The following is a 62,286-nucleotide window of genomic DNA, read 5'->3' as shown; positions in this document are numbered from 1 at the left end:
CGGAAGTGGCGCTGTGGCTCAAGTGGTAGAGCGCTAGCCTTGAGCTGAAGAGCTGAGGGACAGCGCCCAGGCCCAGAGTTCAGGCCCCACAACTGGACCCAAAAAAAAAAGAAAAACTACTGTAATGGATGACAAAATGTAGACCTGCCCTGTATGATCACTAACCCAAGTCATTTTTTACAAAAAATATAGCTGATCACTTATTATGCATAAGGAAAAATGTTTAAGCTCTAGACAATATGAAAAATAGTCACACAGCCTCCCTTTGGTCCTCACTAACTTCTGGATAAATTGTTACATAAATATACGTAAATTACTTCAGGGATGTGCTCAGAACTGGTTCTTACCCAAAACTTTATCTTATATAACACCTTGAGGAAAGGAACAAAGAAAAAAATACAGCATGAGAAAGTGGGACTATAAGAATAGGACTTGGAGCAGAATTTTAAAGTGACCAAGACTTTGGGACATTTTTGTTTGTGTTCCAGTTCTGGGGGTTGAACTCAGGACCTGGGCACTGTCCCATAGCTTTTTTTTGTTCTTTGTCCACTTAGCATCATCTTGTATGATCATATGTACATAGCTACTGAGATATTCTTCTCATCTGCTAAGATTATCCTAGATGTATACTAATGATTACAAATAAGGGAAACCATAGGATGTATGGTTCTTTGGGTCCAGCTTACTTCGCTTAAATATAATTTTTCCAAGTCTTTCTATTTCTGGAGTGGTGTCATCCTTTCTGATGGAAGCATAGAATTCATATATATATACATACATACCATAAGGCTGGAGTATTCTATCCACTTCCACCTCCAGCTTTTTCTTAGTGGTTAATTGGAGAGATAAGATTCTCACAGACTCTCCTGCCTTGACTGATTTCGAACTTCAATCCTAAAGTCTCAGCCTCCTGAATAGCTAGGATTACAGGCATGAATCACCAGAACCCAGCTGGATATATTTCTTGTTGGTGGAAATTTGAGTTCTTTACAAAACAATCCAATGTCCTACATGCTAAATAAAGCACAGTAAGCCTCTGATTCCCCAAGGCTGGGATTAAGAGTCCAACTCTCTTCCGTGGAGGCAGCAAGAAAGAGAGACTAGATTTCCATTATAAATAACTCGACAGTCCAGTCAATAACAATTTCTTTTGAAGGCCTTTAAGAAACCTGGCATGTGGCCTGAAGAAAGGGACTCAGTAGGCTAAGCCAGGAGAGCAAGAAAATATCTACAGCTGATTTCATTTGGCATATCACTTACTGCTGCAAATCACAGTCAAAGAGAATGTCCAGGGGCAGCAGAGGCAACTGCAAGCTGGAAGCCCAGGTTGTCAAAACACCTCTGCACTGCTGAGCAGGCTACATGGCTTCTATGTCACTCTTGCAGCTTCAAGACCCCCATCCTACCTGAGAAAACAAAGATTTTAGAATCAGAATCTATGCAATTCACATCTCAGCCCACGGGTAACCACTGTGGCCACAGATGCATTATCAGACCTCTCTGCGTGACTTTCTTCGTGGGTACAATGGGCCTCATCACCAAGTAGCCTTCTTCATAGGGCAACTTCAGTCACTCAAATGACATGATGAATGCTTAAAGCATATTGGGAAGCCATCAAGTTTTCCAGTCATGAAAGAATTAATCACAGGTGAGGGTACACACATCTTCCTTCATCCACAGATGAAATCTATAATGAAGCTACTGAATAAGACATACAAATCTACAGGCCACACCTGGGATGACTTTCAGAGCACTCCTCAACATAAACTCAACCCTTTCTGCTAGAGTTGTCTCAGTCTATCCCCTAATGTATTTCAATGCTGCATGTACTCCTGGCACATTACTTGTCAACTACTCATGACTCAGGAAGTTAGGACATAAGCTTGCTCTGTAACACCTACATTTAGTTGTTGGGCTATTTCCACCCCCTTACATGTCTATGTGTCCTAACATGATCAGTGCATTACTCCCATAAAGGAAGGCTTCTTCTTGATTTTTCACTATTATATGTAAGTCATTCTTACCTTGTACTGAGCCCTTCTGGCATTTTTATTTGTACCGCATATCTTCTAAGTTTGTTGGTTCTTCTAGAACAAGGATTACATCCGATTTCTTTTTGTATCACCTACCAAGCAAATGTTAACAGCTACTAGTAGCATTTGGTGAGCACTTTAATTCTTGCATCCTTGCAAGAATTGCAACCTTGCAGCCTTGCAACCTGAGAAAGTTGATATTGGTATTTATTCCTCAAGTGAGGAAACAAGGGCTCAAAAAGATTAAGAATGTTGTCTAGTTTCACAGCTGTGAAGTGGTAAGGTCCATCTTTAACTCTAACCTCCATGCTTCCACTTACTGTATGTGCTCAGCATAGGAAGTACCTGATAAATGGTTATTAATTGAATAAATGAACCAAAAGATGAATGAAGAAAGTGTAAAGTCCTGACTTAAAATGTTTCACCCCATGCATAGAGCCTACCATCCCCTTCCAGGTAGTGTCTGTTCAATCAATATTTCCTGAGTTAATGACTGAAGAAACAGGTCTAAAGCAGATGTTTATCAAACTTCTGAGTCCAGACAGCTCTCAAAAGGGAGTCATTCACTCAATTTTTCAACGTTTATTAAGAGACTTCTAGATTCTGGACAGATGATACAGGAATTAAGAAAAATCAGACATGAGTCTTATTCCTTGGGGCTGACATTTTAGTAAGATGAGACTCAATTAGCGTTTTTCAAGTCTAGGAGAGAGTAGATGTCAGTAGAATACAGACTATTCAAATTCAAAGAATGATCAACAGAACATTTAGAGGTGACCAGTAAGGTAAACATAATTCTGAGCATGAATAATCAGCACTTCCAAGAGGAAATAGAGCTGAAGATAGTGAAGAATAATTAGATGACTCACTCATCAAAGTAGGAAAGAAATCATCTTGTAAAGAAGGTTGTGGTACCTGGCACTTGTCACTCATGCCTGTAATCCTAGAAAGTCAGGAATCTGAGATCTGAGGATCATGATTCAAAGCCAGCCAAAGTAAGAAAGTCCATGAGATTCTTATCCCCAATTAACTCCCAGAAAACCAGAAGCAGTGCTGTGGCTCAAAATGGTTGAGCTCTGTCCTTGAGCAAAGAGTTCAGGTACAGCACCCAGTTCCAAATTTAAGCCCGATGACTAACAACAACAGCAAAAAAGTGGTGACATTGAAGAGTGAAGTGACAGAAAGCACAGAGGTCCTGCTCCAACATTCATCCTATAGTAGAGGACTTGTCATTGCTGGGACTTGATGGAGGGACACACTATTGTGTTATTGGAGGGGGAGGGTCACTGCGGCCATTCACTGCCTTCTTCCCGAAGCAGCTGTGCAAGTGTGGGCATTTATCAAAATAGAGACAAAAACAGTTCCTGTTTTACTGAGTTGTGACAAAGAAAGACCAAGGAGTTAGTACCTCTAAGGTGCATAGAACAGCAACTGGCTTATAGGAAACACTAAAGGTTAGCTATTTTTATGGCCCTTCTTTGTACCGCTGATTCTGTATGTTTGAACTGAAGTATTTTCAGTGAAGTTTAAAAGGTAGAAAAAATGTTTACACTGTATTCAAGTAAGATTGTGTGTGTGTGTGTGTGTGTGTGTGTGTGTGTGTGTGTGTGTGTGCTGGTATTGGGATTTGAACTTGGAGCCTGGGCACTGTTTTGGATCAAAGTTAGTGCTCTATCACTTGAGCCACAGTTCCACTTTTGGCTTTTTGCTGGTTAATGGGAGATAAAAGTCTCATGGACTTTCCTGCCCTGGCTAGCTTTGAACATGATCCTCAGATCTCAACCTTCTGAGTAGCTAGGACTATAGGCACAAACCACTGCCACCTGGCAATACATCTTACATCTTATACCAACATTATTAATAAGGAGAATGTTTACCCATCTGAACTGCCATACATAGTCCTCTACAGTAGAACATGGAGTGGACCATTAATAGCATTAGTCGGATTATTCTACTAAAATCACACAGTCACATTTTCTTTTACTTTACCAGACCACAAACTTATCAGAACCCATGATCTGTTCTTGATATAAAAATATATTACTCTAATCTTGAAAGTTTATAGATATTTCTTTAAGAAAGCAAATACTGATTTAATCTATGTTTCAAACATGGATCTCAAACAGCAAAATGTATATTGAAAATATATATATATATATCAGCTGGGCATCAGCTCACCCCTGTAATCCTAGCTACTCAGGAGACTGAGATCTGAGGATCATGATTCAAAGCCAGCCCGGGCAGCAAAGTCGACTCTTATCTCCAATTAACCACCAGAAAACCGGAAGTGGTGCTGTGGCTCAAGTGGTAGAGTGCTCGCCTTGAGCTGAAGAGCTGAGGAACAGTGCCCAGGACCAGAGTTCAAGCCCCCCACCAAATATATATATATATACATATATATATATGTATATATATGTAAATAAACATCATTTTTCACATAAAAAATGCTGAATCTAGATGTATTGAAAAATGACTGGGGAATAAGTATTTTCAGAATATTATCTTAACCGTATTTATACTTTGTCTCTTGCCACCAGATACTAGGGTTTTACTTTCTTATTTTCTATAAGATACAGTAAATATGAGGAACACATCAGTAAATAAGGAAGATACTTCCTGAATTGTCTGAGAAGATAACTAAGCTAATAATCAAATAATATTTTTTCAATCTTGTTTACTCCAGACCAGCAACAGACTTGTAAAATTCTAGAAGCTTATTGATGAGCAGGGCACAGAACAGTTGTAAGATAATTTATAGAAGCCAGTGGCTGTTGTAAAAAGAACACAGACTTTGGAGTAGAAAGTCTGGGCCCAAATCTTAGCTCTATTGCATTTACCTTGTGTCTTCTTAGCCTTCATTTATTTATTTAAAAACACTTTAATAAGCCAGGCATTGGTGGCTCTTGCCTATAATTTTATATACTCAGTAAGCTGAAATCTGAAGAGTACCATTTGAAGCCAGTCTGAGTAGATAAAATTGTGAAACTATTATCCTCAGTTAACCAGCAAAAAGCTAGAAGTAGAGATGTGGCTTGGGTGGTAGAGTGCCAGCCTTGAGTGCAAAAGCCAAGTGAGAGTTCAAGGCCCAGAGTTCAAGTCCCAGTACCAGCATAAAAATGATAATGGTAATGGTAATAATAATAATAAATATAGTAATAACAACAGCTTTTCAGATTCATTGGAAAGATGAGAGCTAAGAATACATGCAAAGTACCTGGAATTTAGTAAATGCTCAGTAACTAACAGTCCTTAGATGATGGAGGATAATGCAGTAAGTTTGTGCACAGATATACTTTAGTGTTTGTGGTGTATTTATTTTTGTGTATTGATACCATAAAAGACAAATTAACAATCCATATTTCATAAGGTTGCCATCTGGAAAACCAAGAGAAGCCAGCTTATTTCTTCAATGCTTAAAGTTCTTGTTCTAGAGTACATTAGAAGACTGTCACACCCCAAATGTGCTCAGCATGTTGTGGTCTGTAATGAAGAGTACAACACTCAGAAGAACTGACAGATGTGTTTCAGCTCTGGATTTATCTCAACAAGGCTCTGTGACTTTGAATCCATGGCCTTCCTTTACAGATCTCTTTTTCCCAGGACTAAGATGAGAAAAGGTCAGGTAAGATTTCTTCCAGGAATCTTCCAGTAGTAAAATTATTATTAGGGACCTAATTGTAATTTTTTGAGTTTGATATAGGCTCAAGACAAGGAAGACAGAGGAAAAAAACTATAAAAAATGGCTATTGTGCTAAGAGGTGTTAACTGTCCACCTTGTGTCCATAAAGGTGCGATATTGGCCTGATCCTCACATGACCATTGAAAAACTGAAATCAACACAAGTTAGATGTACCCTTTGTCCCGAGGACCAAGGATTGTTTACCTAAATCTGTCATCTATAAATATGTCTCTAGTATTAGCATATATGAACTCTGCATAGCACATACTTCTGTCTGTTCATTCTGCTGGCCAAAGCCTCACCTGGTTGAGAGCTGAAGTATCCTCTGTAGGGAAGGACCCTATTTGCATCCATTTCAGGACACATAGGCCCAGAAATCATTGCTAAGATGTATCTTAATTCAATGCATCCCTTCTTATCACTAAGTCCAAATTTATAATTAGGTCCAAGTTTAAAATGTATAACTTCTACCCAATGCCAGATGATGGTGGCTGTGTCCTTATCTACTTACTAGATTCAGATCAAGGAGTCAAGGTTGGAAGCCAGCCCAGGCAGGAAAATCCTTGAGATCCTTATCTCCAATTAACCAGCAAAAAGCTGGAAGTGGAGCTGTGGCTTAACTGGTAGAGTACCAGCCTTGAGCAAAAGAAGCTAGGGTTCAGAATCCAAGCCCCAGTATAGGCACATTAAAAAAAGTAAATAAACAAATAAATAACATGTCCAACTCCTAAATGTGGCCAATTATGCAAAGAGTTCTGGGAGACCGAGTTCTTTGCTTTATAGATATCTAAGAAGAGTTCAGTAGATTCCTTACTAGAGAGTGTCATGTTTGGAGATTCAATATGAAGTAATTTCTAACCCAGCAATATTTTGGATCTCTGGTTCTACTTACTCTTACGAGACCACTCTGAGGATATAAGTAACAGGTTTTGCATTTACACTTTAAAAATAAGTTGTCCAGTCATGCTTGGGAAGAGAGAGAAGACACATCTGCACATGGATTGAATCTTTTAATACTAATGACACCAATACTCCAGGATTCTGAGCCATGCAATTCGGCTAAATATAGATGGCAGCACTGTGACAAAAAGGAAAAAAAAAAGTCAGTAGAGGCAACTAACATGCCCAAACCTGGATTTGGCAAACAGGAGACAGCGAGATCACCTTACTGGTATTTTCTGTGGGACCTGATAATTAGCTCTCTGCTCACTTCTTCTTGGATCTTCTAAGAATCTCTGCATCCTACTTAGTTTGTGCCCAGTGTGGTACCCTTGGTTCACCGGATTATTCTGTAGCTCAGTCCTGTCCGTCTCTTGGCATGCTGCCTGGTCCAAGTCAGAAGTTGAAAGGTTCTACTTCCTTAAAATGCAGCAGTTCCCAACAGAAACTACATCAATCAACCGATTAGTATAATTACGCCTGTGCTGCTCAAGTCTTGGTAAGGATCTCTGGCTTTGTCTTCTATAAGGCTGGCCTTTCCCTGATCTAGCTGAAAGTCAACCACTGGGAAGGAAGTGCATGGGAATATCTGGAATGATGCAGAGACAACATCTTTTCAAATCACTGTAGTCCTGAAGAAGGCAGACAGCGCTGGAAGCAATTTCTCCATACCTGGTAAGGCTTTTCAGTCTTGGGTTGAAATGCGGGGTGTGGAGAATGACTCAGGAGTTCAAGAATGACATGGAAAGGAGCAACAAAAGAGGTTTCTTGCCCTAACTCTCACTTCATCGGAAGGCCCCATGCTCCTTCTCACTTGGGGGATTCCCATTTGGTAGCTTTGTGGGTTTGTGTTGATTTGCTGGCCAGATTTAGGAATATCACAGTCCAACACTTGCAGCTATGTGGATCTACAAGGACTCAGAAATATGACGGGACTCACTTTGGCTTCAAGTTAAACCCAAGATGGGGAAGGAAGGTCCATCCCTAGAAGGTTGTACCTGAAAGGCCAGGCCCACGCTTGTTAACACAGGAAAGGGTAGAAAGACCTAGCTTGCTCTAGTGTTCTCTTTCAGGAACCACAAATGGGTAGTAACGTCACACTAATCAGAGAGCAGGGCTCATGTTTCTGCTCCTGCCTGCTCCTGTCTGGGGTTGCCTTGACCTAATCTATTTGAGAAAAAAAATAGATACCATCAACAACAAAACCCACAAAACTATTTGGCTCTAAAGTAAATCTCTTTAACCAACATTTCTCCTATTCCTCCAAAGAATTTTCTTTATTTCTTTCTTTTCTTTCTTTCTTTACTTTCTCTACCTTCCTTCCTTCCTTCCTTCCCTCCCTCCCTCCTTTCTTTCTTTCTTTTTCTTTCTTAGTTTTCTTTCATTCATTCTTTCTCTTTCTGTCATTCCATTTTATCTCTTCTCTTTCCATTTCTTTCTTATGACTCTCTAGACTCTGATACATGTTCAAGCAATGGACTTAAATGCTTAACACAGTCATCAGATGAACCAAACACAAGACCTCTGGATCTGTTGGTGGAAATGGGGAAGTGAAACTGACCATTGATTGAGTGGTGACAAGAAAGAGCAGTCGGTTCTATTCCCTGCAGTGTGACTGGGATTTTTTTTTTGCTCTAAGAAGAGGATTAAATAACAGAGCTTTCCAGGAAAAGAATTATTTTTCTTTCCTTCTTATTCTTTTCTCAAACCATTCAGAAATACAACCATTGGGTAACTGAAGATTAATTTCTCTTTAGGGAAAAGCCTAATGTCACTGAGGAATAATATTAGAATTATAATTACTTTGAATGATAATATTCAAATGATTTTATATTTACTCTGTTGACATCCAAATAATACAATGGGGTTTGAAAGGACAAATATGAATATTCTTCCAGTTTTCCATTGTAGGAACCAGAGCCAGAACGCAAAATGTCTTACTAAGGGTCATATAATAGAAAAAAGGCATCAAAATATAGTCCTGACTTTCCTGACTCAGTGTTTTGTTTTTGGGAGTACAGGTATTAAGAGTTAAACTCAGTGCTCTATCACTTGAGCTATAATTCTACTTCTGGCCCTTTGCTAGCTATATATATATATATGTATGTATGTATATATATATATATATATATATATTCTATCTATCTATCTAATCTGTTGATTTATTTGCCTGGGCTGGCTTCTTAGGGTGATCCTCAGATTTCAGCCTCCTGAGTAGCTAGGATTATAAGTATGAGGCACTGGCACCCTTCTGTCTCTTTATATGTTTACCTATCCCTTGTAACCTCTTCGCATGCAAGTCCTTTTGTGTGGGGGGGGGGCAGTTCATGGGGGCTCAGAGCTTGGTACTGACCCTGAACTCTTTTTACTGAAGACTAGTGCGCTACCAGTTTGAGCCACAGCTCCACTTCTGGTTTTCTGGTGGTTAATTGGAGATAAGAGTGTCATGGACTTTTCTGCCTGGGCTGGCTTTGAACCACAATCTTCAGATTCCAGCCTCCTGAGTAGCTAGGATTACAGGTATGAGCCACTAGTGCCTGGCCTCATGCAAGTCTTTTAAGTCTTCAGGTTGGTAGAGTTGGGTTTGAATATCAAGAGAAAAGAATATTAACAACTTCTTTGACATTTCAGTTTCACAATTATTTGAATAAATCCCATAATAAAAATGCTGTATACCAAAACCACAGTGTTTTTGTTATGTCTTGGTTTATTACTTGTCTTAACTAAGTGGCCAACTTATGTGTGAGCTTAACACAAGAGATAGCTTATGCATCATGCTCACTGTCCAGTTGCCCAGTGTACTATTGAATCATCATCTGATCTGTCTCAGGAATTCTGGAAAAAGAAGTGGTGGTTGGTGATCAGGATGTCACTGTGAGTATGCCAATGTCTTGATGAAAACAGATCAATTTAGGGCCCCTCTCTAAGAAGGAAATTTTCCACTTCCTACTAAATAAGGCTAAGATTAAAGGGCCACTTCTCCTCTCTCCTCTTCTCATGATCATTATCTGCCTCATAAGTCAACCATGAATTCAACCTTAGATAAATGTAGTATTGGTGAAGAGAGTCATTTAGGTGAATGAAATCCTCCATTTTTCCAAACTGTGTGTGATTTTGGATAAGTCCTTTCACTTTGTGAACATCAATGTCCCTATTTATCCAATAAGCAATTTCATCTTCCCTAGCATTAACTTTATAAATGCAGTACTTCCAACACATTATTTTGAGGGGGGAAAGTATTGGGTAAAATTGGAAATGAACAATAAATATTAACAATTAATTTCTGGCTTTACCATGCAAAATTAGAAAGTAACTCAATGATGAAAGTAAATTAAAATCTCTTATCAAATAATGTGCAGAGTGAACATTTCAGTGAGTTTAATATGTTTTAGACATCTACATATTATATATTATACAACATATATATTATATATAATTCAATATATATAATACATTATATCTAATTATCTATATTACATATATATTCCTTAATACCTAATTCTTTAACACCTTAATTCCTTCCATTAGTATTTCAAAGGATGCTTTAGGATTTATCACTGTATACTTTAACCTTATATCAGTTATATGAGATCTAATTCCAGTGCCAAATCCCTAATTCCATGTTAGTGCTTATAGGTCTGCTTTTCTGATAGAGCTGTGATTGGTACAGAGAATTACTGAAAGTCCTAAGCCCTGTCAGGTCTGACCTTGGGCATTCACCTTTCCTTACAGATGTATTCCAGATTTCATCAGAGAATATTCCAAAGCAGCTCTAGGGTTTTTTATCCATTTCCTATTACATTGAACAGTTATTGGACATATAGTATACAGGTCAGATATTATGCTTTAGTGATTTACAGGTACAATATTACATTATCCTTCTCCCTGGGAAGAAGTATATTGTTCCATTTATGGATGAGGACACTGGGAAGGAACTTGGGCCAAAATCACTAATAAGTGGCAAAATCATGATTCAAACACAGACAGTTTGGTTCCAAAGTCTACACCCTGGGATTCAAAGCTAAGTTGCTCACTAGCAAGCTGAAGGGGCCTAAATTATTGGTGGGAGGGCAGGGCCTTGGGATAGGGGTTTATGGGATGAGGACATAGAAGTTCCTGAGCTGAGTCTTAGTCAAACCGGCCTTGGCTGTGAGCATGACCTGGACATGTCAACTTTCTTGTCTGAGAACCAGAGCTCTCATTTGTAAGACTAGAGGGGATAATCTGATAAGGATCATAGTGGCTATGGAGAAAGCAAAACGCCAAAGCACTGGGCATGCCTCCAGACCAAAAATACTAATAGCCTCATTGATTCTAAATCTGAGCAGATACCATGTTGGTATCGGGTCTTTAGTTTTGAATAGAACACACTAGGTACGTAAAGTCCCTGCTTTAGGAAGTAGCTGAACTAGGTGATCCCTACAAATCCATTGAGGATTCTAGGTCCTCAGGTCTTCAGTTGGGAGTAGAAGGAAGGGACATAACAGACAGTGTCTTTTCTTCCAATGTCTGTCTGAAAGAATGCTAACGTACATAGGGATAGTAGGTTTTTACCTTTGGAGATTCTTGATAAAACCCAAGCCCTTGGAGCTTTCCGACAGTGCAGGGGGTCTAATGAAAGTCACCAATATTTCACAGAAAGAAGGGTGAGGCTATGTCTTTGCCTTCCAGGATGTTGTTGCTCTTATTAGCTTTTCTTGGAAGGGAGGGTATATAGATTTCCCAATAATGAAGGGGAAAAAACTCATATTCAGTTGGGAAATCACAAATCCAGATGATTCTTTATACGCTATCATTTTGTGACTCAGCTAGAAGATAACAAGTTAACTGCACTTAAGTGAAGGGCTAAGCACTATAGAGAGTAGAGAAAGGACATGATTCTTACTCTACGATACCACTCTCTAATCGTCTTCCTTCAAGGAGGTAAACCAATAGTTGAAGAGAAGATGAAAGTTTCAGCAGGATTCCCAGAAAGGATAATTGAGGGTTTCTCTCATCTCCTTGGCCACCCTCTCTCATTCTTTCCTGCTGCTGTGTCCCTTTCTTTGAAGCCTCTTCACAAGAAGCATCTCAGAGCTCAGCCACTGGGGCTTGTCCTGTGCTTGCTTCCTCAGGTATCTTATCCAATGTTAGTTTTAATAAAACCTTATCCTTGAAAACTCCTGTATTTCTAGGAACACCTTAGACTTCTCTCTAGAATTCCAGATTTCTCTTACTGAATGTGTGCATTCAAATTGGAGTTACTGATGTGTCCTCCCCTTCTTCATATTTGAGGCCCTTGTACCTTTTTGCTGTCTTGGTCATTAATAAGTCCATTTCTCCTTTGCTCAGTTCCAGGAACTTGGAGTTGCTTCTTTTTCCTGCTTCTCCACAATCCACATCCCTTCTACTAGTGTTTTAATTTCATTTTATTTCCTATTTTATGTATTTTTAAATTTAATTTGTATATTATTTTTAGCTCCTCCTTGAAAATATATACACAACCTGAACATCCTTTACCCTTTCCCCATCTCAATCAACATCATCTCTTTCCAGGGTTATGATAATAGCTTCCTCAGTGGCCTCTATGTCTACTTTGCCCATCTCAGTGAAGTAGAACTTGCCCAAATCCTTCATATCATTCCATGTCCGGCACAAAAATAGGGCATTCTTCTAGTGCCCTATGGAGTCTACCCAGCAAGGTCCTAACTGTCCTCATTTCCCGCCACTCTGCCCACCTCTTCACCCCAGCCATCCCAGCCTTCTTGGAATTCTCTCTGCTTGATGCTCTCATGGTTCTCTTCTGCAACTTTTTTCAAGTCTTCAATCAAATCACCTGCTCAATGAGGCCTTTCTAGCCATCCTATCTCAAAGAATACCTTTCCCCTCCCATATGCACCATTTCTCTTTCTTAGTCATTTTTCTTTTTTCAACCATTATTACCATTGAGATTACCATACACTCTTGAGTTTGTTACTGCTTCTCCTTGATAGAAGAAAAAAACTCCACAAAAGCTATGGAACATAATAACAGATACTTAGTAAATATTTGTGGAAGAAATGGGTAGAGAGGTTCATCAAAGTCTTTGTGGAAGATCCTGGGTTTGAGCTATTCTTTATACCATAGAAAGGATCTGAGCAGAGAAGCTGAGAATCAAATGTTCAAGAGAGGATACTGAGCAAAGACCCAGGAGACCTGGATAGAGTTGGCCTCTTTCTGCATCATCATTTTCCTTCTTGATTTTATTTCTTCTAGAACATCATGATCCTTCATTTAATATGTGACAAAAATCTCAGCTATTGATATAATAGGCAACTCATGGATGAAATTCCGAAGAATCATGAACCTGAATCTAGAATTGTGACCCAGGGCAACCTAGGTAACCCTCAGCTTTCTCATCTGTCAAGGAAGAATTACAACACTGGCTTATAAAACTCTCATTTGGCTGCTGTGAAGATCGAAGGAGATAACAAGTGGAAAAGAGCTTCATTCTCTTAAAGGTTGGATGTCTGTAGTGGAGATTCAGTAGAATATATGAATGTGTGTGTATGTTACGCGTGCGTGTGTGCGCATGCGTGTGTGCGTGTGCCCATCCTGGTACTTAAACTCTCAGCCTAGGCACTGCTCTTTAGCTTTTTCACTCAAGGATGATGTTTTATCACTTGAACTATACCTTAATTTCTGACTTTTTAGTGGTCAATTGGAGAGAAGAGTCTCAAGCTTTATTCTTCCCAGACTGGCTTTGAATTCTCAGCCTCCAGAGTAGCTAGGATTACAGGCATGGGCCACTAGTACCCAGCTGCATAGTACCCAACTGCATGAATGTCTTAATAAAATTTTTTAAATAAGCTATTAAAATAAATAATAAACAATAAATAATCGATATATAAATAAACAATATATATAAATATATAATTTATATAAATTAATTTTTATTGTAAAGATGATATACAAAGGGATTACAGTTATATAAGTCAGGTATTGAACAGTGTCACGCCTTCCCTCATTTTCTCCCATTTTTTCCCCTTTGGGCCCCCTGCCTCCCAAGTTGTATAGTTCATTTCCAGCATAGTGTCTAGTAAGTATTTCTCACTAGCGTGAGTATCACCCTTTTCACCATTGTTTATAAATTTATATAAATATATAAAGATATATAAATATAATATAAAGATATGCAATATACTCTTATATAAATATATATGAATTATACAAATAGAAACTAAATAAAAAATAAAAATAAAATTTAAAAACTGACTCACATATCAAACTCCATAAAAAAAAAGGGGTGGATGGGTTGCAATGACTAATTAAGAAACTTTTTATCTAGATTTTGGATATGGTAGTGATATGGAATTGGAAGATATTCTTCCTAATTAATTGCTCATATAAGGGGTTACGTATTTCTGGTACACCAGGTTCTGGAGATTATTGGTTCTTTCATTCTTAAATACTAGTGTCTCTTTTTTTTTGTCGGTTGTGGGGCCTGAACTCTGGGCCTGAGCGCTGTCCCTCAGCTCTTCAGCTCAAGGCTAGTGCTCTACCACTTGAGCCACAACGCTACTTCCAGTTTTTTTGTGGTTTATTGGAGATAAGAGTTTCTCGGCTTTTCCAGCCCTGGCTGGCTTTGAACTGTGGTCCTTAGATCTCAACCTCCTGAGTAGCTAGAATTACAAAGGATGAGGTACTGGCACCCAGCTGAACTCTGAATTCATTTTTTTTTTTTTTTTTTGGTCATGGGGCCTGAACTCTGGGCCTGGGCGCTGTCCCTCAGCTCTTTAGCTCAAGGCTAGTGCTCTACCACTTGAGCCACAATACCACTTCCAGCTTTTTCTGCTTATGTGGTGCTGAGGAATTGAACCCAGGGCCTCATGCATGCAAGGCAAGCACTCTACCACTGAGGCACCTTACCAGCACCTAGTGTCTCCTTTAGAATAGAAAGGTTCAGGCTCATGGAAGTTGCCCATGGTTGCATTTTTTTTTTTTTAATCTCCACATTTATCTCAAGAGCCTGTGCTCTTTTCACTAACTTGCGTTTTAGAGGCTTTGGTGCAAACAATTATGCAGTAACAGTACTACTTCAGTGGCCTGACTCTGGACAAATGAATAATAATATACAAGTCTAAAGTGGGATCTTAAGCAGATAACAGACTGAGCTACTAGATGTAATTCTAAGAATGAAAAAAAGTAAGTGTACATCCCAGTGTATGAATTCAACTGCCTAGGCCACTGTTTTATGCTATAAATATTTTCTTCTTCCTTTTTTCTTCTTCTCCTTCTTTTTTTTTTTTTTTTTTGTTGGTCACAGGGCTTGAACTCTGGGCCTGGGCGCTGTCCCTCAGCTCTTCGGCTCAAGGCTAGTGCTCTACCACTTGAGCCACTTCCGGCCTTTTCTGTTTATATGGTGCTGAGGAATCAAACCCAGGGCCTCATACATGCGAGGCAAGCATTCTACCACTGAGCCACCTTCCTAGCCCTATAAATATTTTCTTTCAGCACAACATAATAACAATTTAGAAATTTTGACCTACATTTTTAATTAAAATAAAAGAATGATAGGGCTGGTGGCAATGTCCATTGGTCTTTCCAAGCATTAGAACTTCCTTTTAAAGCAATGATAGAAAAATAAGATTTGGGGGATGATAGGCAATCCCAATCTAGATTTTACCTCACTCATAACACTTTTGTAGTTATTCAAGAGCTACCTCTCATATAATAAGGCTTTTGAATGTTTTCTAAATATATGCAGGTATCTATATGTGTATATAAAATGTTCATGGTAATGGCTTGCTTTGGTAATTTGTAAGTTCATTTGGATGGATGATGGATGTAAGATGGATGAGTGAACCAAGATATCAGAGATAACCTGTAGTTGTGTACAGAGTACTAAAAGAATACCTTAAAATTTTATGTACCAGAAAAATGTATGGAATAACTACTAGATGCTGGTAGAAGAAAATAGAGGAGGGGTCATATCTCCTTGCACTGATCTCAAAAATCTGTAAGAATACACACACACACACACACACTTTCAGTTAAGTGATTTCCATAGTTAAGAGTCACTTATATTGGAGGTGAAAGACAATTTTCTTTGGTGTATCTCACTAAGTACAAAAGTGTTAGAGTGAAAGAGGAAAGAAAGATTACAGACAGAAGTGATTCATAGGCAAACAAGAAGAGCAGGGGGGAGAGAAAACACATTTCTTCCCTTGTCATCACAATTTTCAGAAATGCTATGGAAAAAGATCTGAAGGAGGCAGAAAACTTTGAAAGGGCTAGGAATGTGACTTAGTGGTAGAATCCTTGCCTGTTATATGTGCAATCCTTAGTCCAAGAAGGAAGGATAAAAAGGGAGGGAGGGAGGGAGGGAAGAATGGAGGGCTGGAAGGCAGGCAGGCAGGCAGGCATGGGGTTGGAGGCATGGCTAGGGTGGTAGAGTGTCTGTCAGTGAATGAAAATGTCAAATCAAAACTATGAGTCCCATTCTTGGACAAAATAAAAAGGAAGAAGAAAAAGAATGAGAAATAAAGGTGAGAAAGAGTGAGGAAGGAGGAAGGAAGGAGAAAAAAGAAAGAGAAAAGAAGGAAGGAAAAAGAGAGAGGAGAAGGAGGTAAGCAGGGAAGGAGGGCAGAAGAAAGAAAGAAAGAAAGAAAGAAAGAAAGAAAGAAAGAAAGAAAGAAAGAAAGAAAGAAAGAAAGAAAGAAAAGAAAAGAAAAGAAAGAAGGAAAGAAAGAAAGAAAATAAGTTGATAAGATGGCGTAGGCTTTGCTTTAGTGTAGGCTTGGGATTTAGCTGATCCACCACCCTCCAGCTTCTCATTGGTCCTTTGATGGAGAAAAACATTTGACTCCTGGTTTATAAAACTGAGATGTGTGCCTGTGTGCATCTGTCAGAAAACACACACACACACACACACACACACACACACACACAACAATGAGATGACCTTGTAAAGGCTCTGCAGAGAGTGAGTGAGTCCCTGCTCAAATATGTTCTCAGAAATCCCCCACCTCCAAAACTACCTCGACCTCCAATTTCCTGAATACCCCTGAGCCAGGCCTGAGGCACTCCTTGTCTGCTACATTCAGATGTCAGACCAGATGATCTTGGTGAGTCCATTAAATGAGTCTGACGAGTCTCATTTTTCACTCAAGAGGGGAAATACCAGGATAGCATATTAAACAGTATATGCTGTACATATTTATGTCCACAAGCCATTTACTGTGCTTTACTAGTATTGCTTTCTCATTTACCAAGGAGTAAATCAAGGGAAGAAACAGAGAAGGAAATAATTCTATGCCTCTGTTTTGGCCCCTCATCATCAGGAAAGACTCTCTTAGAAGGTTAGAGAAGAGCATTCAGGAATGAGTTGCTTCATTGGGAAGAACTCTGCCCTTGAAAATCGTGTGTCATCTTCCCAGCCATTCATTCCCTTTAATTCTCAGTCCTGTTCCAGTAAAAGTTTTAGCTATCTTTCTTTTTGATTGCATCTCTTAATTGTTGCCATTCTGGGCTGAGATCATGATACTCCCAAGAGACCTAACAGAATCTGGAAGACAACAGAACTGAACACTGAGTCTTCCGTAACTGACTCATGGACTAAATGTGCACAAACAGAGCCAAGTCTTGGGAATGCAGCCTTGCTACCTGAGGCTGCAGTGGCCAGTTGTGAGTTTTTAACCCAGTTCTTACTTGATTGCCTTTCTTTTAGTGTAAGACATATTTGCCAATGGACTCCCCTCTCCCTCAGTCCTTGTCTTTAGAGATATAGTTATGTCAGTCTCCCCTACATGATGGTCCTCACTGAGAGAGACCTAATGCAGCCACTGGTGCAGTCCAGGGTTGCATCAATATTTAGCATTTCACTCACCTACTGGCCTTTTCAACTAATTCTTATAATGAAATTAGATTTCTTGACACTGAAGCCAGGTTTCATATTTAATTATTGACTTTCACCATACAGGAAAGGATGGCCAAATGTAAGAATGGCTGGAACATTCTGGCAAAGGTATTAATTGGGATCTTCCATTCTCAAAGCAGTTGCATATGCTAATACATAGGAAATAATCTATCTCCAAGGTTTCTAGGGACCTAAGAGTGGGTAAAGCCTGAAAGGGAAAACTGACAAGCCTTAAAAGGAATCACTGGAACTCTCAAAAAAAAACAAAAACAAAAACAGCCAGTGGTCAAAGGGAGGCAGAATTGAATTGGTTGGACTATTTTCCTCTATTTTTTGTGCCAGTATTGGGACTTGAACTCAAGGCCTACATACTGTCCCTTAGCTTTTTTGCTCAGGGCTGGTGCTCTAGCACTTGTGCCACTGCTCAAAAAGCTCCTGCTTTTGGTGATAAATAGGAGATAAAAACCTTATGGCCTTCCCTTCACTGTTGGCTTCAAACTGTGAGCCATAGATCTCAGCCTCCTGAGTAGCTAGGGTTACAGGTATGAGTTACTGGCATTCAACTCTAACTCCTTTTGATGACTCACCTGTCATCTCAACTAATTAGAAAACTTTATAAGAAGCCACCTGCTTGATCCTAGAAAACAACCCTGAGACATTTGAATTTTACTTGTACCTTTTTCTAAGATTGAAGTTAGCTCACAACTATTCATTTTCCCCTATTTGGGTACAGAAGCAGGGTGAGGAGGAGCTAAGGTAAAAAGAGGAGGAAGAAAGAGGAATAAGGTACCAGAAAGGAGGATCTAACACTGGATTTCAGTTCCCACTACTGGAAAATGGTTCATTTCCAATTCTGCATTTCAAGAACAAAAAGACTTTCTGGTGATCTTTTTTATTCTCTTTGGATCAGTATGAATCTTTAGCAGCAATTTGTGTCTTCTAGTACTTAAAGGTTTAAAATATTTAGGGAAGTGAAATAATCATATTTAAGGATGGCTCCGGAACCAAGACAAGGTAATTCAAACTAATTGCTCCCCAAATACAATCTCAGAATCTGTTACCAAATCACCCAATGGTTTGATGTAACTGAAAATTTACTCACTAGTTTATCACATCACTCAACACCCACTTTGAATCTTCTCCTTCACTGTATTCGAATCTTTGGGGGATTCTACGATGTCCATCCTTAATAGTAATTGTAATTTTAGGGAACAAAAAACAGAGACCCACAAAATTTAGTCCATTGGGGAACTATATAACTGGAACCTAGAGCCTCAGATTTCAAATCTAATTCTCTTTCACTTCTATGTACTTTAGTCAACATTTTCTAAGTGAGCATCATATGCTAGATACAATGCCATGAAACACAAAAGAAATAACCCTGTCCCAGAGCTTACCATTTCTTCTGGCAAAGACAGAAATCAAGGCACAGGGGTGTTGAGAAGGAAAGTGCATAGGTCCCTGGGGATTGGTCAGTCAGGAGTCTGGTGTAGAAAACTGAATAGATGAAACTGGAAAGATATTAGAAGGTCTGAAGTACTTCATTTGTTGTTGTTTTTTTTTTAAAGTCAGGTGCTGGTGGCTCAATCCTGTAATCCTAGCTACTCAGGAGCATGAGAGTTGAGGATTGTGGATCAAAGCCAGCCTTGGCAGGAAAGTCCTTGAGACTCTTATCTCTAATAAATTACTCCCCCCCCACACACACACATATACAAAAAGAAAATCTGGAAATAGAGCTCTGGCTCAAGTGGTAGGGCAGTAGTCTTGAGCAAAAGATGTTCAGAGACAGTGTCCAGGCTCCAAGATCAAGCCTCAGGAATAGGAAAAAAACCCAATCCAACATTTACTGATTCAATATCATATCACGTCTTCGTAATACATCTCCCCAAATCATGGCCTTTATTAAAGCATCATTCATAGTCTTTTTTCTGTGCCATTTTCTTTTGAGCATTTGCTAGAATTTTAATGCTACTGCCTCCCAAGGAAAAGATTAGTGGTTAGACACTGAAAGCTACTAGACTTCCTTCCAACTAGTTGTAAAATTGGTTTTTAAAAAAAATCTTATCTGCTGGCTGCTGGTGGCTCATGCCTGTAATCCTAGCTACTCAGGAGGCTGAGATCTGAGGACCATGGTTCAAAGCCAGCCCAGTCAGCCAAGTCCATGAGACTCTAATTTCCAATAAACCACCAGAAACCTGGAAGTGGTGCTGTGGCTCAAGTAGTAGAGTGTTCACGACCACCACCAACAACAACAAAAATGTTATCTGGTAGCATTACACATGCACTGCTTCAATTTAGATCTAGAATGTTCCCTAAAGGCCTATATGGTAAAAGCTTGGGCTCTAGCTTGGTGCAAGAGTAGCTAGGGTTACAGGTGTGAGTTACAAGTGGTGGTAGAAATATTGAGAGGACCTATGAGGAGGTCTTTGGATCATCGAGGAGATGACCTTGAAAGTGATAGTGGGACCTCAACCTCTTTTTTCTTTTTTTCTCTTCTGGCTTTCCCATCGTGGAGTTAACAGATTTTTGTTTCACCCCAAAATTCCGCCATGGTGTGCTGCCTAGGTCTAGGTGCAAAGCAAGACTCAGACTGTTGAGATTGTGAGCCAGTATTAACACAATACCCACTTACATTTGCCTGGCCACAGAGAAGAAATGGCTATACCTCCTGGCTGATGGACCCAGTCCAAACACATCCTGGGACTTGATGACTGGGATGCTATAGAAAGTGGTCCAGAGGCATGCTTGGCACCTGGAGCTACAAACTATGGGCTTATTACCTGGAGGTATGAGTTATCCACAGAGTTACACGGTTTTGGTTAAGACAGTATCATGAACTACCAGGTATTAAGTTTCTGCTTATAATGCATGGTGTTCTAGAGTTCAGGCTCTGGGTGTCACTTGAGGACATGTGCTTTGGAAGGGCATGATGCATAGTGACCTATCTGTTCACTGGAGAACCTCACAGATACTATGCTCACAAGGAAATAAAAATCAGGTAAAAATAAAAAAAATCAGGGTCTAGAGTCTCCGTTAAGAAAACAGAGTCATCTGAATCCAAGATAAGGTGTCAATCTTACTGGAAGAATTGATATTCTCAGTTATGAAGCTGTGGCCTGAGTCTAAGCCAACCCAACGATGATGGTAGAGAAAGTTAAGGTTCTGTCTAGACCAGACCTTTTATTTTGTCAGTCTCAGGGCTTGAACTCAGGCCTGTTCCTGAGCTATTTTGAGCCACAGCACCACTTTTCATTTTCTGGTTTACTGAAGAAAGAATCTCACAGGCTTTCTAAGCCAACCCAACGATGATGGTAGAGAAAGTTAAGGTTGTGTCTAGACCAAACCTTTTATTTTGTCAGTCGCAGGGCTTGAACTCAGGCCTGTTCCTGAGCTATTTTGAGCCACAACACCACTTCTCATTTTCTGGTTTACTGAAGAAAGAATCTCACAGGCTTTCTCGTCCAGACTGGCCTCGAACTGCAGTCCTCAGATCCCAGCCCCCTGAGTAGCTAAGATTACAGGTGTGAGCCACTGGCACCTGGCTCAGACCAGACTTTGAGCATCTTCCTGAATGGTAAATTAATGGGGCTAAGTTTTACTATTTCAAACAATTACTAGATTAAATGCTTAACAGGCTGAACTTACTCTGTAAGGGAGTTCCACTGAAGAGGGAGCAGGGTCAAGAAAGAACCTCTGGGAAGAAGCCATGGGAGATTTATTAAGCTCAGAATCATGATATTGGTGTTTGATCCTGGATCAGATGCTGTCTTTTATGTAACCCAAAGCAAATTTCAGAGTCTTTCTGAATCTTTATATCCTCAGCTGGTAGAATTTATGGGATGAGGGAGACTCAGGAGTCTGAGATCAAGGCCTGCCTGAGCAGGAAAGTCTTTGAGACTCTCATTTCCAATTAATCACCAGAAAGTAAAAAGTGGAGCTGTAGTAGAACACTAGCCTAGAGCTTAAAAGCTAAAGGCCAGGTCTAGAGTTCAAGCTTCAGTACCAGTATTTTTTTTTAAAAAATCATCTGTTCCCCCAGGAGGACTCCAAAGAAGGTGTAACTATCAAGTGTCCATATGCAGTATTATAAGGGTAGCATAAATGTGAGGAAACCCTTTGATATTTGCAAATGCCATGAAAGAGCAGAAAGATCAGACCACCAGTAAGAGAGCAGGAGACAGATCAGAGGGCTATAGCACCACTTCATCTCATTATGGTCAAAGCATACAGGGAGAGTAGCAGATTACGGTTGTGGAGACTAAGTGTTGCCCAGAGTAGAGGGTCCTTTCCGTGAATGTGTGGGCAGTTCTTACTTTTGCTGTGGACCCCACAGATGTGACATGAAGTCAGATATTCAAAACTGTGAATTAAGGAATCAATTGTCTGCATTTAAAACATATCACGAGTTGGGTGCTATGCCTGCAGTGCTAGCTACTCAGAAGGCTGAGAAGATTGTGGTCAGCCAGAGCAGGGAAGTTCAAGTGACTCTTCTTGCCAGTTAACCATCAATAAACTGGAAGTGGAGGTGTGGCTCAAGTGGTAGAATGCTAGCCTTGGATGAAAATGCCAAGGGACAGCACCCAGGCCCTGAGTTCAAGTCCCAGTGCTGGAACAAAACAACAACACAAAGACATCATTTTAGGTTTTGGGCTTGAGTGAGTGAGACATAAATTAATTTGAAAGTTAGATATTAAGTAGTTTGGAAGGAAAGGAATAAAAGAAAACAAAACATAATCCTACTACCCTAAGGCATTCATTATACTTTTGTTAATGATGTATTATTTATAACTATGAAAAATACTTGAAATATAGATTATATACATACATATACACATAATACATATATGTATAGCTTGCTTTTTTTTCTTTCTTCTAGATTCTAGCAGTACAATTTCCAGGTCAAAGGGCATATGATACTTATGTGACCTTGTAGCTATCTGAAAAAAGTAATGTTCATCAACATTGTAGGACTGGACCATTCTCACTGCATTTCACTGAGTTATTTAAATGTTAGTTTTCCATGGTGAATAATACCTGTTGGTTAAAGATATATAAATACTTGGCGTGGAGGCTGGTAGAAGTAGGGAAAAGCAAGGAAAAGGGAAGGAACACTTCCAACTGAAGTGCAGCTTAGAACTAGAAACTCCTAGTTGCTTACAATTGGCTAGAAATTAGTGACCCATTTTTTTTCACTAGATGATGTATAGTAATGTAACAGCAGTTCTCAGTGTACTAGACATTGCAGCCAAAAATGGGCTTGATGGGAATCCGCTCTATGATTAATTTTCCAAGTGGTGTTTGCAAACCATTTTCCTTTCTAAACTTTTCTCACCTGTAGAAATGGCAAACTGATGGATGAAGACAGAGCTTTTAGAATTTAGATGGTGAGCTTGTTTGTAGATAATGAAGATAAATTCATAGTTCTGGAGTCTGTTCTCATCACTCTTTAGACATCCAGAGTTATGACTCTGACGAGTCCCACAGTTCTTCTGGAGTCATGCAATGTAATTGCAGGCTCTGGAAGCTCTTGGGGTCTTCTCAATCTCCGTCATTAATCCAAGTTCAAGATATCCCATGTAGACTGATGGCAAGATCTTTGTTTCCATGGAGAGTTTCCATAGGCAGATGTTGAATATGTGGTTGGATTAAGGTGCTTGAGTCATCTACTCCCATAAACATATCTGGCTATTGGTGTCTTTCCCCATGTTTTTCTGATGGCTCTTATCCAGAGAACAGCATACAGAAATGAACTCAAATGCTTTCAATTAAAATAAGAAATTAATAAGGTACACTTATTCCCTTGATTCTATTCCGCAAACACGAATGGAAGGAAGCAAAACCTTTCTGATTTCAAGAGTCCTAGTTCACTTTTTGAAGGTTTCTGATACTGAAAAAGGAAAAAAAAATGCCTGTGTATGTTTTTCCAAGGAACAGAAAAAGAAGTTTTAATTAGAAAAAAAAAAACATGGAAAAGATGACACGGGAATACTCTACCCAGTTACATTTTCTACCTTGAAAATGTTTAATGTTACTTTTTGTGCCAATTAATGGGGCTTGAACTCACGCTCTTGGTTAGTTTTTATCGGTGCTCTAACACTTGCCCCCACATATCCACTTCTGCCTTTTTGGTTTTTTTTTTGTTTTGTTTTGTTTTGTTTTTGTTTTTGCTGGCTAATTGAAGCTAAGGGACTCTCAGATTTGTCTGCTTGAGTTGGCTTCAAACCTTGATCCTTAGATCCTCAATCTTCTGGGGTAACCAGGATTATAGGGGTGAGCCCCTGGCACTCAAGTTCATTTACTATGAACATCTTAAGTTAGTACCGTAGACTTGTAACAATGAAACAACAAGCCCAGCCTTGATTCAGTTTTATTTAGGTTTTCCTACACTAATTAATTCTAACCTTTCCAATATTACCTTGCTGTCCTCTCGTCAATCTAGTCTTGCCACTGGGATTTCCTCAGACTTGCCTTGCTTCTGATAACCTTGACGGTTTTGAAGATTATTGGTCAAGTATTTTGTAGGATGCTCCTCTACTAGAATCTGTCTGATGTTTTTCTTAGGATTACAAAACGATTATGATGAGAAGACCACAGAGATAACCATTTTCATCACGTCATATCAAGGGTGCATAATAATCAACATGGTTTAACCTTGTTGAGGTTGACCTTGAATGTCTGGCTGAGATGGAGCTGTTCTGATTTCTCTATGCTAGACTTCTCTATTTCTCCTCTCCTTCCCCTTCCATACTGTACTCTTCAGTCAGAAGTTACTGGATGCAGTCTTTAAAGAGTAGAGATTTATATTTTTTCTCTTTGAAGGTAGCATGTCTGTATAAATTATTTGGAATTCTTTTGCATAGGATATTTGCCATTTATTAATTTATTTAAAGATTTTTATAAGTATGGACTTGTGGGTATTTATTTTTTACTTTGGACTATAATCCAAAATAGTAATTTTTTTTTTTTTGCGCAAATGTTTCCAGCTTTGGCCATTGGAACTCTTCAAGTAGCTTCTGTGTGTTCTTAAAATGTTGTACTTTTTTTTTCTTTTTTTGTCAGTTGTGGGGCTTGAACTCAGGGCCTGGGCACTATCTCTCAGCTCTTCAGCTCAAGGTGAGCACTCTACCCCTTGAGCCACAGCACCACTTCTGGTTTTCTGGTGTTTCTGGTGGTGTATTGGAGATAAGAGTTTCATAGACTTTCCTGTTTGGGCTGGCTTTGAACTGTGATCCTCAGACCTCAGCCTCCTGAGTAGCTAGGATTACAGGTGTGAGCCACCAGCACCTGGCTTCAATAGTTTTGTTTTCAGAAATTTCATACTTCATGGCACTCTATGATGTTTTATTTTTTATTGTAAAAATACTGTACAGAGGGGTTACAATTACATGAGCAAGGTAATGAGTACATTTCTCATCAAGCATTGTAGCCTCCTCCTTTGTTTCCCCTTCCCATCCCTTCCGATCTCCCCCACCTCACCCCCCTACCCCTGGCCAAAGTTGTAAAGTTTGTTTTTCGGCATAACGACTTGTACATCTCATTGTTGCAGTGGGTCCACCTGTATCTCTATTTAAACGATTTGTTTTTGTACTTCCCCTCCACAAATTATACCAACACCAAATACAATGAAAGCAGGAGTTATTCTATTTTCATGCTATAGACTTCCTACCCCAGTCTTAAACTCAGTCACTGCTCTAAGAATCTTTGGTTCCTATTACTAGAGAATAGTATTACATGGGATCTGAGCATTTTATAATTTCTTCAAGTCCAAATACACTTTAAACACTTCAGAGCATACAAAAATAAACATACATGATTTATATATACACATATAGAGAGAGATTGAGGGAAAGAGAAAGTGACCTATATATCTCTCTATCTCCTTATATATCTCCAGTTCTGGAGTGTGAAATCAGGGCCCTCACTAGGCTTGCTTGTTCATTCAGCTGGCATTCAACTACTTCAACCATATCCTCAGTTCTGTTTTTGATTATTTTGGAGATGGAGTCTCTTAAACTTTTTTCCCAGGCTGGTTTCAAACTGTTGATCTCAGCATCTGGATCTCAGCCACTGGTGCCTGGGTTCATTTTTTTTCCCTTGCTGCTGGTACAGGGGCTTGAACTCGGGGCCTCATGCTCTCACTTGGCCCTTTCTCTTTAGGTTGGTAATTTACTACTTGAGCCATACCTCTATTCTGGCTTTTTCTGCTCAATCAGAGATAAGAATCTCACAAACTTTATTGGGCCAGGCTGGCTTCAAATCTTGATCCTCAAATCTCAGCCTCCTGTTGGTAGGATTACAGGCACGGATCTTTGGTGCCTGACAAATCTTACATTTTTAACACCAGCCTACACACAATTAAAAGACAATTATGGATTTGTTAATAATATCAAATCTCAAGAGCCTGAGACCCTATGGTCTTTACTGGAATCTACTTGTAAAATTTGTGTGGTAGGGTCTTTCTTGTCAGTGTAGTTACTAAAAATAATGGGTAAAACCAGTGGAGATAAAGCCAAGAGTCTAAATTTTGAGTCTTCTCTGAATGTGAAGCCACATCTATGGCACCTATCTGTAATAAACCCTGGGGAAAGCACAGCTGGTTAGAATGTGGCCATCAAAGTTTAGAATCCAGCTCTCTGTTAGCTGATAATGTGTATGGTAAAAATATTCTGTCTGGGGTTTAATTTCCAGTCATATAAAATTAGTAGCATTGACTTAAATAATGCTAAGGACCTTCCCAGTTGTAATATAACACTCAACAGTTTCACACTAAAGGCATGCCATTAGTTTCGTCCATTCTTGTATATGGGTCTAATATCCCAGACAATCTAGTAATTAGAGGGGGAAGTGGTAAAGAGGTCACTGATAATGAATAAGGGCTGTTTTGCTATTTAATGCGGAGGCAGGGGTCTGTAAAGTTGCTGTGTTGCTACTGCCAAGTGCATAATTGGGCCTGAGAAACTTTAGACCTTTCTTTTTAAAGACTGTAGATTGAAAACACATAGAAAATTTGGAAAGAAAGTGTTATTTCATTGCTTACAAGTTTGGTGTAATGGATACTGATTTCTTCTCTCTCTCCTTGTGCTCTCTCTCTCTCTCTCTCTCTCTCTCTCTCTCTCTCTCTGTGTATGCCGATACTGGGTCATGAATTCAGGGCCTCATGCTCTTGCTTAGCTTTTTCACTCTAGGCTGGCATTCGATCACCTGAGCCACAGCTCCACTTCTGGCTTTTTGGTGGTTAATTGGAGGACATTAATTTTATGGACATTTCTGCCAGGGCTGGCTTTGAACCTCAATCCTAAATCTCAGCTTCCTGAGTAGCTAAGATTACAGGCTTGAGTCATCAGCACTTGGCAGTAGCAACACAGCCTCTTCCTCTTCTTCTTCTCAGTCTCTTTCCTTTTCCTTCTCTTTCTTCTTGAGCAAACTTCTCATCTGGTATTTACTCTGATAATTACCTTTAATGCAACAAGCTGAGTCACACTCATTTCTTACCACTTCATTTTCTCATTTCTTATTTCTCTCTTGGTCCTTCTTCCCTCCCTGCTTTCAAATGTTATGAGATGTTTTCCACAACTACATGGAGCCAGTGGCTTAACTACTACCCAATTTACAAGTGTCATCTCCTTCCCATTAAGGGGACAGCCTCCCAAAACAAACAGAAAAAGAAAAAACAAAAACAAAACAAAACTAACAGTGGGGCAAAAAAAAGACACTTGGGAACTGTCACAACTGATATCTGAGTGCTGGAGATCAAAAGTCCAAGGTCTTAAACCCAGCTTTCTCCAACCCTTAATGTGTATGAAACCTCCAACTGGCTGTTGGACTCATTCAGCATAATCCCAGACTTTGGACTACAATTGGTTAAATATTGATAGAGGTGAGCATTCTAGCACTGTCATCTTTACCTAGAAGTTTATATTTTAACCCCTTGTCCCACCCCAGACACACAAATACACAGAGCTCCTTTCCATCCCCCTTCAAGTTATGTAAATTTGTGTCAACACCTAAAGCCCTAAAAGTTTGAGCAGACAGACAGGCATCCTTCAAACCACCTGGGTAATTCCTTCATACAGCGGAGGAAACCAAGTCCTTACAAGTGGCTTTGCTCAAGGTCCCGGGAAAGTTCAGGCAGAACCGTAATAAGAAACCAAGGCTTTTATCCCCGTTCCATTCTCCTTCACACTGTGCAACAAGGAGTTAAGTTTGTGTGTCTCTGTAAGTCCATGGGTTACAGAGACACCAACATGTAGGAACTGTGCACCCAGCCTGTGCAGCGTGACCTCAGGGAACGGTTTAATGACTTAAATTTCAGGCAGCTGAAAGGTTTCTGCAAGTAGAGGTTGAAATAAACAAGAAAAGCCACTGTGGAGATGTGAATGGAAAAGTACCAGCCCTCCCTCCCTCCACACATTCTTCCGCTCCCCAGGCTCTCCCTGCCATCCAGCCAGCTTCAGATAGGCTTGTGCACGGTCAGGTGTACACAAGGAGGTGTGGGGAAGAAAGGGGGGGAAATGCAGGCACAACACGCAAATCAAGTTTTTCCACTTCTAGCCTGAGGTAGCACAGACAGCTAGGTACAGCAGTCCAGCAGGCAGGCAGCCCAGCAGGCAGACAGGGTAGCCATCCTGAGTTTAGAACACTCCAGTCCCTTCCTCCCTTGTCTCCTTCTCTCTCTCTCATAGTCCAGCTGCTGCTTTCCCTCATGCTAAGGTTTCAGAGGAAGTGAAAGCCCTGTTATTCAAAACAGTGATGAAGGCCATAAACAAATGATTACGTGCTCCACCCCATCACTTCCCTATTTTAAGCTCCAGATATTTATTCCTAGTTTGAACTATGTGGACAATCAATGTTTGGGAGAAAACAGGTTGCAAAGGCTTGCTCCAAGGGGGAAAATCTGAATAATAATAAAGGCTCAGAGCAGGCAGCATATGGATTAAAATGAAATGTTTATGCTTCTTTTTCAGAAGGTAGTGACTGGAAAGTATTCTGATTTTTTTTTCTTTTCATGTCTTAACACTTTCTGCTCGGCTTATTTATTTCTGGGGAATCTAATCATGGAGCCACATCCCCAGCTCCTATTTCTTTTAAAAGATACTCAGAAATTCTCCTTTTGTCCGTAGTAATTCTAAATGGATTGAAATAAGACAAAAGGGTAAACTTTAAGTTCCTGTCCATGGACTGTAGCATAGGTAACGAACATAACCAAACCCTAAAACTCACAACAAACAGTCCCATCCTCATCGCCAATCCAAAACATTTACAGTGTGCGCAGAGCTGCATGTAGACTTGCTTTCTTTGATCCTGTGAGAAACAATATACCTGCTCCCAAACTCAGATGATCAGGTCAAACCTTTTGAAAGGACATAGGGCCATCCGATCACCATTTTCAGTAGTCTTTTCTGAAACTCTGTGATGGGATAAATTCCTGACAGGTAAAGCCCACTTTCCATTTTTAGTTGCTCAGAAAAAAAGACGACGGAACAGTGCTGAAGGTGAAGACAGGGCCCTGTTTGGCTATGTGGGCAAGGTTTGTCAGTGGAACTGGATGTGAAATGTGTTCCTTTCTTTAAATAGGTGTAATATTAGGACCAGGCTATTTTGTTTTGTGATAAAGCTTATATATTGACTCAGCAGCTGTGACCAAGAGCCTATTCCTGTGCTCAGACCATGAGGCTGGCCTGGGTTCTTTATTCTAAGGATTAGCAACTAGTAGCCATTAAATCAGGGCACTTGTTGCTAGATGGTGTCCTCTAGTCTGCAAGAGTCATTCCTAGGACCCCAGACATGAGAATCATTCTTAAGGGCTTCTTAAGGATGCTTTAAAAGAATTAGAATATATTCAAGTCCCTCGTATAACCTACCAGTGTGCAGTTGAGGAAGGTCCAGACAGTGATGCTGCTAGCTGGGACCGATGGGGGTGAGACCAAGAATCAGAGAAGGAAAGACATTCTAGAAGTAACTAAATTGGTGCATAATATGATGGCAACTTTTGCAGGAATTGATAGGAAAAGGACGGACACAGTTTACCTCACCTTTCAGTTGTTCGCAAAGGACTTCATACCTAAAAGTGTCTCTAAGAATATGTCCAATAATCATTTTTCCTCTCTTTTTGTTAATGGGACTTCATTTGGGGTCAATTTCTTTCAGTGTAAACATACTGATTTGGTTAAAAAAAAAAAACTAATAGAAATGAGGGAGCCTGACACATAGGCTCAGAAATAATATACTCAGAAGGTTTGATGTCCGTGGTGATACGGGTTACCTATTTGTGAAGCAGGCCAGGTGAGTTCTTGCTCCTTAGGCTCCCTGAAGAGAATTAAAAGAAGTCTGAGATAGAAGGGTGAATTCTGCCCAGCCCCCACTCTCGCTGGTTCTACTGCCTGAGGGAGCAGATTTCCCTTTGCTCTGCAGCGCCCCCATGGGGCTAAGAGGGGAGTAGCAGAGGGAACAGGAGCTGCTCAATGTGTTGAAAGCCCGGGGTGGGGTGGGAAATGAGGCAGATGGAAGCTTTGATAAGAAAAGTGACCAAAAATCCTAAGAACAAGTTTACTCGAGGACCAACAACACAGCAGAGTCTCACATTTCACATATCAAATTCTCAGATCCATCTGAGAATCCCTAAAGTGGCATTGCTTTATAAAAGACAAATCAGAAATACAAATACGCAAAGCAAATAAAGCACTTCAGCAAAATCGGAATACCATTTTGAGTCCGATGGGATTCGTTGTGAACTCTTTAAAATGAAAAGGGGGGCTCCAATTGACAAAAGAACTCTTGCCTTCTGGCAGTCTGAATCTGCACTTGACAAAGTCATGTGTCTTTGGGAGTAAAATGTTCAACAAATGGAGACAGGATTAGGCCTATGTATATTTTTCAGAAATCCTTCACAAGACAAGCTTTTCTGTAGAAGCCGTAGTAATCCATCTGTCAATAAGTATTAAAATATTCAAATTTCACACGGACAGATATTTAGGCATATTCCTAAGCTCCAGCCCCTGTGGAAAATAATCAGCTTCTTGGACTTCTAGTTCTAAAACCTGTCAGAGCCCTTTGCTGTGCATGAAACTGCACTCTCAGCCGCAGATGAAACTTCTTATGGGGTTGCAGGGAAAGAAATCTAAAATATCCTAGCAAGAAAAGGCGATCTTCCCAATATTCTACCGGCTTCTCCATTAGAAATTCAACTTCGGGGTTGTGATAGATAGGTTGTTTCCATATGTCTCTTTATTAGTAATTAATATGTGAAGAAAATTTTATGGAACCTTTAAGAAGTCATCTGTGATTTAATGAGTCGTTTGAAGGACTCTCTGAGCCAAAGCTCAGAACAGCCTGACCTTTGAGAGCTGCTTCTGGTCCAAACACTTTGGGTTAATTCTTGAGGAATCTGAAATATTATTTTCCCCTCACACCCTTCTTTTAAGAGACAGACATAAAAGAAACAAGAGTCTCCCTCATTCAGGGATGAGTAGGAGGGGAAAAAACCCCAACCAACATTTAAATAGGGAAACTGGCAGCTTTGAACAAACAAACCAAGGCCCACAGTGCTATGATTCTGTACTGCAATTGCCTTTAAAAAGAAAGGATGAAAGAAAAAAGAGGAAGATTCTCCCCCCCCCCCTTGCTCCCTTCAACTTCACAGTTAAGAAAGATTGCTGCGTGCAATGAGTCTAGTTGTAGCACACTCTGTTCTAAATACACACAGTATCTGAGATACCGGCACACAGGCCCTTAGAATTCTGTCCAGCAAGATCCCTTCAACACAGACTGAAGAGGTGGGTTTTTGTTGTTGTTGTTTTTTTTTACAACGACCTTGAGAAAAAGCCCAGAAAAGAAAAATCATGATGTTAAGAAAAGCAAAACACAAACATGTATTTGGCTCACAGAATTTTGTAGAAAACGCACATCCCCATACCCAAACACACACATTTCTGGCAAGGAGAAATTTCCTAAGAATCAACAGTAACAGCAAGAGTAAACCCACCAGTGGCTGTTCTGGAAAGAAACAGATCAAACCAAAATAAATCCTTTGAACAGTTCTCTCCAGTGCAGAAGAGACTCCCTTCAGGAATAGTCCAAGGGTTAAAATTTAAAAGAGAAGAAATTGTATCAAAGGGGCGGGACATAACGTGGGGGTTGTGGTTGTCACATCTGCCCCCAAATGTAACCTTCTCTCAATAGGATCAGTATTGGGAAGGGGGAAAAAAAATCATCATCTTTGAAATGCTTGAGAGATTAAGATTGGAAAAGGAAAAAAAAATTACAAAAACACAAACCAACCGCTGACAGATCCTATGATTTACATAACACCACAAACTTGCAAGAGGCGAAAATCAGAAGCAAAAATCCCAAAAATCCTCAAAATACAACAACCAGAAATCCCAAGCCGCCACAAGAAAGAGGAAAACCCTCAAAAACAAAAAACACCCTCCACACACACACACACACACACACACACACACACACACACACACACATTCTGTCCAAAATAAAAATAAAAAGCAAACGAACCCACCGAAAACTGCTTGGCAAATATTTTTCTCGTGGTGCCTAATAATTCTAGCTGGAAGGAGCTGCTGTGTGTGTTGCTTCCCCCACCCCTTACTTCTGTCTCCCTGTCTGTCTGTCTGTCTCTGTCTCTGTCTCTCCCTACTACTTCTATAGATCTATATTACATATCTATATAAATAACATGCTTGTTCCAATGGTTCAAATCTCTGGCTCCGCTCAGTGTGTTTGCTGGAGGAGCCGAGCGAGTGGATGGGTAAAGAGAGGAGGGATCAGCCCCAGACCCCAGGAAAGCAAAGCGCACTCCCCCTCTTATGTCACCGACTAGCAAATTAGTTCTCAGAATTCCAGAGGCCGAGCTTTGCTACAGCGAAGCGGCCGACGTCACAGAGCAGGCGCCCACGTGACGCTGGTGGAGCGGAGCGTACCATTGCGCGGGGGTCGCGGAGGGGGAGCCCGGCCGCGGTGCTCTGCAGACCCGGGCGCAAACCTTCCCGGACGGGCCCCGGGCGTGGCGCAGACCCCTCATTATGACGACCCGTGAGCAAACAGAGGGGCTGTGGGGAAGAGGAGAGGGCCCCGGGGGGCCCAGTGTGCGGAGACCTGACACCGAGTCCTCCCCTGCTACTTGCCAGTGGTAAAGTCCGCAGCTCAAATTCCGAGAATTGAGCTCTGTTGATTCTTAGAACTGGGGTTCTTAGAAGTGGTGATGCAAGAAGTTTCTAGGAAAGGCCGGACACCAGGTGATTATTGCTGTTGCTGCCGCCGCTGCTGCTGCCGCCGCCGCCGCCGCTGCTGCTGCCGCTGGTGCCGCTGCCGCCGCCGCCGCTGCTCATAATCATGATTTTACCTTTTAATTCTTTCCCCCCCCTCCCCGCTTTTGCCAATTGCTTTGGCTCCAAGTTTCCTACGTGTATCTATGGATATCAATGTATCTATTGATTTATTCTAGCTGTCAGGTGTTAAAATAAACGCCGAAGATGAGTCCCACGTCTCTCCCACTTTAGGATATAGATTTTTTTTCTTTTTTTTTTTAAAAAAAAAAACCAAAAAAAAAAAAGCGATCTTGATGCTGATGATTTTTGTTCCCTTTGAGCGCCTCGGCCGGTGCGGGGAGGCTCGGCCACCCTCCCCTGGCTGTGGTTCTGGTTTTTGTTTTTGTTTGAAAGGAGGTGGTGGAGGAGAGCAGGAGGGGAGTCAGGGGGAGGGGAGCGGCCGGAGCCGAGAGGACCCGGCCGGGTGTCGGGGGTGATTCGGACCCGTCCGGGGGCCGTGTGGCCTCCGACGGCGGAGAGGACGGACGCGCGCTCGCGCTCTGGCTCTGGCTGCTGCTGCTGCTTGCGTACGGCTTGTGATCTCGCTGGATTCGTGCGGCTGTGTGTTTCCCCCCACTCTGTGCTCGCTTGCAAACTGCCTTCTTTGCTCGCTCTCTTTTCGCTCCTGCCTCCCTTCGCGCCCTCCTCCTTCCCCTTCGCCTCTCCTCCCTTCTTCCCCTCTGCCGTCCTTCTGGGTAACTCCGGGAGGCCAGTGGGGGGGAAGCTGGCCCGCTCGCTCGCGCTCGCCCCGCTGGCTGCCTTCCACCGGCCTCGGTCCTTTACAGATTTCCCCTGCCTTCTAAGCCGAGCCGAGATTTGGAAGGGGGTGTGTGTATGTCGGGGGGGGGGATAATAACATGCAAGCGAACTCTTCGGGTGTTCTTGTTGTTGTTTTTTCTTTCTCTGTCCCCTTTTTGGTCATAAACCCAGATGAAATATCTTGTCTGCTGTGTCTTTTGAGAATCATGATCCTCCTACCGAAGAGACGCAATGTGTTGATGTCCCTTTCCCTTGTGTGTTGGAGAGGTTTTCAGCTTTGCGCGGTAGTGGCCAGGGAGGTGGTGTATGTGTGTGTGTGGTGGTGGGGAGAGGGGGGAAGCGGAGATGTTGAAGACTTTGAAAATTAGTCTTTCTTGGTTGTAGTCTAGGGAATCGGGAATCCCCGCAAGCTCTTGCCTGGCCTGCCCATCCCGGGGACGGGAGCCCGGCGGCGGGACGGGGGTTTGAGGGGTGGGGAAGGGTGGCAAAGGGGTGCGCGTTTGCACCTGCGGCGCCTGTCCGTGTGGGGACAGCTCGGGGCTCCCTGGCGGGACAGCCTGGCAGAGCGGAGCGAGAAGGTGGTGGGATTTCTGGCGGTCGCGCTGTTTGTATTTCGGGCGCTTCGTGACTGTGGAGTTGGATCTCAACGGTTGTTCCCTCCTCTTCCTACATTTTTTATTTCATTCTTTCCTCTCCCCCCCCTCCCGTACTTATCCCCAATCCGTGGTGCAATGCTCTGCCAGGAAGGCAACTGTGGGCCTGAGTGTAGCGGACGCCGGGCTTCAGATTCCCAAGGTCTTTACACTTGGGCCAGGGGGAAACGGCCGGGCTGCGGCCCGCGTTTCTGACCTGCAAGACCCGGGAGGAGAGAGGAGGACACTTTGTGGCTCCCTGGCTGGGGGATTAGGGAGTGAGGGAGTGGGGAACCCCGGGTGAGAGAAGCGAGAACGGGCGCCAAAGAGGTGGTGGTAGTGAAGGGGTCGTTGTGAGTGGTCCTGCACAAATAGATGGTGAGGTTGGCTGGATGTGCAACCTGTGGCTCTTCCCCCGCCCGGGATTGGGGAAGGTAGTGGCGGCGGCGGCCCCGGGGTGGGAGCGGGGTAGAGAGTTAGAGCCTCGGAAATCGGCTGTTGGAGGAGTGGGGGTGGGGGCAGCAGGACTGAGGGTCCCCCGCCCTCCTCCCCGGCTCCTCTCCGACGCTGTGACACTGGTAAATGGCTTGAGAACTGTGGGTTGCGTTGCTTTTATGATACTGCGTTATTGGAACCCCGGTGTGTGCGTGGGGGGGGGGATATGGAACTAGTGTTGCCATAATAAGTTTTAAAACTCCCCCATGGAAAACAAAAACACAAACCAGCAGATTTTTTTTTAAGAGGAGGGGAGGGGAAGATCCTCTGTGTGGTGGTGCGCCCCTTCCTGCCAAGGTTAATGTCTTGGTGTGGGAATGGTGGACGTCCGGGTACTTGGGGGAGAAGGAATGACCCCCGAACTGAGTGCTGGAAGCCCAAAGCTGTTTACAGAGTCCTTGATGGCCCCAGAGAGCCCGTCATTCCCCAAAGAAAAGTGATATAATCTTTTATGGATTCTTTTTCAATCCGTTTATAGTTTCCAGGAGGAAAGCCTTGTAAAACTTTTTTTAAAAAATGTCAGTAGATTAAAAAAAATTTACTTTCCAGAAAAAAAAAGAGGGTTGGGGGTAGGGCGAGAGAGAGAGAGACAGACAGACAGAGAGACAGAGAGAGAGAGAGAGCGCTAGGGAAAGAACTGTTTAGAAATTCAGTTTGTGGCTCTTGTCGATGCCACTGGCTTCCTCAACAGAGATTGCCAGTTTCCCTTTTTCTTTGCAAGGTGTGTGTGTGTGTGTGTGTGTGGTTTTAATAAATAACTTCAAAAAATAAGAAAAAGGCCGGCAACATTCATCAGGAGACAGGTATCTATTTTGCTCACTATTTACTACCAAGAGCCTTTGGCACTGGAACAGAAACTCGACAAGTTGAAGTTCATCTGGCCCTGGTCCACACACTATTCCTGGAGGTAGCAAACTCCAGCTCAAAGCAGGAAGGTGAAATCACACTTCTTGCTTTAAAATATATATGCTTTTTTATTTTTAAGAAGAAAAGGAAAGGTATTTGTCTCTGGTGGAGCAAGTGAGAGAGAGAGAAAGAGAGAGAGAAAGAGAGGAGAGAGAGGAGGGAGAGAAGAAGCACACTAGGACTTTGGCATTCTCTTGCTAAGATGACTACAGTAGAACCCGTGCATAAGTGCCCCTCCTCCCAGTTTATAAATAGAAGTTTCCAATATCCTCTTTGGAAGAATTTCTAATATCACAAGCTCAAGCACGAGCTGATTTTTAAGGGTCTTTCACTGGGATAAGGCTAGATGTGATGCATGATATTAGGTGACTTGAAAGAGGGGGCAGCTAGAGAAAGCAAGGATTCTGCAATTGCCCTTTCCCTCTCCTGCTCAGTTTGAAAGGGTTTTACCCTCAACGCTTTCTTGAAAAGCCTGTTTATTCTGGGTTTGGTGCATAGGGATAGAGCTCTAAATTCTGAAGTTGCCCTTTGCTGAACCCTTGAAAGAGTTCCAGTTATGGGTTGAGTAAATGGTAGCCATGACCAGATGTCAAAATCCTTCCTTCCCTCTCTCTGTCCCCTGCCGGGTAGCAAAACTCACAACCCACTTGGTTGTGAAAAAACTTAGGTTTAAGAGGAGATGGTGCAGCAGCGCCACCCCTCGATGGATACAACTATTAGCAAAAGTCAAACACTGGAAAAAATAATTGTGAAATTACCTTCATGGGGGCATATATTATGTATAGAATCTGGGGAGGTGAAAAAAGACTAAAGTGGCAAAACGTTGAAGAGGAAAACCTGGCAGGTTGATCTCTCCGATAGTGAAGAAAAGCATTGTTCGCCAGCTAGCATAGTGTCATCCTTGGAGATGTTGTTCCAGAAACCATGTAGGGAAAGTGTCATAAGAGGCATGATGGCGTGGTGTGTGTGTGTGTGTGTGTGTGTGTGTGATGGTTGACTTTAAGACTAGGTCTCTGGGTGGAGGAGTTGTACTTGACTTTTCAGGACACCTGAATTCTGTCTGACAGATAAGCAGGAGTGTGTGTGTGTGTGTGTGTGTGTGTGTGTGTGTGTGTGAAGTGTTGCCGTTTAGCTGGCGGTGGCGGTGGGGTAGGACTGTGGATGGCCTGGAGCCGTGGCAGGCTGTGTGGGTCCAAGCCGCTCGGCGCACATACGCAGGTTTCTTTACTGAACTGCGCAACAAGTGGGAACGCCACCACCGCGCTGCCAGCAGCCCGAGGAGCAGCGCGAAGCGCAGAGCCCAAGCGGCCAGCTTCTCTTAGCTCCAAAGGAAGCCAGCAACCGCTCTCCAGACCCTTCCCACCGCCTAGTCCACCCTCCAGAAGACCAGATTCCCGTGCCCATCTCCTGCTTGGTCGTGCGCTGTCAGTCCCAGGGAGAGCCTGCCTGCCTTGGCTCCCCCTCAATCCCTTTCCTTTACGGAGAGAGATGATGAATGTCTTCCCGACTTTCTTTGCTGGTTGATAGCATTTAAAAATAGAGAGAAATTGCAAAAATCTCACTTAACATCGCCACCCATGGTTCTATTTGAAGAAAAGCGCACCTTTTCTTTCTTTTCCCAAGATAGCTATTTTTTAATGGGGTGGGGAGATCCACGTAGGATGCATAAAAAGCAGTTCCAGAAACTGCGCGGTGATTACTAAAGGCGTTGAGCGTCAGGAAGAAGGGATTATATTCACTAAATTGTTTTCCAGCTTTGGTTTTGGAAACATCTCTATCCCCACCCCCAAGAGACAGAAAGAAAAATAAATAAATAAAAGGAAGGGACCCAGTGTGGAAGACCATGGCCGAATAATGATTCTCAGACGGACTGCGTCTGCCACCTAGTGGCGGATCATGGTCACTGCCTCTGCAGTGAGCGTGAGGTCGACCCTTTCACCTTGGGGTTTGTGTCCAGAACAGAGGAAGGAGACGCCCCACTGGGGACCGTGTCCGATATAAGAGGTTTTTGTTTTTTTTTTAATGGATTGTTAGGGATCAGAAAGACCCCAGATGCTTGCCTCTGTTGATAATCACTCCGTAATCCACATTTATCTCAGCCAAGAGAAACATTCAACTCTTTGAGGATATCTACCTGTGGCTGTGGCCCCTCTCTGGGGTGATGGAAGGCTGTCATCCAAAATGCAAGAGCTTAAGGGCTCGACTTCTATTTTGAAGATGAGGAAATAGACTTGACAGCGACCTAACCAGGACTAGGCAGTGGCGCAAAGTCACAGGCAAAATTTACCTCTGCTTCTTTAAAGTATCCAAGTAGAAGAAGAAACAGAACCCTCCCCTTAAAGTGTGCGTGTGTGTGTGTGTGTGTGTGTGTGTGTGTGTGTGTGTGCCAGTATTGTGACTTAAACCCAAGGCCTGGGCGCTGTCCCCATAGCTTTTTGTTCAAGGCTGGTATTCTACATCCGGAGCCAGCTCCACCTCTGGCTTTTTGGTGTTTAATTGGAGATAAGAGTGTCACAGACTTTCTTGCTCAGGTTGGCTTTGTACAGTGATCCTTGGATTTCAACTTTCAGAGTTTCTAGGGCTACAGGCTTAAACCGTCAGTGTCTAGCTCAGAGCGCTTAGTTTAACCACATAGGTCTCTATAAGTAGGCAGTGCACCTTACAAATGGCTTCCTATCACTCTTAGAGGAGATTGTTCAGAAAGCATGGCCTAAGATTTTGGTGATGGACAGAAGAGTTGTCATGGTACTGAGGAGTGACGTGTCTCGAATCTTGGAGGTATGCATATACTGGAGTCGGGCGTGAGTGCTTAATGCCTACCAAGTATATCAGGTTGCAGAAAGGCACCATGCGACTCCAGAGGTTCATATTTGGACCCTGACATCATTCCTCCCAATTCCTTTATCCTTTGCTCAGTAGCTTGGCGAGGAATCAAGTGTGTACATGTGTGTGCATGTGTGTGGGATTTTTTTTGGGGGGGGAGCGTAGCATATGGCTAGGCAGAACGTCATCCTGGAATGTGTGCCACAGCGTCTCAGTAAAGATTTTTGAGTTCTTGATTTAAGGTGGCAAAATGAGCATCAGCCCGCTGGTGACCTCTAGTGGCGGCCTGTGTGCTCAACAGCCCCAGACAGCGGTCTAACCGCCTCCCCCTTCCTACTGCTTACCCGCCTCCCCCATCCAAGTCTGCCGGAATCAAGTTCAGCCTCTCCCTCTGCGGGAGCTGTCGGAGGCAGAGTCGGAGAAATGCGCCTCTGTTTCGGGTTGGAAAAGAATCTGGGGACGTGTTTGAAGCGCGGTCAAGTTTGACTCATCGCTTTCCAAGGACAGTTAGTGCCTTCCATCTTCATTAACGTGAATAAAGACCTTGGCTGACTTCTGTCCAGATCGAATTTTAAACGGCATTGTTTGCTTGTGGAGATCATGCTTCCCGCCCCTCCCTCTCCAATTTTTTTTTTCTTCTTCTTGCTAAGGCGGAGTTCAGTCCAGTAGGATGGTCAAGAGATCTCTGCCCAGGGTCGTGGTTTGCTGGCATTTAACTGCAGGCCTTCTGGAAGGCTATTTTCGATTGGGCGAAAGGAGGGGGGGGGGAAGAAGTGTACTTTCTGCTGCTCGTCTTCAGATCTTGCTGATAAAACACATCCCTTCATTTTATTGCATTTCCTCGAAGCTTGTAGGCTTGCTAGTGCGCTGAGGCAGGAAACGTGATCGAAAGGAAAGTCAGGACATAAAGTCCCGAACACCTTGGTTCCCCCAAGTAGCTCATCCACACCCTTGTGCTATCAAACTTGCTTTTTATCTACTGTCCCTTCTCCTGCCTTCCCGGGCCCCCTAGCCCAGAGCACAATGTGTCCTTCATTACTCCCAGAACAAAAGCAACCCAACAGCTTGACCCTACCCCCTCCTGCCAAGACCTGGGTGACTGTGGCCGCTGCCTGTTGGCTGAGAGGCTGCTGCAGACCCCCAGTAGAAGCCCTGATGGGCATTTCACTGCAGCAGCTCCAATCTTATTAAAATTCCTTGTCTCTGTCCCCAAACAGTGCTTTGCACTTTCAAAATTCCCCTTTGGCTTTTTTTTTTCCAGCGAGTTATTGGAGTTATTAGTTTACCAACAATCCAACAGCCGGCCTGGATAGAAAGGACTGGGGAGAGCAGGGAGAAGGCATTCTTCAAATCAAGACTCTGGCTAAACTAGGTCAATGAAAAGGAGAGGCGGACTAGGAAAGGCTTGTCTTTTCAAGAGTTGATGGAGAGCGCTCTCTAGTGTTAGGCAGCGGTAAAGACATGATTGGGGAACCACGGGACTCCCCATTTCCAATAAAAGCCCAGTCTAACGCCCTAGATTCTCATTCCTATCCCATTCTAACCTCTTCTAACCCCCACTCTTCCTCCCCCGCTTTGCTTTTGGGTAAAAAAAAACAGGGATCTCGAGAGTCCTCAGTCTTTTGAGGACCAACTCTGACCCCGCCTCCACCTCAGAATGGATGCACGGCGCACTGTGACGCCATCCGCTAGTTTTAGGACTAGAGCCTGATTTCCTCCCCATTCCCCCAGCCCCCCCGCCCCAAAGCCTCTTGAATGGTCATAGAGATCATTTGGGAGATGGAACTCAGAGGTTTTAATTCCTGGGAAAGGCGAGGCAACTTTGGAGTGTGCCAGCCAGCCAGCGCGCATGCTGGGGTTCGCGCCCTCCCCGGGCCTCTGCGTACTGGGAACCATATCTCTAGGATTTCTGGATAATAGGATTCAGAAATCCCGAAACCCGGCCAAGGTTCAGCCTGGTGGATCCAGATCCTGGTAGACTTTGTAGCCAGCATACCCGGATGGGGTTTTGTAGATTAATTTTTCTCCAACTCCTTTGGGTATCCCAGGTTGGACCCTTATGAACTCTAGGTATTTCATCTTTGAAACTTTTAACATCTCGTCTAAATATCCCCCTTAAAAAAAAAAGAGCAGGGAAAGAAAGGGAGGTAAGCAAAAAGAGAGAACAGGACACATCAGGCAAACAAACGGCAGAATTGGGCAACTTAAGTCTAGACATGAACCTCTGATTGGATCCAAACTCCTGAGTTCCGTCCCGGGCTCGGCTACGAACTTGTCTGTCTTTGCCTACTTGTAAATTGTGCTGGGGAGGGGTGGGATTAGGTGAACTCAGAGCCCTGGAACCCGAGCCGACTGGGGAAAGGGGGACTTATTCTCTCTCCCTTCCCCTCCCCCGTCCCCCCCACCTCCGTCCCCGGGTGAATCCCGGCGCCGCACAGCGATTCTGGCAGCCTTCTGGGACCAGCAGCTTCCTGGAAAGTTACTTCTGGTTGGAGCCGGGCAATGGGCAGAGTGTTCTGTGAAATCCACTGAGCTGAGATCGACTAGGTTCCGGGAATGAGAGGGCTGTGCTATTCCCCTCAACTACCCCCTGCCTTGAAGGCTTAACAGGAAAAAAAAGGCATATGCACAATGTTAGCTACCGAAGTGCGTGAAAACTTTTATTTGGATGTCTCTAAATTAAGCGCCGCTACCATCCTACCACCCGGCTTCCACCGCGCTTTCTGGAGCTTGGAAGTAAATGGGCAGCCTCAATCCCCGAGCCTGCTGATTGCCTGGGGGTGGGCGGACCCTGGAAGACAGGTATGGTGAGGTGGGGTGGGCGAGTCTGCGCAGGCTTGCTCTGGCTCTGCCGCGGCTGCTGGGTTTCTGTTTGTGCTGGGGGGGGGGGGGGGTGCGTGCACACGCGCACGAGCGCGCGCCTGATACCAACCCAGTGGAGAAAAGGAATGGGGTCTTTCTGACTGGAGCACTTTCTTACTCTTCACCTCGCCTCTTAGATTTCTTTTTTCCCCCTCTCTTTTGCGTTTGCTATTTTTCCTCTTTGCTCTCGTTTTGTTTTTGTTTTCTTTTGGCCTTCTCCTCCCCCAACCACGGGAAGCTCATTTGGAGTACCTCCTTGTGTCTCACTGAATACACACAAGGAAAATGCGAAAGGAGGGACGAAGTGGGGAGACTTGACAACTTTTAACTCTCTCTCTCTCCTTTTGGTGGTGACTGCACTCAGCGCTGAGGTTTGGTGGGGAGGTCCTGGTCTGGACTCCTAGTGGTTAAGTTTCTCCTTGATGATCCTGATCTCTTGGTGGTTGCATGGTGGTCCCATACTCTTGGTGGTGGTTTGAATGTCTGAGTCTTGGAGAGGCATTGGTGTGACTGTACCTGGTAAAGAAGGGTTGTCAAGGACTTTGTTAGAGATTGAATTTGAGTTCTTGGACAAGTCTTCTTTTTGGAACCTCTGTTTCCTCTACAGTAGATCAGGGCTATGTTAAAAAAAGATGTAGTCGTGGATGGGACAAAGCTTGTGTTTTGTAGAAAAACTGATGCTTCTGCGTCTGTCACATCTTTGCTCTCACCTCTGGAAGCTGTGAGCTACTAAACTGGAGTTAGCTGAACTTGCTAAGGAAGCAGGCTACCTGGGCGTGCATTTGCTTTTGCTCAGGCCAAAAGGAGGTTCAAGGTGACAGCCCAAGGCTGGGCGGTCCCAAATATTTGTCTTTTGTTTGATTGCTACAGTCTGCATCTTGAGTGAGTCACAGCCACTTGCCATGGTGAAATGGCAAATCCCAGCTTCCTGTGGTTCCAAAAGTCTGTGACTGGAAATCCACAATTGAGCCAGTGGTTAAAGCCGGTTAAAAGACAGCCTGGGTATTCTAGAAGTGTTTGAGAATCGAGGAGAAAGCTTATACATAAACTCCATGCTGTCTTCAGCATTGTTTTTCAGAGGAAATACTCATTGCACTCTGGTTAGGGCTTAGTGTATCTCTCTCTACCTACCTTTGACTTGGAATGAGGAGAGGAGGAGATAGGTTCTGTTGTATTTTTCTGTTCTGTTCTCTCCCTTCCCCTGTTTCCTTCTTCAATCCCCTCTCATGCACATGCGCACATTAACCTTGAAGCTGATGAGATTGAGTGACTGGCACTTGGGACCACAGAGAAATGTCAGTGTTTGGTTACAGACTCAAGAAAACCTCTCATTTTAGAGTGCTCATTTGGTAAGACTCAGCAGCCTGGAATGGGGCAAAGTTTGTGTGGGGGAAGGAACTTAAAAACGAGATTCACCCACCTCAGGGTGCTGTGTCGCATGTTCCATAGCACGTAGGCTTATTTGGAAAGGGGACAGGAATTTGAGCCAGAAGACCTAGGGCCAGGCCATTAGCCATCTACGTGGCCCAACATGACCTCACGGGCCTTCATCAGGCCCCTTTACCCAGAAAAATAGCTCCAAAGGGCTGTGCTTTTTCAAATGAAGGAAGAGAGTTCCAATCTTGTTCTGTTTTGCAGTCTACCTATGCTCCTAAATGTCTTACACCCAGGCTCTTAATGATTTTTGTTCTAGAGAAACCAATTTGGAGAGAGCACATATTTCATTAAATCTCTTTAAAGATTAGTGCTCCCCAGGCTAGTTCTCAGCTAACTACACAGTTAAATCGTTTCCTACCAGGAAGAAGTACAAATTTGGAAGCCGGGGCATTGTATCTGGCCTTAGACTTCAGAGGCAATAGAGAGGAAACTTTGAAAAAGAGGGCAAAGATAATGAAGGAATGCATAGAAGTGCCTTCTCCGGTTATATTCTGTAGACTCCGTATTTAGTCCTCAATGTTTCAGAGATTCAGGAAATACTGCCTGGCTATTTGTCCTGAACAAGTCACTCGAACCATCAAGTTTCAGTTTTGTCACCAGGGAAGGATGGATAGAGATATCGAACCTATCAGCTTCATGGAATCACTTTAAGACTTGAAAGACAATATTTTTAGCAGGTTTTGAATAGTGTCCAGTGTTTTTGGGTCCCTGAAGGATCATTATCATTAATATTGAAAGAACTACTTTTTTTTTATTTCCCGTAAACTCAAGTGGCCTTTGGATGTATAAATTTTTTATTTAGAGAAAGGAACTATATGTGTACATGTATTTGTAATTAATGTATGCAATTGTATTTTCAATACTGAGGGTAGAAATATTATGATTTCAAAGCTTCAGAGTCCCATTGTTTCTGAAAAGAGCAGAACTGGAGTATGTTTGCTAGCTTGTGGTAAAACCACACCAGCTGGCAGGCTGCAACTATCAAAGCAAAACTAACTACGTGTATCCTAAAATAAGACTACAGTGGACAACCTTAACATTCATTAAATCAATTTCTCTTGGCTTTCTTCTTTGTAGGTTTTAAGCAAAAATTTGAACTGTGAAGCAAGGCCTTGGGTAAGTGGATGGAATTCTATGCTTTATAATTTTGTGGATAAATTGTTTCTTTTTTTTCATTTTGCAAATGCATGTGTCTTGATGAACTTTGCATTGGAAGAGACAAAGAAAAATGAATTCCTTGTATCTCCCAACAAGCTTTCACTCCTACATGGTTAGACTTCACACTGTTGCATGGTGATTCCTTCTTTTCTCATTCTTCACCCTAGAGAAGGTAGCCACCTGCTGTGCCCCAACAATGGCCCAGTCAGTGCTAAAATAAAAAGCAAAACAAGTCTGAATCCAAGTTGTGAGAGAACTAGATTATGATCAGGATAATGAAATGAAATGAAATAAAGTACTGATGAAATAGTTTATATATATATATTTTTTTCCTGTGGCCATATATTAGCATTTTTTAGTTAAGGGTGGTACTCTACCAGTTGAGCCATGAATCCATTCCTGGATGTGTGTGTGTGTGTGTGTGTGTGTGTGTGTGTGTGTGTGTTTAATAGGGTATAAGAATGTCATGGGCTTTCCTGCCTGAGCTGGCTTTGAACTGCCCTTCTTAGATCTTAGTCCTGAGTAGCCAGGATTAGAGGCAGAAGCCAACAGGACCTGGGTATGGCTGCAATTTTTTGAGAACCTGCCATAATCTGGCACAGATCTCTAAACTTTACAACTACGTGGGTATTCCTGTGCCTATTTGGTAAGAGCAAAGCCTAGAAACAGCAGCAGGCTCCAAGCCACACAGCTAGCATAAGGAAAAGTTAGCCTCATGGTCTTTCTCCATTGCAACATACTTCCCTGCCTCTCAATGCTTGGCAAGGTCTTTGGTACGTTAGGAAAACATTCAACAACAGTTCTTCCCTTCCACCTAAAGAACTTCCTATGCCAGCTTCTGATAAAGGCTTTTCTTCTCATTGTGTAGAACACTCAGAGGTGGGTGATGAGTTAGTTGCTCAAAGATGAAACACAGAGGACCTAGGTTGCGTTTCATATTTCATACCTGAGCAGGTTGAACCATCTATCTGCTTTGTTACTCTTGGTAGGCAAGAAACAGTTTCTTGAGGATTCATAGAATTTTGACTTCTTTTGTTCAGGTGAAGACAAAATGGCCTCACCGGCTGACAGTTGTATACAGTTCACCCGCCATGCCAGCGACGTCCTTCTCAACCTTAATCGCCTCCGAAGTCGCGACATCTTGACGGATGTTGTCATTGTGGTTAGTCGTGAGCAGTTCAGAGCCCATAAGACAGTTCTCATGGCCTGCAGGTGAGTGGTCTGAAAGGGAAGGGGGATTGTAGAAAAGAGAGCTGACCATGCTGGCAGCCAGTGGAGACAGAACTGTGTATGGAATGACTCCTGGCTTGTCTGTTAGCAGCACAGGGCCTGGAGTTGCAGCCGGTATGGATGTGAATGAATGTGTGCCCTTATGCACTTTCGGGAGAGAAACACTTTCTGTTTTGTGGACATAGAAGGAGGAAATCACAGACTACAACAGGGAAGGGTGTGTTTAGTGTGAGCAGGAAGAATAACTTCAGTTAACCAGGGAAAAAGGAAAAAAGGAAGAGTCTCTAGTATAAGCAACTTAATTTGAACTTTTGTGCTTTTTGGGGTGAGGCGGGGGCTATAATTGTGTTTGTTTTATCTTGGGAGTATGTTTCCATGAGTGTATAAAGTGGTGTGAGACTTGAGAGCTAATTCTTTAATATTTTCAATATTGATGTGTTATATTAATTTGTCTCCTCAGATCTTTCTAGTAATCATGTGTGCTAAGATGGCACTATACCTCCATTTAATTAATATCAATTTTTTCTAGTCCTGGGTCTGGAACTCTGGTTCTGGGTGCTGTATCTGAGCTTTTCATTGTTCAAGGCTTTACCATTTAGGCCACAGCTCTATTTCTGACTTTTTGTTGGTTAGTTGGAGATAAGTGTTTCACAGACTTTACGGCTTGGCTGGCTTCAAACAGTGATCCTTAGAGCTCTGCCTCCTGAGTAGCTAGGACTACAGGTATGAGCCACCAATGCCCAACCATACCTTCATTTTAATAGATAAGTTTTTTTTTAAAGCACTAGCTTTGATTCTATATCATTCACCTAGAATCAGGGTCTCTATTGCAATTGGAGAACATATCCAACATCTCCTCCACAGCACTTAAAAAAATAGTGTTGAAGTCCTAGTTTGAGGCTAGCTAGACAAAAAGTTAGTGAGACACCTTATAAGTAAATAAGCCAGATATAGTGGTGCATATCTGTAGTCCCTACTACACAGGAGATGTAGGTAGGAATGATATAGTCCCAGACCAGCTCCAGGAAAAACTGAAAGACCCTAGCTGAAAAAGAACTAAAAGCAATAATGGGTTGGGGATGTTGCTCAAGTAGTAGAACACCTGAATACCAAGTGTGAGACTCCAAGTTAAAACTCCCAGTACCATAAAACAAACAAAAAACAAATAGTGGAGAGGACAGAGGTTTCTAGTTGTCCAACAATAATGGCCAATGTTCAGTAAGTGTCTGCCATGCTTATCAGGTAGGCATCATTTCATGCCCTTCATATACTCATTTCTTGTAATGCCCATTCCAAAGTAATGCTATTATTCAGCCAAGGCTGCACAAGTACTTATAGGTGACAACCTGAAGTGAGATGACCACATGGAACAATTGACTTGATTATCTCTGGGCTTTTGGAAAAAATGGTAGGATGTATGTGAAGGCATCATTTTATTTGTTTCTCATCTATACCCAACTTCTTATCCTAAAAACAAACAGCAGATTTTTTTTTTTTGAGAAGAGAATAATGTGATAGAACAAGAGGGGAACCATCCCAGAAATGTAGACTAAGAATAGATACTAGGAATGAATGCTAAATTTAACTTTGGTAATCCACACAGTTAAGACTAAAAGAACAGCAGGCACTGTGACTTTGAGCATATCACTTAACCTCTGTCATCTCAGTCACCACTTTGTAAAAGTGAAACATGGTAATGTTTATCTCATAGGGTTGTGAAGAAGGCAGGCAAATGTATGTATGTAAGGTGCCTTAGGACTTTGGTAAGCTCTCCCAAGTCCAAGCTATTACTTATTCCATGGAAGGTCAGAATGTAGGCCCTGGGAAGGAGAGCTCATCCACGCTGCTATTAACATCTTACAGATTCTTTCTGTCTACTATAATGGGACATTTGCTTGTTTTACAGTGGCCTATTCTATAGCATCTTCACAGACCAGTTGAAATGCAACCTCAGCGTGATCAATCTGGATCCTGAAATCAACCCTGAAGGGTTCTGCATCCTCTTGGACTTCATGTACACATCTCGGCTCAATCTGCGAGAAGGCAACATCATGGCTGTGATGGCCACAGCCATGTACCTGCAGATGGAGCACGTTGTGGACACGTGCCGGAAGTTCATCAAAGCTAGGTGAGCTGAGATGCTTCTGGATCAGAAACCCTTGAGAATTCATGCATTCAAAAAATAATCTAATATAATATGCCGCAGTCTACATTGCTACTATGATTGCACATTTCTGTCATTGTCGTCATCCTTGTCCACCTCCTCTTCCTCCTTTTCTCCTCCCTCCTCCTCCTCCTCATCTTCCTCCATTATTATTATTATTATTTCTTTGTTGATGGTCCTGGAGCTTGAACTTAGGGCCTGGGCACTGTCCCTGCACCTCTTTGTGCTCAAGGCTAGCGCTCTACCACTTGAGCCACAGATCCACCTCCAGCTTTTTCTGAGTAGATTATTGGAGATACTGGTCTCACAGATTTCCCTGCCCAGGCTGGCTTTGAACCATGATCCTTAGATCTCAGCCTCCTGAGTAGCTAGCAAGGATTACAGGCATGAGCCACCAGTGCCCAGCAATGTATAGCCCAGGCTGGTCTCGAAGTCAACATCCTCCTGCCTCAACCTCCTTGCTGATTACTGGCACGTGCCACCATGGCCCGTGTCTGTCCTTCTTAGCTCTTTCACTTTATGCAAACTTGACCCCTTATAGATGTCCAACTGCACCCAGTTCATTAGTCCCTCCTGGTTTCTTCTAGGATCCTGCAAAAGCCAAACCTTTGGGTCTCAGGCTCTTGCTTTGCTTTATTTGCTCAAGGCTGGTGCTCTACCATGTGAGTGACAACTCCATTCTGGCTTTTTAGTGCTTAATTGGAGATGAGTCTCATGGACTTTCTTGCCCAGAATAGCTTTGGCCCATGATCCTCAGATTTCAGCTTCCTGAGAAGCTAGGATTACAGGCATGGGCAGCTAGAGATCAGTTTAGACATTATTATTCTGATTACTACTCTTCCTCCCCCAGCTCTTCCTCTATGTTCTACAGCATCTTAAAAAATTTACAAATATGTTTTTGTTCTTTAGATTTCTGTTACAACTGTGCACATGCTTCCCCAATTTCCCTCCCAAACTGTGGATTATTTAAATTGATAGGAACTGCTTTGCTCAACTTTTGTATTACTCTGTTCCTATTAAGGAGAACATTTTTTTTTATAGTCCTGAGGCTTGAACTCAGGGCTTGGGCACTGTCCCTATGCTTCTTTTGTTCAATGATAGTGTTCTACCACTTGAGCCACAGTGCCACTTCCAGCTTTTTCTATTTATGTGGTGCTGAGGAATCGAACCCAGGGCCTCATGCATGCAAAGCAAGCAGTCTACCACTCAGGTACATTCCCAGCCCCTGCAAGAACATTTATTGAACCTGGTTTAGTTTAGTGGTCTAAACTTCTTCTCCAAGCAATGGTAGATGTAATCATCACTGAAAGGGAAGGATCCTGAGAACCAAAGAAGTAAAGAGCTTCTCAAAATGGAACAGAGACTAAGGCTTAACTTCTTTGGAACCATTTGAGCCAGCTGTTCTAGAATGACTGTGTCCTTACTCAACAGAAGTGTGCTCCAACATGTGACTAGGAACTCAGTATTCCCAGAGCTGCACATTCCACACTGGGCAGTTAGATAGCTCTTCCTCATGGCCATTTGAAAGATCTGGCTCCTTTAGCTTTCACATATTGGTTCTAGCTCTGTTCACTGTGATCATGTTGAACTGGCCTACTTTTACACCCACATAATGTCCCTTCAAGACTTTGCGGTCAGAGCTCTCCTGTGGGTAATCATGGTGGCAAGTTCATCATGAAGGTCATCTGTGAGTACTTTGTATAGGCCAAGTCTTGTGCTCTGAACTATAACTTGCTACAAGTCACTTAGTTGTTAAATGGCACAGATAAGTTTTTCTAAAGAGGACTGTCTGCTCTAGAATCAGGGCTTCTTGTATTAGCATTTGCTATCCATTCTCCACCATTAACCTCCCTGAGAGGCCATTCAGCACATGGGCAGCTCCTTTATTTAGTAAAGAACTAGTTTTGCATGGTACCTGCATTGAATATATTGTATATATTGCCCCTCTCTGGTTCTGTGTATGTCAGGTACCTGCTTTTCCTTCCTTGTAGGAATGTTTTGCGTGTCTGACAGGAGACAGGGACTTTTAAAGCTTTATATAAGCCATAAAAGCCATAAAAGTAACATCAGAATATGATAGACTCACAGACATTCATGTATAGGTGCCTTCAATTTACAGGATCATATCTGATCAGATACTGATTGTATAGGTAGCTCATCTGCCTTCTCTGGGCCTCAGTTTCCTCAGCTGTAGCCTAGATGCCTTGAAGCCATGTTTCAGCGCAACATTCCCCGGTGTCCAGCTGACTCAAGCACAGATGTGGTTACATAACAGTGTCACTGCAAGGTCATCTGCCTAACAGTTCTAATTTTGGGTCTGGTGGCTTTTCTCTTTTTTGTTTTCTCCAACAGTGAAGCAGAGATGGTTCCTACCATGAAGCCTCCTCGGGAAGACTTCCTCAACAGCCGGATGCTGATGCCCCAAGACATCATGGCCTATCGGGGCCGGGAAGTGGTAGAAACCAGCCTACCATTAAGAAATACCCCCGGGTGTGAGAGCAGAGCCTTTGCCCCCAGCCTGTACAGTGGTCTGTCCACACCACCAGCCTCTTATCCCATGTACAGCCACCTCCCAGTCAATGGCTTCCTCTTCCCTGATGAAGAGCTGAGAGATGCCCGGATGCCTGTGGCCAACCCCTTTCCCAAGGAACGGGCCCTTCCCTGTGATAGTACCAGGCCAGTCCATGGCGAGTACAGCCGGCCAGCCATGGAGATGCCACCCAGTGTGTGCCACAGCAACATCTACTCACCCAAGGATGCAGTCCCAGATGAAGCACGAAGCGACATGCACTACAGTGTGGCAGAGGGCCCCAAGCCTGCTGCCCCCTCGGCTAGAAACGCCCCATACTTCCCTTGTGACAAGACCAGCAAAGAAGAAGAGAGACCTTCTTCAGAGGATGAGATTGCCTTGCACTTCGAGCCCCCCAATGCGCCCTTGAACCGGAAGGGTCTGGTTAGTCCACAGAGCCCCCAGAAATCTGACTGCCAGCCCAACTCACCCACAGAGTCCTGCAGCAGCAAGAACGCCTGCATCCTCCAGGCTTCTGGTTCCCCTCCAGCCAAGAGCCCCACGGATCCCAAAGCCTGCAACTGGAAGAAGTACAAGTTCATCGTGCTCAACAACCTCAACCAGAATGCCAAACCAGAGGGGCCAGAGCAGGCTGAGCTGAGCCGCCTCTCTCCGAGGGCCTACCCTGCCCCACCTGCCTGCCAGCCACCCATGGAGCCTGAGAACCTTGATCTCCAATCCCCAACCAAGCTCAGTGCCAGTGGGGAGGACTCCACCATCCCCCAAGCCAGCCGGCTCAATAACCTCGTTAATAGGTAATTTCAGAGGCTGTCTGATTAGAGATTACCTAGGCATGGGTTGAGTCATTTCTTTTGATGGGTGCAAGAGCTTGTCTGAATTAGCACGTGATCAAGTTAACCTAAAGTAGGAAGTACTTACACTGAAATACTTTTTAAATTCATTTTTAAAATTATATTTAAGTAGTCGTACAAATGGGTTTCAATTCCACAAATAGTCTGAAAGTATAATGCTTCTTGATCAGTATCACCCCTCGTCATTTCCCCCATTTAATCTTTCCCATGGGAGGAGAGCAACCACAGTTTGCAAAGGCCCTGCCCATGGTGCTGAGAGAGGTTGTGGGGCAGCAGTACTAAGGGGAAGCCATTGGGTTGGGAAATGGGGTTTGCCCTTGATTTGACCTTGGCCAATGGTCTTGTGCAGTTGCTCTTCTGAAGGTACGCTTGTGGATGATGCTGAGCCCAGAGTGGAATAGGGTGGCTCTGGAATGTAGGCTTGCCTGAGTACAGGGAGGAGAGGTTGGCAAGGGGGCATGGGGACTTGGCTCCTCTGACCTGGCTTCTGAGTCTCCTTACTCCTGCCCACAGGTCCCTGACAGGCTCACCCCGCAACAGCAGTGAGAGCCACTCACCACTCTACATGCACCCCCCGAAGTGCACATCCTGCGGTTCTCAGTCCCCGCAGCATGCAGAGATGTGCCTGCACACTGCGGGCCCCACGTTCCCAGAGGAGATGGGAGAGACTCAGTCTGAGTACTCAGATTCCAGCTGTGGTGAGTCCCTTCCTGTCCACTCCCTCCTTGCACAGGGAAAAGGAGAATTCCTTTGTTCCACGGGTAGTATGTTTCCATTTTATCTGTGTATTTATTTGGGAATGTTCCTAATGAGAAGTCTGCTAGTACTTAAAATCACCAGCAGATCACCCATTCTTCAAGTCTTGGGGAACTGGGTGGGACCAAAACAAGGGGTGGGTATTGGAGTTCATCTGGGGGTAATTGAGATGGGCAGAACCACCTGCAGAACCATTCTAGCAAAAGCAGCTTGCGGGACTGACTGTAACCCCCAGAGCTTTCCAGCCTCCCTGTGCCACAACCATCATTCTGACCTGTCTCTGTGCATCAGAGCTCCTTGTAAGGCTCAGATTCTCTGTGGAGAAGTGTCTGGCCTTATGTATTTCTGTATCCTACATAGGTCCTTGAAAGTCTCTAGTACGGAGGAGATAGTTAGAAAAATAGAAGCTGAATTCAGTTAGTTAAATCAAATTATTAAATTACCATTTCTGCCTAGTCAATAATTTGCATCCCCAATTTTTACCAGATAAAAAAAAAGCCTCACTGTTGACCTAGCACTGGCCCAGTCAAACACAGGGTAAATCACTAGGACACTGACATATTCCAATCATTATAACCAAAGAAAAACAAATGTTTGTAGTGAGAGGGTTGGCAGAGGGTCCTAGATCCTGAGTCAGAGCAAGAGCAGAGACTGTCCTCTTCTGTGTCCTGGCTGTTTGCCTTGCTCTATTTTCTGGCTCCTCCTCTCTGGGCCTCTGTTTCTACTTCTACCATTATTGGTATTCACCCAGTCTCAGAGATATGAAATCCAGACAGATGTGAGGATGGCCACTGCGTTTATCATCAGTCCCTCTCACTGTGGCTTCAAAGTATGATTGAGTTGGACTTCTAGCTCATGTCCCTAGAGTGCTTTCTTCTACTTTGTGTTATGTAATATGCTTCTATGTGGTAGGCAGGATAGCAATTGTGATCCTCCCTTTGGAAAATGAGACACAGAATGAGTGAGCTATTGCTGTGGATAAATGCAAATTAGTGAATAGACAAGAAAGGTTCTCAAGCTCCTGGGAAGAGGAAGAGTACTTCAGCAAACAGGCGCAGGCTACCAATGCCCATTAGTTTGTCTTGGTTCCCTTCCACCATGATTGAGCCTCTATATATGATTCAAAAGATCCTGTCCCACCCTCCTTTGCTCTGGCCTCCCATGAGTGATGCTGAGAGAGTCTGGGGGACCCAGAGGAGGGAGTTCTTAGAGCCCTGTCTCCCTTCCTCCTGCTGACATGGTGTCCTTTCACCTTCCGACAGAGAACGGGGCCTTCTTCTGCAATGAGTGTGACTGCCGCTTCTCTGAGGAGGCTTCGCTCAAGAGGCACACACTGCAGACCCACAGTGACAAACCCTACAAGTGTGACCGCTGTCAGGCCTCCTTCCGCTACAAGGGCAACCTTGCCAGCCACAAGACCGTCCACACAGGTATGGCCCTGGCTCACCTTCCAGGGCTCTCTAGGAGTCTCAAGGGAAGGACAGGGGAGAGAATTCTAGGGGCGCAGAGTGGGGCCTTGGCAGCTAGTGGGGTCAGGCAGGAAGCAGACCCATCCCAGCCTGTCTGGTCTTCACGAAGGGACTTTTTTACGCATTGTGCTCCTTGTCTTTCCTCTGAGACTCTGTCCTACTTCTCTACCTTTGCTGGAGTTAGAAGTGGGTTAATCCTACAGTATTCAGGAGGAAACTGAGGCTGACAGAGACAAAGTGAATTTTTCTAAAGTGGGGGTGGGGGGTGAGGGGTGGGGGGGAGCCTTTTGATGTCCTCTATGGACAGATTCATCAACCAGCTCTCATTCCTTACTAGGTAGCTTCTTGCGATCTGATTGTTGTAGGGTGTTTATTGTCTCTTAGACCTTTCGGTGGCCCCATTATTCCAGAAACTTTCCATGGTGGAAGGCTCAGCCGTTCGTTTGCTTTCCTCTGCCTGCTCTACTCACATCCTTGCCCCACCCCTCTAGCAAATGGAATACAGCTGTAGCTGCCACAAATGGAAAAGCATGTTTGTTCTGAAAGAGAGAAACTAGAGCAGCCTGATTGTATCTCCCTGGTGAGGGAGTGGATATTGCATCAGTTCTATCCAAGGGAAAGCCAGAACAGGCATTCCAGGTCACCTCAATTAGTCCCACCCATTCAGAGAGGGAAACTGAGGTCCAGAGAAGGACCTTGTCTTGCCCACATTCTACAGGGAGATGAACCCGATGAAAGCACTGGTTTTGAAGCGCTGGCTTCGTGGAACTTCCCGCTCCTGTCCCATACCTAGCTTTGTTCCTACCCCACCATGCCACTGCTTGATTCTGGCTCTGCAAGAGATGATGGTGTGGATGAGAGAGAGAGAGAGAGAGAGAGAGAGAGAGAGAGAGAGGAGGCAAAGGAGAAGGAAGAGGAGGGAAAGAAACCTTTGAACAAGTAACTGATAGTTTAACAAAATGAATTCCAGGAAGCTAGAACATGTGTTGTGGGGGCTAGAGGGAGTTCGGGGGGGGGGGCTGGGAGACATGAATTGTGAGGGGAGGGGTGGGCATATGGAGGCATAATATTCAATGTACGTATGTGAAAATGGAGCCAGGATTAAGGGTTGAGAGAGATGGGGCAGAAGGATGCATTGTGCTCATAAACTGACATGTTGAATTGAAACCCCTTTTGTTTAAAGATAGTAACACTTTTTATTACCTGAGATGAGCAAACAGGAAAGAAGATCATAGGAAAAAATACTTCCAAAAAGAGAGAGAGAGGGACAAGAAAGCAGCAGAGGTGTGGGAAAGGAGCAGTTTGCCTCGAAATACTGGGGCCAGCATCAGTGATGACCTCCTGGAATATGGTTTTGTCTTTTCCTTTTCTCTGGGAAATAGGTGAGAAACCCTATCGGTGCAACATCTGTGGGGCCCAGTTCAACCGGCCAGCCAACCTGAAAACCCACACACGAATCCACTCGGGGGAGAAGCCCTACAAATGCGAAACCTGTGGAGCCAGGTTTGTCCAGGTAAGCAGGCAACATGGCAAGAGCCCATCCAGGGCGGTGGGGGGCAGAGGAGAGGACCTGTTGGAAGGTCTGCAGCCCCTCTTAGCAGAGCTTTTCACGCTGGGCTCTTCCTTCAGGTGGCCCACCTCCGTGCCCACGTGCTTATTCACACTGGAGAAAAGCCTTACCCCTGTGAAATCTGTGGCACCCGCTTTCGGCACCTTCAGACTCTAAAGAGCCACCTGCGCATCCACACAGGAGAGAAACCTTACCATGTACGTAAGACCCTGAGGACTCTGGAGGAGGTGGAGGGCGGGGCGGTGGAACTGTGGGCACCAATTGCAAGCACTCGGGCACTCCTATCAGGTTGGGAGATCTGGCTCTGAGCCAGAAAGCCACAGACACCCACTGTGGCAATCCCAGGTCTCAATGTATTCATCTTTGAAATGGAGGCATTGGGCTGGGCTACCTGAACCATATAAAGAAGTCCAGACAAGGGAAATCGAGCTGTTAGGGTCATTTGTTCATTCCATAAATACTTACTGAGAGCCTATAACACACTCCTATATTGTGCTAAATGTGCATTTCAGAACAGCTAAGGTATTTGAAAAGAAGCAGTCTTAGAGGTAGGAGGAAGACTTCAAAATGTGATGCAATAAAAAAACAAACAAATAACAATGACAAAGCACAAGAAGAAAAGACCATTCCAAGCAAGAGCAGCCATAGCACCCTGCTGTGAACAGGCTGGTGGAATTGTGTTCTAGAGCAGAGTCCAGAAAAACTAGAGCTTGCAGGTTAAATTGTGAATATTGAACAAACTAGAAATGCTTTATAAAACAAAAATAATCATTAATGAAATTGCAAAAGTATAATGAAATTTCAATTGTAGAGAGCTTTAGATGGCCACACTAATTTGTTTCTATTCTGTGCATGGCTGCTTTTGAGGAGTTTGTATGCATTACTTTCGGTGGTAACAGGCACAAGAACCAGTCTACAAATGATTTTCCGCAGCCCATATGTTGACTTGCAAAATGGGCCTTTTTGTGTTCGCTTTTTTGTGTTGGCTTGGGGTGACTATCTCCATACTAGCTCTTTATTTATTACTTATCCTTCAGTGACTTAATTTCCTCATCTGAAAAAATGAGCCTGAAAATGGCCTCTCCTGCCTGGAGTAGTAATACTAAGTTAACTAATTCATCCAACTGTTCAGGATAGCTTATGCATGTAGCAAGTGTCTAATAATTACTCACTATGTCATGATTTGCTAGAATTTTGAATGCAGAGGATATTGTAGTTGAGAGGGATGATTTAGTAGTATTTATGGCCCTAATCCTTCCAGAGCAAGAGCCAAGACCCAGGGGGAGAAAGGACACGCTCAGGACATAGTACAGTGGGTGGTGGAGAGACAGTGGATACCTCTCTAGGCCAGGCCTCTCAAGAGCCAGGGCTTCTTACCGTATTGCACTATTGGTTCATTTATTTTCTAAATCTATTTCCATTTTTATCCTAAAATGCTTTCCATCCCAATAGGTCACTTTATTATTATTATTATCATTCAAGAACTTAAAATGTTTGAAACTCAGTGTCTTGCTGTTGCTGGACCTGAAGCCCTTTTGGTTTTAGGTTATTGTCTTAAGATAAAGTCTTGCTTTTTGCCCAGCTGGCTTGAGACTATGCTCTTTCCACCAATGCCTCCTGCACAGTTTAGATTGCAGATAGGAACTACTATGCCCAGCTTGTTTGTTGACAGAGGAGGCTTGCTGTTAGCAAGTTTTTTTACCCAAGCTGACCTTGAACCGTGATCTGGATCACTAACTTCTGAGCAGCTGAAGCTATAGGCATGAGGTACTGCACTTAGCCCAATAATACTGTTTTATGGCAATGGTTTAAAATATATAGAAAGATTGTGAAGATCATGCATCCAGCTTCCTCTCTTGTTTACACTGTTTTTAGATACATCTTGTCACAATTAATGAATCAATGCAGATACACAATTATAAAATTACAGTTCATATTATGTTGGGGGTTTATGATTTTTAAAATGAAATTTAGTCTTAATTTTTTACTCCCAAATGCCTGTTTTTCTGTCCCATTACCTCATTACACTTAACTACTTTACTTTTAAGTGACTTTCCTTGCTAACACTATCGAATCAAAGGGAGAACTCAACTTGCTAAGGCTTTGCTAGCTTAGCAAGGTATTTCTCCTAGGAAGGAATACAACTGTATTTTAAAGACATATCTTAGACTTGAGCATTTCCATGAATTCAGATTGGTCCAATCCATTTGTCTAAGTGCATTCCAGGTTATTGTATTATTTGCCTGAGTGATGATTTTTCTAGGTAGACAATGAAGATTAGTGAGAAGTGCTCCTTGCCCTCAAAGTATTATCTACCTGTTGAGGATACCAGTAAGAAGGATGGCTTTGTGATAAGGCTATAAAGCTGACTTCTCAAGGAGAGAGGGATTATTATTGTTATTTTTAATCTTTGCTTCAGAAATGCCTTCACCGTTAGGGAAGTGTACATGGGAACTTATCTTTTGGCTAAGACATTAAATTCATGTCAGGGAAGAAATGTCTCAAGCCAGACAAAAGCATGAGTGACACTTTGGAAAGTGGGTCAGGGACAATTGCACAATATTTGCTTATCTCTAGAGGAAGTCTTCACCAGGCCTTTGAGAGGGAAGACCTCCTGGAGGCCCAGGCAGGGAGAAGCTTCTTCCTGGGGTAGGGGTGAGGGTGGTGGGGGGTCTCTGAGCAATGACCTGTCTCCTGGGTTGATCATAACTCACAGTTGGCCTCTTGTGTCCCACCAGTGTGAGAAGTGTAACCTGCATTTTCGTCACAAAAGCCAGCTGCGACTTCATTTGCGCCAGAAGCACGGTGCCATCACCAACACCAAGGTGCAATACCGTGTGGCCACCACTGACCTGCCTCCGGAGCTCCCCAAAGCCTGCTGAAGCATGGAGTGTTGATGCTTTCCTCTCCAGCCCCTTCTCAGAATCGACCCAAAGGATACTGTAACACTTTACAACCTTCATCCCATGATGTAGTGCCTCTCTCATCCAGTAGTGCGAATCGTAGCTGGGGTGGGGGGGTGGGGGGCGGGGCCTGGGGAGAATGGGAGCGCAGCCGCTCCCCTTCCCCCACTGCCATGAACCATTAAGAAAATAATATTGCTTCTTCTCCTATGTGTAAAAGCGAACTACGTCAGCCACAAGCAAAACCATTTCATAGATTCACAGTTTGGGGAGTATGCAGAAACCCTGAGTTGACTCAGTCTGCGAAATGAGGAATGTATATGTTTTGTGGGAACAAATGTTTCTTTTTTTTGTATGTAAATGTGCTGTTCTTTTCAAAGACAAGACTTTGGTATGTTATCCAAGAGAGGGCTTTAATTTTTTTAACCAAAGGTGAAGGAATATATGGCAGAGTTGTAAATATATAAATATATATATATAAATATATATATAATATAAATATATAAACCTAAAAAAAGATATATTAAAAATATAAATTGCGTCAAAGGCTCGATTTTGTATCTGCAGGCAGACACGGATCTGAGAATCTTTATTGAGAAAGAGCACTTAAGAGAATATTTTAAGTATTGCATCTGTATAAGTAAGAAAATATTTTGTCTAAAATGCCTCTGTATTTGTATTTTTTTTGCAAGTGAAGGTTTACAATTTACAAAGTGTGTATTAAAAAAAAACACAAAAAGAACAAAAAAAAGTGCAGAAGGAAAACGTGTAATTTTGTTCTAGTTTTCAGTTTGTATATACAACGTGTCCTCCCGGTGCCTTTTTTCACGGAAGTTTTCAATGATGGACGAGTGTGCGCCATCCCTTTTTGAAGCGTAGGCAGACACAAGGACTTGAAGTTGTCACTAACTAAACTCTCTTTGAGGACGTTTGTCTCATCCCATTCTGCGTCATGCTTGTGTTATAACTACTCCGGAGACAGGGTTTGGCTGTGTCTAAACTGCATTACCGCATTGTAAAATATAGCTGTACAAATAGAAGAATAAAACCTTGAAAAGTCAAGCTGGCTTGGTCTGGAGGTCTTGTATGGGAATGAGATCTGGACATGCAATGGTAGCAGCTGCTTTAGCAGCTCTAGTGGGATCCAGTCTCAGAAGGGAGAGGCTGTTGGTGGGTGTCGTGTCAGAAGGGATCCCTATTGGAGATGAGGCTGGGGTGGGGGGCTTGTTCCTGGGAGACTGGCCTGGGTCTTCCTTTCTCCCCAGCACTAGAATGGACTAAGACCCCAGACCCTGCTCATGAAGGCCAAGTGGAGAATTCGGATGGACCCTCAGCCCTGGGCTGAGTTTGTAAAACCTTCACTTCTCACTCTTCTGATACTCTTCTGAGCCTCTTTCCTCCCTGGGCCTTTGTGTGGCTATTCTATAAAATCGGAGGAAATCAAAGGTAACTAGCCCCAACACACACTTCTTGGCTTCTGTGTTTAGAATCGTTGGTGTCTCCTGGATTGACAGACATCTGTAGACTCCAAAGATTAGAGGCCTAGCCAGCCCCCACCCCTGTGGAGGTACTCTCTGTTTAAAGAGCTGTCTGCTGGAACTCAGCCCACCCCCTCTTGTGTGGCTTAGGACCTCTATTTTCCCTCTAAATCCCCTTCCCAATCTATCCAGGAAGGGATTGGGCTAAGTATCCCATTTATAATCCGCAGTTGAGAACATAAACTCACCCTTAGCTTGCTTTGGCACCCACTTCTATTTTACCTCACAAAACCCCAGGGACCAAGTTTGATTGACAGGCCCTGAGAGCAGAGAGGACAAGTATGGTGGGGGTAACTGGCCAGGAGGAGAAATACCTAATTCCCTCTTTGTTCCTGGGTGGCAGTGGGAGGGGTCATGGGCCCACTGGTTGGGGAAGGGTGTCCCTAGGCAGTGACTTCCCAGCAGCCTCTGAACACGTGCTGGGAAGCCGAAGGAGGCTGACCACCCAAAGCCCCAGAGAGCTTCAGAAAGTCACACTACCCTGGGCCAACTGCATGGCCTTTCAGCTCAGGTTTCCTTTGAAAATGACTTTAAAGGACTTGCCAGCTCAAGGCCTCAACTCACCCTGCTCTTTGAAAAGGGAGAAAATGATCCCTCTGCTCCCATAGAAACTTGGCAGAAGAACTTACAAAACAGACAGCTTCAGGAATGACAATTCACAGTCCGAAGGGAGGCTGGCCCCAGGGTCCCTTTGCTCCCAGAGCGTCCCCAAGTCTGTTTATATATTATTACAGTTTAATGGAGAGACAGAGGGGCAAGGGCAGGCACTGTGGGTGGTGGCTGAACAAAAGGAGAGATCAGAGGAGTGACTGAAAGTCAATTGATGATCAATAATATTTAAAAGGAAACATTTCTAAACAGATAAATTGGGGCAAAGAGAATAGAATTTCATTACAAAAGCATGGCATGAATGCAAGTTTTCACACAAATATGTTTCCTTAAACGAGGTATTTAGGATGTTCTTCCCTGTCTTTTCCTCTAAGACAAAAGGGTTTTGAGGACTTTGGGAACAGGGAAGTGCATTGGTTGGCTTTGTCATTACTGTGACAGCATGCCTGACATGACTTAAGCTAGGAATGATATATTTTAGCTCATGCTTTTAGAGGTCTGGATCCGTGGTAAGTCTGAATATCATGGTGACCAAAGCATGTGGCAAAGGCTACTCACTTTATGGTAGACAGGAAGCAGACAGACAAAGCAAAATGACACAGAGAGACAGAAATGATCAGAGACAAGGTACAACTCCCCAAAACAGGTCCTGAGTGACCTACTTCTTCTAGGTAGGTCTGACTGCCTAGATTCCAGAACCTTCTCAAATAGTGCCACCAGCTAGGGACCAGACTTTCAATACATGAGCCTATTGGGCAAACATTTCATAGCCAGACCATCACAGCATTGTGAGTGGGTAGACAAAGCAGAACTGTTTAGGAAGTTGGAAAGGATGAGTAGGGGTAGAACGTATCCTGTAGTTCAGATGTCTTGTCTGACCTATGAGGACTGGAGGGAGGAGAGGAGAGACTGGCCTAATGCCATCCAGTGGCTGGGTGAGTATGGAAAAGAGATGCAAAGGTTCTATTTTAGAAATGAACAAGTGGAGGCTGAGCCTTGACCAAGGTCATACTGCTAGAAGTATCCAGATAATCTGAGCTTACACAACTGATAGTTCGTAGAACTTTAGTTCACTTCAGCTTCTTGGGAGAAATGGGTTTCCATTTCTCTCTATGTATTGTTCACCATAGTGATTAGTGATACATTGTCTCATGTTTTATCAGATGTACACTTTAGAAAACACAAAGAAACTGGAATAGGGAAGAGAAGCAGAGAGAAATTAACCTCTCCACAGCAGCTGGGTCACATTAGTTGCTGAGCACCAGAGAGGTCCTCAGAACTGGAGTGACTTTCTAGTACCAGATTTCTGCTCTTACTTTTTTCTTTTTCTTCTTTATTTTTATTTTTTATTGTGAACATACTGTACAGAGGGGTTACAATTATATGGGCAAGGTGAGTACATTTCTTATCAAGCATTGCAGCCTCCTCCTTTGTTTACCCTTCACATCCCTTCCCAGCCTCCCCCCGCCCCTCCCACCAAAGTTGTAAAGTTCGTTTTCGACATGACAACTTGTACTTCTCATTGTTGCAAGGGGTCCACCTGTATCCTTAAACGACTTGGTTTTCCCCTTCTCCTCCACAAATTATACCGACATCAAATATAGTGAAAGCAGGGGTTATAGCCAAGTCTTGGTTCCTGGGTCGTCTCTGGTCTGCGAACTGCAGGATGAAGATGTCTGCTCCTTGTTGTTTCTTGCTGGTGGTGAATAGAATCCTTCGGCCTGGACGCTCTGTGATTCAGGTATGGCGGGTTCAGCCACCACCGCCACTGCTGCCGCCACGGCGGCAGCTACTGGCAAGTGCTCAGAGCTGTCTCCTTGCCTGGATTTTCCCTCTCTGGCCTGACTCTCTGTCCTGTGATGGCACACTTGGTGTGATTCTCTGGCTTAGGACTGTTCACTGCTTTCTATGTGAGAGCTTGTTTAGCCTCCAGCCTCTCTTCCGCCATCTTCCTGGAACTCCCTTTTTCTTCTTTCTTTTCTTTCTTTCTTCCTTTTTTTCTCTTTTTTTCTTCCTTTTTTTTCTTTTCTTTTCTTTTTTTTTGTCAGTTTTGGGACTTGAACTTTGGGCCTGGGCGCTGTCCCTCAGCACTTCAGCTCAAGGCAAGCGCTCTACCACTGGAGCCACAGCACCACTTCGTTTTCTGGTGGTTAATTGGAGATAAGAGTCTCACAGACTTTTCCTGCCCAGGCTGGCTTTGAAGCACAATCCTCAGATCTCAGCCTCCTGAATAACTAAGATTACAGGCATGAGTCGCTGGCACCCAGCCTGCTCTTAAATTTCTAGACCACCACCTCTCTTACTCTTACATTATAATAAGATCTTAGTATCCACGCCCCTATCTCCAATTCTTTGTCCTGGTCTGTGTGGGTCTCCATTTCCTAGAACAACAACAAAAACCACAATTTACTCAGACATCCAGACCTCTGGAGTGTTTGCCATTGGAAGGATTCTTACATATCCTTTGATTACATCTAAGCTTCTTGATAGTAGGATTCCTCCTAGGTAAAACACAAAAATTTGCCCAAACAACTGTGATGCCTTGGAAAGGATGTTCCTTTAGTCCCCTACAGAGAAGACGAGTCATGAGCTCAGTGTGCCAGGACCAGGGTGCCCAGCAGCTCTGCACCTTCATCCAAAGTGAAACAAACTTCAGTGATCCTCATGAAGCTGGGCTCTTAGAAAGATGCATGCTAAGGCAGAAGAGCCTTGGAGTCCAGGTAGGGTATTCAGGGGGGCTTGGAGGC

At 43.3% G+C, this 62,286-nt stretch overlaps 1 protein-coding gene across 5 annotated transcripts; it reads left to right on the top strand.

The window, feature by feature from the left end:
* Positions 1 to 7,281: 7,281 nt before the first annotated feature.
* Positions 7,282 to 58,454, top strand: Bcl6 (B-cell CLL/lymphoma 6). 5 transcript variants are annotated; one of them, XM_013019444.1, is made up of 10 exons: positions 7,282 to 7,326; positions 43,839 to 43,877; positions 44,960 to 45,131; positions 47,056 to 47,277; positions 49,666 to 50,637; positions 51,208 to 51,392; positions 52,713 to 52,880; positions 54,302 to 54,432; positions 54,549 to 54,686; positions 57,228 to 57,513. In XM_013019444.1, exons 3-10 carry the CDS (start codon positions 44,971 to 44,973, stop codon positions 57,369 to 57,371), a joined length of 2,121 nt encoding a protein of 706 aa, XP_012874898.1. In that variant the 5' UTR covers positions 7,282 to 7,326; positions 43,839 to 43,877; positions 44,960 to 44,970; the 3' UTR covers positions 57,372 to 57,513. The 5 variants fall into 5 exon arrangements, with proteins under 5 accessions (XP_012874898.1, XP_012874894.1, XP_012874899.1 ...); XM_013019440.1 differs by lacking the exon at positions 7,282 to 7,326 and adding an exon at positions 32,715 to 32,775 and having other exon boundaries at positions 57,228 to 58,454; XM_013019445.1 differs by lacking the exon at positions 7,282 to 7,326 and adding an exon at positions 33,750 to 33,860.
* The last annotated feature ends 3,832 nt before the right edge of the window (positions 58,455 to 62,286 follow it).

Source organism: Dipodomys ordii, unplaced genomic scaffold (assembly GCF_000151885.1).
Source record: "Dipodomys ordii isolate 6190 unplaced genomic scaffold, Dord_2.0 Scaffold45, whole genome shotgun sequence".
In the NCBI taxonomy this organism is placed as follows: Eukaryota; Metazoa; Chordata; class Mammalia; order Rodentia; family Heteromyidae; genus Dipodomys; species Dipodomys ordii.
Note: the sequence above shows the minus strand (reverse complement) of the source record. Positions and strands in the feature narration are given on the sequence as shown.

What these genes read in the sequence shown, in the direction of transcription:
- Bcl6 (XM_013019440.1), top strand. Translation starts at nt 44,971, where the DNA reads ATGGCCTCACCGGCTGACAGTTGTATACAGTTCACCCGCCATGCCAGC. An exon ending in GTGGAGCCAGGTTTGTCCAG is followed by an intron (nt 54,433 to 54,548) that starts GTAAGCAGGCAA and finishes CTCTTCCTTCAG; the next exon opens with GTGGCCCACCTCCGTGCCCA. An exon ending in CAGGAGAGAAACCTTACCAT is followed by an intron (nt 54,687 to 57,227) that starts GTACGTAAGACC and finishes GTGTCCCACCAG; the next exon opens with TGTGAGAAGTGTAACCTGCA.